Raw genomic sequence first — 72089 nt, 5'->3', positions numbered from 1 at the left:
GAAAGATTTCCTGGCTTTGACTCTTAATCAGACCCTGTCTAACCGGAGAGAAAAAGGAAAGAAACGCATCAGCCATCCGCAACGGCGCGCTTATATCGTGGCGCTCATCCAGCCATTTGATTTTAGCGGGATCCAACAGGAGCGTTTCTTTCAAGTGTAGGCGGTGGAGGAAAGGCGTAAGGCATTCTCTCGCTCTGTCTTTCCGTGCCAATGATTTTAGAGTAGAAGCGAAAAGGAGAGGGAGCAAATAAGACGTTGGTGCGCGGATCCCAGATGGGGATCCGCAGGAAGCCGTTATATACATATATAGGACTGATAGAGATGGAGGGGGGAGGTAGGCGCGAACGCCAAAGAGAGAGGGAAGGAAAGACTGGATCAATACCGGTGCTCCAGCTATAAACTCTGTGTCTAGTAGATCGTTGTTCAATCGCATTTTGTTTTCCTATGCACTAGTTTGTACGAACAAATGGCGGCTTGAAGCCAAAAATAGAAAAATCCCTGAATTAGTATTGTGAATGTTGACCTCGTCCTTCATGAATCACGATACTTTCCGGGGATTTTAATTGTTCACCTAAATAAAGGTCTTTCTGTCTTTATATTTAGTTGGTAATATTTTTTTTAGAATTCTCTTTGCTGCCTTTACCGGGCCTGTCCCTTATTTTTCTTTTTTTTTTAGAGAAATTCTTTCTGTGTCGTTTGCTTTCCGCGTGACAACAGTGGACGACCGGATGGGACGATATATCCGGAACTTTGAGATTTAAAAGGGATGAGAGGGGTAATTTTCTTTTGTTTGAAAAAGGAACCAACAGGGTTCCTTTTTCCGCTTCGACTTGTACACGCATGATGATGATATGCAGTTCAGGTTTATCCAAAGGGTGGATCCCGCTCCTTGTTATTTAACGTTACTACCCGAAAATGCCGGTCTTTTCGCCCCTGTCCGTTAAGCGTGAACGATGTTTGGGAAACAAAGACAATATCCATATATAGCCTCCCTTTGTTTGCTTCTTTCTTTCTAAATTCAGGGGTTTGTTACGATAGAAAAGTAAAGAGAAAGTTGCGTAAAAAAAACAAACAGAAGGGGAACCATTTTCAAACGTGGAAATGCAATCCAATGATTTCCGATGGTCATCAAGATGTCAACCCTCCTGAAAACACTATATACATATATACGACACGCAAACCCTATAATGTGATACAATAGAACATACAGGGAACGCTGATTGCGTGCGGTCAAACATTCCCGTTTTCCTTTAGGAGGGAGAGTCGTGAATCTAATTTGCATTTGGTGACCAGCTGGTGTTGTGTATATTTGTGGTATAGCTGACTGTGTTAGCAAACGCAGTCTCTAATCAAAATTTGAAAAACTCGAGGACTTGTAACGGGTTAATACTTTTCGTTGCATAACCAACGCCCAGTGGCGGTACTGGACGAAAATAATGAATTCCTCCCCACCCAAAAGGCGTTTGTTTTTTGTTTTTTTTTCCACAGTAGCTCCTGTATATCTATTTACCGTTAGCTTCTGAATTAAAATTTAAAAAAAAAAACTTCTAAGAAAAATAAAAATTAAAAAAGGAATCTCGTAATGAGTTCACTTCTACACAAGACAAACGCATAAAGCGTATTTATTATGATAAAGGTTTCGCCGAAGAGAAAACGAGAGAGCGGACATTTTTTTTTTTTAAATAAGAAAAAAAACAAAAAAACACTAAAAAACTAGGCTATCCCTACGGGTACATTTTGCCGAGCAGATGGAAAGTTCTTTTGCACAGAGTTCCTAATAAACCCTAAGCCAAGGCCAGCTCCCGTTTCTTTCTTGCGCTCGCTAAAAAAGCCACCTCCGACTGTGCAAGTGTCCCAAAGTCCAAAATTACTTGCTCCGTTCATTTCAAATGAAAAAAAAGATGCGGACATTGCCAAAAATGTGATGGCAGCCAACACAGAGGAGCCACCAGGAGGTCCGTCCATTCTTCTTCTCTTTTTTTCCACCATACGTCCCCCCAGTTTTTGACAGTAGTAGCGTACACTTTGAAGCTCCACTACATGTGCACCTGAAAGAATGAAACCGCAAGTGATGACATAGATCATGAGAAAAAAAACAAAAACAAAACAAAAGAAAAAGGGAAAGAAACAACAACGGTAAGACGAGTATGTGAAAATGTCGTCTGGCATTCAGGGCCAGTCGCTTTTCTATAATAATGTTAAAAGACACTATAGCATCACAACGTGTGGCAGCATATTTATTATTATTATTTTTTTTAAATCGTCGCGTCCTTGAGCTGTTGACAAACTGTTGATTACATCCAACACGAAAGCCTTCATCATCGTCTTCAATCCGTTACCTGCTGCTGCTGCTGTTGACAATGACGTTGAGTTTTTATTCGATTGTGTGCTGTGAACGCGTGTGTCTCCGCGCCGGAGAATTCTATTCACCAGCCACGCCTCGTTCATCATACCTCTTGCAGAAATAGTGAGTTTCACCAGTATTAAAAGATAGAGAGAGAAACCATTAGGAATCGAAAACAAAAAAATAAACCACAATAGGCGCTTTCGCTGTCTTCCTTCTTGTCGCAGTTTGACTTCACCGTGAGTGAAATCAACGGCTGAAAACAAAGGCATTCCCTTGTTCATTTATTTTTGCTCCCCCCTTCCTTGAAAGAAAGCAAAAGTGGCAGCCCCTATATACACAATTTGAGGTTTTCTTCTTGTTGTTGTAGTTTAGTTTCTTCTTTTTCTTTTTACCACACGACTAACATTCTTCTAATTGCTTTCCATTATTGTAACACATCTATTTACTAATGCAGCCGACTATGTCGACCTAAAAAATATCTCGAGCGCGTATATACGTTTTCAGTTCCAGTCAATTGATTTGTTCATATATTTGAAGTCATTAGCATATTCAGTGACAGGCCACTAAACCTCACATATAATTGACATTCAGCGCTCTAAGTGCTCAACAAGCATTGCAGTTTGACGTTTACACGGATAAACTAGGATGTTACAAGAAATTGAAAGCGACATTTCAACAACAACAACAACAACAACAAAAGAAAAAAACGAGTGAGAGAACAGCTGCAAGCTCCGGGAAAATGATCAAGCGTTTGATTCAGGACGAACGGAAGTCAAGATGAGAGATGAATTATTAGCTGATCTCACGTTGTGTATTATTCAGCAGTGTTTTTCGCTCTCTCGAGAATATTTCGTGGCCATTTTGAAATGAGAATCATATAGTCTTAAGGGGATTTGCGTTCTACAGCATCCCAAAAGATGGTCCGTGAATACTAACGAGCTCCGTTTCATTCGGCGCTGTTTGGCTAGCACTTGGACGGCGTGAAACGAGCAGACAGAATGTATTCACGATGACCTTTTTTTTTTTAGAAAACGTCCAGGCGTTGCCCCAAACTGGACAGGTTCTGAATTCTGATGTGAAATAAAGGAAAGGATTTTAATAGACCCGTATGCGCTACGTTTTTTTTTTTAACTGCTGTGAAACGTAGCATAGAAACGAATGTATAACGAGGATGAATGAGACGTGCCAGTCTATTGGGAAAAACGTGTGCATATATTTATAATACTGACACGTACCTATTGTTCGTTTGCTCCACTTCTGTCTTCGTCTTTTTCCACTAAAATTTTTCACATGCATTGACATCAAAAGAATCGATTGATGTCACTCTTTTTCTTCCTCGGAATTCCCTTTCTAGCACGTCCACTCTTTACCGTTGCACACGTGAGCTGGGAGCGAAAGAGAGTGTGAAATAGAGAGCAGACATTCGCGGTATATTTAGAGCCGGTCGCCTGATTCAGCATCGATAACAAACTGCACCAACAAGACCAAATGATAGGGAAACTATAAAATGATGGGGTTTAGCAAAACCAGCTGATGTGCAAATGAAAGTGGCAAGACGTTCTTTTTTTCTATCCTTCATTTTTCGAAAAGGGAGGAGTACATACCTAATTAGCAACCAGTTGTGTTCATCTAATTGTTAACATATCCCTTTTTTTTTTTGTTTTCTTTTTAAATTCATCATCATCAAACGAGGCAAAAGATCGGACTTTGATCCGTCAATTATATAAGCATCAAACACCACCGTTACCAAGATGGATTCGTTTGTTCTTTTCGTGTATTAACCCACCTGTTTCCGTACCAACCAAGTCCGATAACGAACTTTCACTCCCAAAATCTATCGTCGAAAAATGTGCGATTCTTGATCACTACGCGATCGGCCGATTGAGTCCCCTGATCGCCAATAATCAAGCGGAACGTCGTGCGCGTTTTACTTGACCTTAACTTTTTTCTTAGCCGTTTTCTAAAACTTTGTGAGTTTTGGTATTTGCGGTACGAAATCAAACAGCTTTCAGATTCTTCGTAACGTGATTATGATTTATTTTTTCTCTCCTTTTTTAATTTTTTAATCATCTCTGCCGTGTATACGCTGCGCTGCCCTTTAGCTCCTTTTGTTTCGGTTACCTTGCCCTAGTAGTTCATTTTTTTTAATGGCACGCCAAACATCATCGCACGTTCAACGTTCCGACCTACAACAAACTTCGCATTGCCATTCACTCTCTCACTTTTCATTTTCACGAGCGTCTTTTTTTTTTTTTTTTCGAAGAGTAGACGGTTCTATTTTTTTAACGACCCGCGTTAGGCTCGATCTCAGCAACGAGCGTCAGATCGCGTTTGCACGTTTTTCTCTTGGTCGTAAAAATCTATACGCGGGGAAATAATTTAGGAATATTTATTCATTTTTTTTTAATTCTTAAAAACGGTTAACGGTGTTTTCTTTACCTGTTACTCACGCTAGCGTTTTAAAAATATATATATATATCGAGATGTACACGACCAACTGTTAAGAGGTTTGGAATCAATGCGAAGAAGGGAAGACCCAATTACACGGGCATTGCTCGCAGTGCGACATCAAAAAGAAACACTCGACACGGTGTCATTATGTACCACATTGACGTACGTTAACGGGTCTATTTCTTTTTAAGAAGAAAAAGGGAAAATCCATTTGCACTTGAAGGCAAATGTTTTCAAGTTTTTCAATGTCCCCCTCTGCTCTTTTTTTTTTTTTTTAAGAGGCACCACAAATTGATTTCCAAGGGACTTTTTCTTTCTTTTTTTTTTTTTACCGTTAGCATCCGTTTTTTTGGGGTGTGTTTATATACGCGTTAGTCTTATAACCAGATAAATAACAAAGACTCGTAGGAAGAAAAAAAAGGGTGCGACCCCAGTTATTATCAGAAATATATACTTGTATGTGTAATTTGAACTATATTTTTCAAGAGCTAGGGGTTATTTGTCCCTATTATTTGAGAAATTTCACCTTCTTATTAAACGAAAGCGCTTCAATTGTTTTTCTTTTAATAACAAAAAAAAAAAATCCCTGCCATGACATTATTCAATAATCGTTGTAACTGTAGACGTCCTCCTCTGTTTTCTCTTTTTCTTTGCCTCCTCGCTCTTCCGTTATCCGTTTCTTCTTTTTCTCGTCAATAATCTTCGAAAGATTACATAGCATTTTGGGCACCCCCCACTGTGGGATATATGTCGATATGGCGAAGAAAGGAAAAAAAAAGGGAAATTGGTGAGAGCCTACACGCCGCCTACCTTTTCTCCATCATCAACACTTGTTCGTCATTTTCGCGGTAGTACCGCAGCACCACCTGCGTTCGCGGGAATCTAAAAGCTCCTTGAGGCGGGAATATACAAAGAATCGAAATAATTTTATTCAGCAAATGAGGAAATTTCAATGACGTTCGCTTGCTGTTGTTGTTTTTTTACTGAACGCAAAATAGGAGAAAGTGGAAGTCGGTCCATCTTCCAAACCCACCTCATCTCTGGATACTGAACGGCCGACTGCGTGTCTAATGTCCGGCCTTCCAATGAAGTCCCCATTGAAAAAAAAAAAAACAAAAAAAAACAAAAAAATCATCACACCACAACCGCAAGTCCACCACAGTCATTTTTCTTTCGATAACCGGAGCGATGACAGTCACTTTCTCTATATGAGCTGTTGATTGCTGGTTAGTTGAATGCGATTTTTTTTGTTTTCTTTCTTCAAAACAATAAATATAGAGAGCTCTATTAATAAATATTAAATGTCAAGCTTCAGTAAAATTGCGTTGCTTTGCAATTTTAACGAACCGATTTCGCTTGAAAAGAATTTGTTTTTAAATTGATAGACGCGGGCAATTAAAAATGGTCGAGGCAGGGTGGAGTCTCGTATAATCAGTTGACAGGCTATATGAGGTCGTGAATATTTATGGGTAATCGCTCTCTGGCTGCTCTACTGCTGTTTGTGGGCTAACGTTAATGAGCCAGTGCCAACAAACAAATAAACAACAGTCGATAAAATAGAGAAAAACATAAATAAATAGAGAAAACGGACAGCGAAGGTAGACGAAGAAGAAGAAAAAAAAAGAACTTTGCACGTAATAAACACACGCAGCACATCCTACAAGGAATCGAGTTCGATTCGCCACGGGTGTCACACGTATGGCCTTTTATTTTTCGTAAGAAAAAAAAGCACTGACGCTTTCCTACACACATTTCCTTCTCTTGTTTTATTTTTTTTCATTTGATTTTTTATTTTTTATCGTGAAAGAATAACGGGATTTAGCGAGGTATGCGTATACCTAATGTTCAATTATTCCTTTCTCACTCGTTACATGATTTTCAATTCAATGAGTGCGTACACCTGTGTTTGTGTGTGTGTGTATAGACGCGACCTGCTATTATAAGCTATGATTACGACGGACGCCGCTGCAGCCGATTTGCGACCAACGTAGCCGTGAAAATTTGGATTTCTCTTTCGCTATATTTTTGTTTCGTCCAAAGACTGAGGTGAAACGCTTGGCCTTTTCAATTCTCCACCACCGTACCCAATTTTTTTGGGGTCTTTTTCCCATCAATTTCTTCGTATACTTTTTTGCTTCTTTGCACTCGTTACGAATAATTGTTAAACCATTAGGTATAACAATCCCTTTAACTTGTCCTTCTACCTTCTATCGCTCTCTTGCTTTCTCTAACGGACACACATTTTTCTTTCGTGAAAACTATATGCATATACAAGATCCAAAATCCAAGCTTTCCTTTCTTTTTCATTCTGTGCTTTTCATCAGTATGTTACACTCGCTTTTATGTGTGGACGATGTTGCTGCCACTTCGGCTTATATCTTATGTATCTATCCATCGTGCTCGACCTTCCTTTGTTGTCCGATTTGGCCGTGAAATGGCTTTCTTTCTCTCTTTACACACCCAGAAAAATCCCGCTAGTTTTTTGTTTTTTTTTTCTTTTCTCTGGGCTCTTGTGGCCATCGTCAGTCCTTTCAAACAAGAAAAACAAAAAATACATAAAAAAGACAACGCAGCCTGGCATGTTTTTTCGCACATGCGGACGATTCGTGAGTCGGATACAAGCAACAGATAACAAGGATATAGTATAGACGGCCAAAAAAAGAGATGAGGTGAAAGTTGCACGTCTTAACGGCCATATAATCCCATCTCTTTCCGACGAATGCAACTCTTGAGTATGTTCTCCTGTATACATTGTGTCTCTTGTTAATTCTCCTATAGCATTTTTTTTTTTGTTTTTATTTGATCGTTTTCGAGTAGTAAAGAAACAAAACAAAAAAGTGAGCAATTTCAGAGTGTATACCCTTATATTATACACACACGTAAAGCCATTTTATACATACTGCAACAGCATTATTGACAGTAGGGTACTTAAACTTGCACTTGTTATTCGAAATTTCCCACAGACGTAAAAATGGAAACATCATCATTTTTTTTTTTCTTTCTTCTTTCTGTGTTGGTTTTGGAAATGATGAAAGAAAAAAAAAAGCCTCGAACCGACAAGGCGACAACTTGTGGCAAAGAAAAAATGAAACAAAAGAAGGAGCCGTTTGTGTGTTCTATATATAAACTATAGATAGGTGTCTGTGGTGTACCCAACAGCAGGCAAAAGAAAAAGTCTATAACGTAAACTACTAAACGTCGCGTTCATCATCTCGTTTAGTTGCACACAAAAAAATGAACGCCGCAGTTCTCTTTCTCTTTTTTTTTTTTTTCCCGAACTAAATCGTGCCCAATGATGGGTTACTATATACTTGTACACTCTGCTGGCCGATGATGGGAACGGCCGAGAAAGAAAAGAAAAAAATAACAAAAATGAAGCGTGTTGGGCTTTATATTGCTGGATGGCCCAAGAAAAGAGGCACAATGGCGCCTCTTCGTGCTGCATTATAATAGTGTATTCTTATACTTTTTTTTTTAACCTGCTGGGCAAATTTTTACTGTGTGTTGCATCCTCACGCTCGCTGCAATCACGCGTCCAAAAAGAGACCCCCGTGTTGTTGATCGGCCGACCGCCAAACAATAGTTCGCATTCGCCATGCTGTTTGGTATTACGAGAACCCGATTTTGACAATAGCATGGACATGGCACCAGAACCGACAGCCTCATATTACCTGTGTGTGTGTAGAAAGTGAAAAGAACTCGGGTGGGCCCTGCATGATATTCTCTTATGCAATTCACCTCCGAGAAAGGGATGAATAACGGGAACACTCTAAGCTTATTTTATTACGTATAGCGAACTATATTTCATAAGAAAGACATCATCTCGGCAAACACTTCATCAGCTAAAAAAAATATGTATATATATAAGGAGTGCTGAGTTAATCTGAATACCTAAAAAAGAAAGGAAGAGTTCCACCGACTATTCACTTTCTCTTTCATTCATTCGTGTATTTTTTTGTTGCTCCGGCGTCGCTACCTTATCTTCTTCTGCTTTAATGAGGTTAATTATGCTGCCCAGCTATATCATTCCATCATCGTCTTTGATAGCATTATACAGCGCAAGAGAGTTCACATGTTTCGTATTCTTTGCCTCACGTATAGATCTCTGATGCGGCAAAACGCCATCATCATCTCTCATTTTCGCCCCTCTCACCCGTCGATGTGGACCTGCCTCTCCGTTGTTTGGCCGATTACTGTAAACCGTATGTAGATGCAAGATCAGTGAGCAAGAAAAACTTTCGATTTTGTTTTTTGTCGGGAAAACGACGCACAGTCATGCGAAAGGAAACTGACACGTAACAAACGAGCGCGCGTGTCTTCTCTCTTCTTCGCAACAACCTACGCAAAAAGCAATGCAACAACACGCACAGGCCCTCCACCACGTGTGTTAATCTTTATAAATACAAAACGGGGAGAAACATAAAATGATGTGGCGTGCTGTTGTAAACTGTACTAGTCCAGCATTTCACACACAAGTCTCCATGCGAATGTAAGCGGATTCAAATTTATTCGTCGTGCGCAGAATGCGTCAGGGAGACCGGGCCGCCGAATCATTTGTTTTTCTAATTGACCTTTGAATTCGTTTAATCGATTTATTTTTTTTTTTTGAAATGGCACTTGTAAAATGGGCAATAGCAGAATAATTAATTGGCGGGAATTTGAATATATTTTTCTGATTGGAATTTAAAACATACGAGGTCCAAACATGTGCTTGTTAATATCAGGACTATATAGCGTTAATGCGCGCTAAATTTAAAACTTGGACAAATGTATAGCAACAACAACAAAAAAAAAAAAAAAAGAATGTCGTTAGTGCACGACGAGTTTACGACCCGCTCGCAATTTGAATTTCATTTCTCAAGTTGAAACGAAATTTTCTCTTTTTCTTTCTTTCTTGACGGACGTATCTCTATGGTCTACATTAAATATATAAGCCAACACGGAGACTAATTACGTAGACGGGGCCATCGAGGTGAGAGTGGCTTATAAACTGTTATGGCCCAGCTAACTATATTTTGAAAACAATTTCACAAAAGGAGGACAGCGAAGTCTGGACTTGTTGAAAGGCAGCAAACAAAGAGTCCCTCTTAATTATATCGTACGTCCTTTGTTTATTGATTCTCGCTGGCAATTCATTCAGCTCTTTCTTTAAAGCGTCCGCTAGTCAAATGGAGCGAAATTATTTTTTATATCTGCACCCAAAGGCACAAATGAAAGAAGACCTAACCTATACCTTGACCTGCTGCTGCAGACTGACTTCAAATTAACGATCTCTCCCTCTCTCTCTCCATCACTCTCTTTTTGCGATGATGCCACTATCGCTTGATTTCCATTTCGAACGCTGATGGCCACCACTGTCCGTTTTCGCCAAACGCGTTTCAAAAGATTTATTTTCTGCACAACTATCAACATTTTCATCGAGTTCGTTTTTTTTTTCTTCTTTTCTTTCGTATTCTATAGCCGACTAGAATTGCCAATTTTGGAAAATGCCATTGTTATTCAAAGGCAAATTGGAACTCGTTACTTTCGGCGCGCTGCGTATGCACGTGAGTGAAGGGGCAGGCTGGGTGGGAAAAAAAACAAAACAAAAACTGGTTATGTCTTGCACACAGACAACTCCCAATAGTTATACTGTATACAAGATTACAGGCAAAGCGATGATCCCATAACCCGATTGGCTTATGGGAAAAATGCCGTACTTGTAGACTATACACATTCTATATACCGCTGTCGTGTGTTTTTGCGGGAGACCTTATTACAAGTCGTCAAACGTCAAAGGGCGGAGGCTAGGTTTTTGTAAATGTCAAAAAACAAAAAAATGGAAAATGGAACAGCAGCGTTAACAACAAAGTCTATTTTGGGTGTCTTATTTCTTCGGCAACAACAAGAGGAATTACACACACATGTACTATATATAATATACGAAAGGTGAATGCAAAACACCTACTTGACGCTATAAGGTGTTTTATAACAAGCCTTTCGTATGAAATCATTATTTTCATTTGGGCACCAATCATAAATTTAACTGTAAATTCTTTTTTTTCGTGGGCTCCTTTCTTGAATACACAAACAGGCATCGAATAGATGAATGAAAGAGATTGTTGACGTTCTTTGCCCCTCTATTTCGTGCGCATTCCTTTTTTTTGCGTTGCCTTCTGCAAAAAAACAAAACAAAAAACAAACCACACAATCTATGCCCGAGCAAGAAAAATCGTAACAATATCATCGTAATAACTGACTATATAGCACTAGGGCACAGAACTACGCCATTTTACGACCCATGTTCTTCTCAGATGTTTCTCACTCACTCATTATTCACTATCTCTATTCGAATTTCAGCGCTGCGTATACACACACAAGTCGCTAGTCCCGACTTGGAATGATTTACCGAGAGGGAAAGTCTTTTGCATTTTCGTTGGTTTCGTGTGTTTCGATTCTTCTTCTCTATCGAGTTAGTGCGTTTGCACGAAAAAGAAACATTAAGAACGTCAAAGATAACTCCCCCCCATTTCTCTCTCTCTCTCACTTTTCTAGCAATCTGAATACTATAAGGGCCCTGTTGATCTACTAAACAACCTAAATACTTAACAGCGACTAGTTTAACGAACACACGAATAAACAAGGTCGTTGAAAACAGCACGACAAGCACGACGGTCGAAAGATTTTGACGATTCAAACTCGATCAGCGGCGAGCAGCGTACGTGATAATAGGCAACAATGGTCGGTTTCAAATCAAATCAAGAAGGAAAGAGGAGGGGAGGAAACACATAAAACGAATGCTAACGTTTTCTTTTTTCAAATTAAGAAAGAGGTGGAAAATGGCCACCCCACATGCCTCCCCGCAGAACATATGTAGAGAATAGAAAGGATGGAACAAATAAATAAACGACACACATCATAAAAAAAAACAAATGACCATCGTCTTTGGTCATCAAACGAATTTTTCCAATGATTCGTTTTTGTTGTTGTTGTTCCTCTCTCTCTCACGCCTATATAGTTCGCTTGTTTATTCCAATCCAATAAGGCGAGAGAGTTAGATTTCAAGGCTCTTGTTAATGCATATAAAAGATTTTACGTTGTAGATCGCGAGCGGTGTTTTATACGAAAACGAGGCGTGACACGTATGGGACATTCTTGGACAATTCCTTCTTTCTTTTTGAGGTTTTTCTTTTTTGACTATATCCAGTTGGCGTCTCGATTTCAAAATGTTGCGCACGATGGAAGGGGGACCTTGAGACAAAAAAGACGGGAGAGATATCTGTGCTAGTATTATACTGGCGAGTAATAGAGGCTGGCCGGAGGTGACGGCCCAACGGGTTATTCAAGTATAAGCAAACGAACAGGTGCGGGAAAAGAAAAAAGGAGTGGCTGCCTTCCTTTTTCTTAAAAAAAATAAAAATAAAAGAAATACCTATGCTACACATATATAACACCGTCACGGACGCCCAGCAGCACTCTATAGGTCCTGTTTGTTTTTCAATAATGACACCGACATACCGCCTCTCTATTTATCTCATAAAAAAACCGACAAAATGATATTGGTCGAATAAATAGCCTATGGCAGGCGCGGACTGTACTTTATCGTTTAGTACTTTGTAACTCAGCAAAGTGTGAGACCTACATGTCTAATTGCCTATATATATATGGCCAGTGTGATCAAATTCAAAAAGAAAATAATAAAAGGAGACCAATATATTTTATGAGAACCAGACACTTTAATTTGCGAACGGCCTTCTCTACAATCGCGTCATAATATCAAATAGAGTTCAACATTTTCTTGAGCGTCGCCTAGGTCATGTAGATAACGAGCTCATCCCTTACGGCGTCGTGAAATCCAATGGTAGTAACAGGTACATGCGTGTCGTCGTTGTCATCACGCAGCTGCGTCCCGCTTCGTTCGCCATTTTTCTTCAATATTTTCGCGCTACACCGGAGAAAGGAAAACAACTTACAAGGGAAATTAATTTTATTCCAACACTCTTTCAATTACATTTGAAAAGAAACAGGGTCGTCATGTCCAAAAGAACCGTCCCCGGCTCTCCCTTTGTTTTGTCCACACAATTCAACCTGTTGGGGAAAGGATGAAAAAGATTTTCGTTCAAAAATAAATAAACCAAGTGAAGCCTTGACCGATATATATATATACCTGCGGTTGATTGTCTACACACTCGGCCGGTTACTGTCTACGTGATGTATATGCGCGCTAGCGCGTGGCTTTTTGGGAAGAAGGCCCTCCACGCTTAAAAAAAAAAAAACTCTGAAGAATAGACAAGAGTAGGAGGATTCCTCGTCTTTTTTTTTTTTTTTTAATTCTATTTAAGTGAGAATGGAAATGGAAGCACACACACAAAAAAAGAGAAAGAGCTTCTTTTGAAGATTTTTTTTTTTTTTGCCTCATATTAGTATGTAGTGTATACTATGTAGATACATGCACTTATTATGACGATGAGACAAGGGAGGAGCGTATGAATTTGCGCAACGTTCTCTCTCTCTCTCTTTTTTTTTTGTTCTTGGTAATATTTAAAAATATGTAAAGCAAAGTTTATAGATTCCGAGAGCTCAGCTTTTTATTTTGAGAGCCAGAGTCACTTGGCCGGAACTATATAACGTGGAGGCGGAGTATAGGCGGATAAAAGTGCCGTTTTAGACTAAACGCAATCCCTCATTTTTAATTCGCAATGAGAACGTCGTTTTGCTACATATCAAAGAACGTCCATGTCTGCATCATTTAAATATTCCGTGTGACTATCTCTCATCATCCGTCATGTGACCCAGCAGGCTATACAGTGCTGGTATGTACAGGACATTACACACTCACATCTTAATGATAATAGCCATCATGATGACGAGATGTTTTTTTTTTTTTTGTTTTTCATATTGATCCAACAATAAATGCTCATTGAACCCTCCTCTCTAGTCTATCCCTCTTATTATTCATTCCATTGTTTGTTTGTTTTTTACATTCATTCATCTTTTGAATTTTTTTTATTCGCAATCTTCAAGTCCTGTACGTCCTAGTCCTATTCGGATTAGTAGTGCAGGGGGAATTCTCTGATGAGTCAGCCCAAACAATAGGGAAATGAGTTGAGCCACAGGTCAACAAAAAAACAATCCTTTTTGATAACTCCCCCCCTCCCTCGTATTTGAATAAAAGCCATCGACGGGGAATTAAAAGGAAGAGCTTACGACATTTAAAACAGGATGGAGGTTGTTCATAATCCCTGTGACTTGGGTCGTTGCAATGGGCTGGTCCGTCCAATCTATCCGTATCTTTTTTGTTTGTTTTTTTAAATTTTATTATACAGCGTTACCTTGCAGCACCTGTCCCTAATAGCTCTGTGGGGGGTAATAATACTGGAAAATTAACGTGCGCACGTCATGTCGTCAGAGCCAATGAGGAGTTGCTCGACCAACCGGATGATGATGGAAATCCCTCGGCTTTGGAATGACACAACTGAAGAGAAGGATGAGCCACTCCCTGATTAACCATCGCAGATCAATCCCCCTCTTTTATCCCCCCCCCCGCATTCTTTTATTTTTTCCTGCTTAACAATAAAATCTAAGCCCTTTCAGTGGAATTTCAAAAGGTGGAACGTGCAATATGAAAGAGAAGAGGAGGAGATGAAAGGCTGAGATGGAAATCATCAACGATCGTGTGATGGAACGATGGAAAAGGGAGAAGAGGCAGCAAGCAAAAGAGTTGAGAAAATGATGGTGATTTTCCCATTCATATCCAACAAGAAGAAAAACGACGCACGGCCGCCGACTTTCCCGTTGATTTCTCATCGTCACATGAAATTTAGGTCTCGTTCCTTCCACTTGTTCGTCGTTCAGCTTCAATATTTCCCTTCACACTTGAATACAATATTTCAACGAAAGAACAAGAAGACGGGCAAATTATAGAGAGAACACAACATTTTCTTGTTCGTTCCTTCTTCCCACCGAATTTTCTATTTTGAAAAAAAAAAAAAATTAAGAGGCGAAGCGAACGTGCTGTTTTGATCGTCTGTTCATCCCGGGGCACGGTTCTCAGTCTCCTATATAGAGAGTCGAAGTGGCCCACTGTGCGCAGACCTTGTGAGTGAAAGTGATGGACTGCGTTGGCGCAATCTGAACACACTCGACTGTAGGACGTCATTTCTCGTTTAGCTATTCATTTATGTATTGATTTATGTCATTGCCGCTCTCTTCAACTGTTGCGTAGACAGCCGTGCTATCGGCCCAGCCGGCTAAGGCCCAAGAGAGGCTCTGACGCAATGCACAAAGTAACAAAAAACATACCAATGAAATGGAAATTGAATATCTTGACATTATTCGGAATGGGGAAAAATGAAAATCAAGAACTAAAATGGCGAAAATGTCAACGAATATTTATGGATCTCTGCCTTATTGTGTTTCGGTTTGTTAACCGTTCGGCTAACGGCTAAAATCATTAAAAATCCTTAACTGTTCCCCTTTTTCTTTCAAAAACTTGGTTTTCTCTCGTCTTTTATTGTGGATACGACATTTTGTTGAGGACTTTTTTTTTTTCCTTCTTGACGTCATCATCTGCGCCGCGTGATTTTTAGCGAAAACATTTCCATACACCCGTGTTTGTTTTTAACGTCGGTCCATTTTGACGATGCAAAATACATACGACAAAAGAAAAACGGGCAAAATGAACCAAGAGTTGGGCCGGACTGGACGCTCTCGTTGACACGAAGTGAAAACGCAAGAGGCTTAACGTCTTGCGTATTACGAACCGGCGTTCATTGATGGAACGAGCCACGCTAACTCGCCGTTATATTAAGTATATACGCCACATACTCAGACACGAGCAAGAGAAAGAAAGAATACAACCAATATTTGTTTGTGTGCATATCGTTTTCTTTTTTTTTTTTTTTTTTTTATTTAATTTTTCCGCAGTGGGGGCGGAGACTCGTACATAACGGAACGATGAATTCCACGATCGTATAGTCATTCATCTTGTCATTTGTTTGTCGTTTCTTTTCTTTTTTCAAATATCGTTGGCAACAATACGCACGTACTCCTTTTTTTTTTCTTTCAACGTCTCCACCCCGTCAGCATAATAAATTAAGGCGAACAAAAACCAAAAAAAAATTAAACATTTTTGTAAAAAAATGCAACGTGTATTTTAAAATGCGGTTAGAATCTTGATGTTTCCAACCCGTACACAGTTACACTCGTATCCCATAGCTCTGCGTGACTGTTAACCATTTTTTTATGTTCATTATTCGTGTGTGTGTGTGTGTGTGTACCTGATCGGAATGTTTTTACTGTTCGATTTTCCCATCAGATCATTTTTTTAATTAGTTTCCTCTGTTTCGGCCAAACTGCACGCGTGTGTCAACCGGACTTTTTTTTTTTCTCTTTCTGATCGTCGTGCTCCTGCGTGTGAAACAGAAAAGAGCACGATCACAAAAAAAATAAAAGGGAGTCATTCTGGTCAGTGAAAAGTGTCAACTCTTGGGCGAGCACGCGTGTACAAAATGCGGTTATTTCCTATACATATGGCGTTGCCCCCCCATGAAAGTTGTTTTGGAAACTGCTGCGTTCCAGATCTTCTTCCTTCTTCTCTCTTTGGCTGACATTTGATGCGCGATATAGTCAAACAAGGTACAAGGTGGAGTTTCAATAGCACGTCACACGCGGAGGCATAAACAGCCAACTGGAGCGCGATGAGACGTCCCCGACCGCGTCATTTTCTCCTCTTCTTCATTCTCGTTTCAACCACTATCCATTTTGGAACCATTCCATTTTCTAATTTGTTTCAGAATTATTATTATAATTTTTTTTTTCTTTTTCTTTTACCCGTCACTGGAACCCATGTCACATCTAACCCTTTTAGTTTTTTTTAGTGAATAATTTTCTTGTTATGACCATCACGAACCTGGTGACTGACGAGAGATTTAGAAATTTAGAAATGAAAAGACCAGTTTGATCGGACCTCGACCTGGTGAAAAAAAACACAACCACGTAGCCGGTCGGTGAACTCGTCTCTTCTTCTTTTGTTTCTTTAGCTCCTAGTTTTCAGCTTTTAATAAAAGAAAAAAAAAGAATTTGTCTTTAAAACGGCCACGGGCTGTTGGTGTAAGCAGTTCTTCCGGTTTTTCTTTACACGTTTCTCCTACTGTTAACGTTCCACCTTTATTTTTAGTAATTTTTTGTTTTGTTTTTTGTTTTTCTTTTCGCCTTTTCAACAAGAAAAACCTTGCCTCCCATCTCGTAAGAGAAACATAATATAAATTAAAAAGACAGAAAAAAAACAAAAAACAACGATCGTTAAAAGACTGGCCCAATGTCGGGTGCCATTCCTGTTTTTCGTCTTCCTCAAGTTTCTCCGTTTTTCACGTTCTTAGCGCCGCCTTTGCGTTGCGACCAGAAAAAACAAAATAAAAAGACATGCCGGACGTAGACCCAACTGTCTGACAGATTATTTGTTGTTTATGTGGAAACTGTGGGTATTAAATACCACAAAAAGCAAAAAGAAAAAAAAAAAACTTCTTGGCTCTTGTAAAGAGAGAGAGAGAGAGAGAGAGCCGTCCTGGTATTTAAAACAAATAAAAACAAAAACTTTTCTTAAATTGATGACTGTTTTATTTTGCCTTTTTTTCTTCTTTCTTCTGTCTGCTGCTTTTGTTCAACTGTCCTTGTTTTTTGTTTTTCTATTTCTATCCGGCTGTGAGTTGGCTCTATCCGATGATGACAAAGCGAATCATTCGTCTACACGAACCTTTCAAAATCGAATTATTTTTACCTATACGAATTCACATACATTAGTACAAAAAAAAAAAAAGAAAACATCAACATCAACTTATTATGTGGATGTCAGCAAGCCTGTTTTGCCCTACATCCCCGCTGCGGCCTCTGCAGAGAGAAAGGTTAAAAATTTAAAAAAAAATTCATTAATAGAAACGGGGGTGCGTCTCTTACATAATCTCAGATTTACTGGGTGCCGCTAATTATTATTTTCTTTTCCATCGCAATCTCATCTGGATTCCAAAAAAAAAAAACATTGCAACAGGTTTTCATGGGGCAGAATGAACGAACTCTCTGTGCATTACGTAGCGACTCCAACTGTCGAGTGAGTCTGCCGACCAAAGTCTGGCCGTGTGCTTTTTTATTTCTGCTTGTGGCAATAGGGGAGGAGCCCGAAACACCCACTTTATTTCTTTTTCTCCAGCAGCACACACACATATACAGACAAACCGAATGGTATAAGGGAAAAAAAACAAGAAAGAAAAAAAAAAGGGGTGGAGGAAAGGAGAAACTGGCGGCCAGTGTGTACAGGTAGTTTTTCCCAGTGTATAGCCGAAAGTAGTTGCAAAAGAGGCAGACAGTTGAGAGCCAACGGCTCAACAGTCAACATCTCTTCGGCGGTCGGAGTAGTTTTGAAATACAACATCCAGGTCTAGCGCGACTGTTGTTTTTCTTTTTCATTTGGGACTCATCATCTTCTTCTTATTATTTTTTTTCACGAAGGACAAATCTGTGCGTTGTGTGTGTGTGTTCGTGTGTGTGTATCCCTCAAACGTTTCGTCCTTCGTTTGTTAATTTCCAGTTCTTCTTTACGTAGAAGAAGAAATTTGGAAAAAAGAAACAATCGTCGTGAAAGTGAATCGATTCACCGATGAAATTGAAACGTTGACGAAACTACAAAGTTCTTGTTCCGGGGAAAAAAAAAAATGAGTCCTACGGTTTGGTCTGATGGTGAAGAATCATAGGGAATTTTCGATTGTTTTTATTTTTTTTTATTTTTTTGTCTTTCCTTGATTGTGCGCTAACGAGCGGAACTGGCCAGTAAAAAAAAAATAAGAAAAAAAAAGGGCAAAAAATTGTTGATTTTGTTCGTGCGTTCGGGTTCAGTCACGCAATCTATAACAAACAAAAGAAGCACAAAATAGAAACAAGAAAGACAAAAGGAAAAGAAAAAAGAAGAAAACCAAACATTAACGACATGGCGTTTCGCGTACGTGAAGGCAAAGTTGTTCCGCCTTCCTTGCGATCCGATCACCTTGCCAACCGCTATGTCCTGACCGGTCCGATGAGTCACGGGCCTGGCGGCGGATGGCGGATGCCCCCCGTTCGTGTCGTTGGACCGCAATCTCATCACTCTTCTTTCGCTCCGGTATTCGACGGTCATCGTGATCCACCCGAGGACAAGTCGTCTAATAACAAATACCTGTTTCGCTCATCGCAACCTCACCTGGTCCAACCTCAAGCGCATCTGTGGGCCAGCCATCAACAAGAGCCCGGCTCGTTGCGCGGCCATCCGCAGCAAGCAGGCTCATTGCGCAGTCATCCGCCGATGTTGCCACTACCCCCAGCACCGGGAGGCACGCAAGGGGGCGGCAGCGGAGCTATGAAGAAACAGCAACCAACGGTAGGCAACAACTCGCAACCGCTGAGACGAGCCGTTTCATTCCTGGATCGGCCCGATTTGGCCCAGTCGAAGCAGACGAGCGCTGGCAAACCATCGAAGTCGCTCAAATTCCAAGAGGAAGAAGAAGTCACGTACGATCCGTGGGCGGTCGAGAACGGAGCGTCGAAGCAGCCGACGAAGGAGAACGCGGTCAAGAAGATGGGCCGCTCGAAGAGTTTCATGGACGCGTCGCAGAACGGGGACGGGGCGCCAGTTTCGGCCGCCAGCGAAGGAAAAGTGCGCAAAATGCTGCGCAAAAGCGCGTCGATTCTCTACCCGTCTTGGCTAGCGGCTGCCCGCCGCAATAGCCAGTCGCATCATCCGTCCGAACAGCAACAATCAGCGGCTGATCCGCATGCGAAAAAGGAATCGCCAAACGCTGCGAGTAAGCGACCGGCCAAGGACGAGCCCGGCCACCAGCCGTTGAACGTCGACGGCCATCACGAGATGGAGAACGGACGAGAGTCGGGGACGGAGGCGACGCTTTACGAGCATTCCACGCAAAGAGCAGCTGCAACAGGTGACGACGATTACGGTTGGGAATCGATGGAGAAAAACGATCGCCTGCCGGCAGCAAAAGCAACAGAAACAACAACAACAACATCAACAACTTCAGCTGGGAAAAGTGTGGCTGCGGTAGACGATCCGGCGACGGCAGTAGGCACGGCCGACGTAACGACAGCAGGGCCGGCACCCCGCCGCTCGGTCCAATTGCCACGCTTAGGCGAGCGCAATCGCATCGTCGTCCAGCCTTCTTCTCAACAGCAATCGTCTCCCACGGTGGGCGATCACCCGCAGACGGGTTCAGTCCTCTCTTCGTCGTCGTCGTCGACTTCCTCCTCGACATTGCCCAACAGTAGGAAGCCGACGACCAGCAAATGGCACATTTCTTCCGGCGGGCCGAAATCGCTGGCCGTTACCACCGTTCAGGTGGGTCGTCAGCCCACGTCAGCCCCGACATTCAAATCAGCCGAGAGACGATGGCAGAGTTTGATCGTTTTGCCCGATTTGAACGATGCCAAAGCCTACGACGATGGCAGCAGCACCATCGACCATCCCCGAAGCTGCTATCCGGCCAGCGGCTCCGTCTACGGCGAGATGCTCGATCAGCAACACAAGAGGAGGAACAAATCGAAGAGCGGTTGGATGGGTGCTGGCCAAGGCATCGGAGGGTCGACCAGCTTCTTGGAAATCGAGCGCGATTACGCCACAGTCAGTTGGGAGGATTTGAGCGATTCGCATTTGTACCATCATTTGCATCCGATGAAAGCGCAATCGCATACCTCATTAGCTATCGGCCAGCACGGCCAGCAACAGCAGCAGCAGCGCTTGATATCGTGCCCGTCGTACGAATCGCTGGACGACTATCTGATCACGTCGGACGACGAGTCGCGCCGCCACCACCACCGCAAGACGTCCCATTCGATCAGCCATTCGCAATCGCAATCGCAGCTCGTCTATTGCGACAGTTTCGAGAGTTTGCCCAGGCCGCCGCCGCCCGCCGACGCCGACTACAGCCCTCCCGACATTTCTCCCGACGATTCGTCTGAAACGCACCGCGGCGACCGCGAAAACGGCCCCGGCGCAGGCAAGAATCGCGTCCGCGTCAAGCTGCAACGTCTGCCGACGTTCATCCAGCGCCAGGAAGCCTGGCAACGCAAGCCGTGGAATCAGAGGGCCCAGCAACAGCAGCACCAGCTCAAGGTCTTCTCCTGCTCGTCGTCGGCAATCATTCCGGAAGCTGATTCGCCGCAGCCGCCGGCAAGCGGCCACAATTGGCGCTCTCGCACCAGCGATCAGGAAGAGGAGGAAGTGGATGAAGAAGAAGACGATGACGACGATGACCTTTCCCGCGCTCCCGACCTGATCCGTCATCGGAGCGCCGTTGCTGTGACAGCCCGCGCAGGCGCAGCTGCTCTTGGTATCAAAAGGTCGATGCCAACTGGCAACAGCAATCCAGATCCCGTCTACTGGCACGACTGGCTGCCGCCGCCAGCCGCTCTGCTCGACTGCGGATGTGGCCTTTGCCGCGTTACGGCCAGCATGAACGCATCGGGCACCTACCAACTGAGGGCCCCCATGCCGCCGTCTTTATTTGCGGCCCCGCAGCCGCCGTCTCGGCCACCTCCACCGCACGTCTTCCCTCCGCTTCAATTGCATCGCCAGAAGCAACAGCAACAGCAACAACAACAACTTCATCACAAGTACCAGCTGCAGCAGCAACGTTTCCAGCAGCAAATGCGCCAGTTGCCCGCTATATTCGGACACGCAGCAAAGAATAATAATTCAGCCATCCGGCGAGATGCCTCTTTCCAGCACCAGCAACAATCGACCGCTAAACCGCCACCACTTCGCAAGGTCCTTGTTTTATTTCGGCCCTTTTTTTTTTTTTTTCCTTCTTTCTCAGTTTTTGTTTCTTTTTTTTTTTATGGCTTTTTTTGACGTGGCGGGGGGAGGAGGGGGGTTGCTTTTTCGCGTTCATCGGACCAATGTCGCTGATGACCGTCAATGTTCGACTAGTTACGCTCGTTGGAACAGGCAATTTTTGGTTTTGTTTTGTTTGTTTTTTTTTGCAACCGGCTCACCAACATTTTTTAGTTGATTTTATTTTAAAAACAAAAAATCCCAAATTGAGCTGGGAAACGCATCAAATGAAGAGGTGGAATTAAAGATGAACGCGTGTGAAGTAAACGCATGAAACAGAACTCACAGCCACTGGGCGGAAGCGATCCAATGCGTGTTTTGAGGTCCTTTTGTTTTTCTTTTTTTAAATATATCGTTCCTCTCCTGTTTTTTTTTTCCTTGGGTTCTTTTTTTTTTCAAATGGGCTTAGCATTTAAATGCCCAGCAACTGGCAAATGAAAACAAGTGCGGGATTTCGATGCTCGTTATAGCCGCCTAATGTTTGCGTGAAACCGCGGGATATTTAAGCAGCCGTGCGCATCTTTCCCAATTAACTTTAAGCGTTTGTTGTGTTTTTATTCGATTAGTCCCTCCTTTTTCTTTTGTTTTTTTCCTTGGTCGTTTGTTTATTCAATCGAATAATGAGAGGATCTCGCGTTCCAAACACGGTATATAGAGGAAGATTACGGGGCGACTTGTTCCTTTTTCCCAAGCCTTAATGAAGTGTGTGGCTGTTTTCAGTCACACACAATCCAGTCGCACTTGTTGCTTTGAAAAAACAAAACAAAAATCTCACGGCGATGGTTTTTTTTTGTTTCCTCTTTTTCTTTCCTTTTGTTGTCGAACGACAATCTTGACTTCATCAATTAGTCAATCACCTAGTTGGTAGGGGATGGGAGAGGAAGGACATCGACGGCAGTAGAAAAAAAACAAACAAAACAAACAACAACAGCTGTGTCCAAAGATTTGAAAATGAAGAAGCCAAGAGGTCAACGCTTGCTGATGTTGGTTCTCTTTGTTTTCTCTTTTCTTCTTCGAAATTGTTATGGTTTATGACTTATTATGCGCATCTTTTTTTGTTTGATATTTTCCAGTCATTTCTTTTACGTCTTCTTTCGTCGGCCACGAAGCGCGACATCCCAATGACACAATCTTCGTCATTTGAATTTCGTCTTCTTCTTTTGTTTAGTTTTTTTAAAAAACATTTTGATCGCTCCAAGTCAATGTCTTGATTTGTGTGAGGCACGTTCATTTTCACTATCATTCTATCATTCATTTCAAAGAGAGAAAGCCCCGCGCTTCAAGCACAAAGGTGGGCCAAATCAAAACGTATTTCATATTTCGAAACACATTTTTTCAAAACTGTTTGAATTGAAAAAGAAAAATCTTTGATTGAAACAAGGTCAAATACATATAGCCAGTCTCCATGTCTCTGTCTGCTGTAACAATAGGTGACATGTTTTGTTTTGGGAAGGGGGGAGGACATCCGGTCCGGAAGGGAGTACGTAATAGATTAGATATATAGACAAGGAGTAGGGGGAGGGGAAGAGAGGAAGGATCAGGTAGTCGATAGACAACAGCAGACAATTGTTGCATCCGTAACCGGTATAGGAAACTATTGGCCACCGCTTTTTTTTTCAGGTTGTTGCAGTGTTGTCACGTTGCACGGCAACATTGTCATTGCCACATTGTCATTGTTGTCTGCTCTTACCTGTTTTCGTATACATCGATTTTTTCGTTTTTGTTTCTGGCTGTCTGTGTATTTCGAGTTAGTATTTAAAACAAAAAAAAACAACGAAAAAACAAACTTTTCTTTATACAACCGTCGAAACACCGGAGCTCCCGGATGAGTCACCCATTCGGCATTTGGAACGTTATACGTTGAAAAGATGTTGAGACTGTTTATCAGTAAAGTGTATATACATTTGTGCCGCAATCGACAGCAATAACAAAAGGAAAACATAAACAAGAGAAAGAAATGCTGTTTTCGAGGGCTCACGAAATTCGTCTCATCACTCCGGCAAACGCAATAAGGTGTGTGTGTAATAAGGCCACTATACATACATAAAGAGAACAACAACAATGAGAAAGAGAAACGAAATGCTACACAACAGTGTTAAGTAACGCATGGTTAGCGAGCGCAACCAGTGGAAGACGATGGCAGCCAACAGTCCCTCGCGTTCGAGGGTATAGAGCGTGAGAGCGCTGAACGCAAAACCGACAATTCTGATTAACATCCGGTTCTTCGTATAAATCCCCTTAGCGCCCCATCTTGATATACACTATAACCATTGTTTCGGTTTGAGCTTAATTTTTATTTATTTTTTTCTTTTACAAGTCTTTAAGTAGAAAACTTAAAAATAACTTTGATTCTAATCAAATTTGCGTGTGAAAAAAAACAAATGAGGAAGAAATAAACGAAACCACGAAAGAGAACAAATCGATGCGCATTATATCATGGGAATCTCATGCTGAGGAGATTCTTTCCGTTGCTGAATCGATGTCTTTCGCATGTACGGAATATCGAATAAGAGTTCCAAATGATCGAAATGAAATCCTCTTTTCTTGCTCGCATGTTGAGCGTTCGCATTTTGTTATCCCGTTTCGGTCGACCTCATTGTCTTTGATTCCCAATTTCCCGAATTCATTTGAAACATTTACTTCAAATATCTACACGGAGGTTATACCGGGAGAAATCACGAAATGTAGGGTAACACAAAATGTAATACATCGAACTATCTTTTTTTTACCTGAATTCTTTAGAGTTTACTTTGCCGTTGGTGAAAGTTGCGCCTTTGACATGCCGATTGAAATTCCCCCCCGTTTGATTGCAACGAATGGCTAGAAAAATCCCGACATTTTACTCGTGAATTGAACCATCATTCAACAACAACAACAAAAAAAAAAAAAGTAGATGATTAATGTCCATTGAACTCTGGCACATATTTCAAACAAAAAAAAAAAAAAAAAAAAATGAAAGAAAAAAGGTCAATTTTTCTTATTTTCTTGCCGAGCGCTTCGCGGATGTCACGTCAACTATTTTCTTCTTTTAAAGTGTGTACACACACGTTAGCCTACTTGCGCTTTCCTTTTAATCCACTTGATGTATGACGAATTGGTTCGTGTTGGTTCGGTCTATGCAGAGCTGACAGTTATTCACAGCAAGCAGAAAATTGATACACTTTAAGGCATTCGTTATACTATACGTTCATCTTTGTTCCCTTTTATTTTTCTACCATCGTGTATATATATGCACAAGCGCATTCACGCAGTATACTCGATTTCTTTTTTCGGGGTCGAGCCCGACCAATTAACCTCGATGTAGCCGTTGCAGAAGTAAGTTGTAAATGGTAGACTAGTGGCAAGTAGGAAAGAAGGGGAAACAAAAAAAAAATTTTACAAAAATAACAAGAAAATGGGCTCATCATCAGACATCCTCAACTGGTTGCCGCTTGAAAATCAGGTGCAGACGAGAGAGGAAATCAACGAAGAACATGACGATGCCGTCACGCTGGAGAGAGAGTGGCGAAAAGGCAAGATGGATGTGCAGACTGGCCTGCTAAAGAGTCGTTGAGCAAGTCGAGTATAGTGGATCAAGTCTCAACGGAAAAAAAAGGGGGGAGAACGAGCAAACACATCAGAACGAGTTCCATGACACTCTTCTTCTTTTCCCGACATTTTTGGCCAAAAAAAAACAACAAATAAAAATCAACGAAAAAAAAGAGGCAGACGAAAGTGCCTTGTCCTATTAACTTTGTGTTACTCGGTCAGACTTTCTTCTTTCATTGCCTTTTCATCACCGCGCGCTCGCACAGCAATTAGAAACGCAAACACACCTGCATCTTAGTCTATTTGTTTTTAGTTATGGTATAACCTTCGTCATTTTACCCAAATGAATGTGTTCGTATACAGTCTACATGTTTCTCTTCTTTTGGGTTGTCCTTCGTTATCGTTCCCGAGTCCCACTTGTTACTCTTAATGCACGAGAACTTGTAGTTTTCTTTCACGAAAGATCACCATTGAAGACTGCCAGTCGATGTCTATGGTTTTTTCTTGAGTCTTATTCAATTTTCTGTTTTTTTTTTTTTTCTTTTCTTTACGTGACCGCCGTTTTCTCATAACCTTGTCAGCTTGAATGAAAAACCTTTGTCGGTTTGCGTTGGGTCGAAGGACTCTCTCATCGTCTTCGGGAGCGCTCCGGCGACCGTGACCAGAAAAAAAGAAAAAGAAAGAACTCGGCTGCGGTCTATACACACGCACTAATATATTCAATAGTACACACAAAAGGGACAGAAGAAGGAAAGAAAAGAAATATTATATTTCGCTGGGTTCATTCTAATAGCGACGTTGCCGTGTACAATATTTAAGAAAAAAAAATAAAAATAAAATGATGGTATTGTGTATCAACACTAGCGCCACAGTTGGCTGATCGTGATTTGTGTCATTGCCATCTCCTATACCACCGCCTTGACGTAGATACGTATATAATTGAGCTTGTTTCCGTAAGCTTTTTACACGACAACAACAACAACGAAATGTATAGTCTACAGTATATATACGTAGTTGCTACATAATTTCCATGCACATTTTTTTTTAATGGAGCGTTTATTCAAATGTCCTTCGCTTGAGGGGATTTTTGCTCTTCTCAGTTGTTGTTGTTTTGTTTTTTTCTCTTTCGAAGGGCGTTGTTGCCTCTCTATATGCCAATCCACTTTTCTTTTTTTTTTTTTTCATTGCAAAATAAAAGACATGAAAACAGCTCATTTCATCCTTCGTGATAAGGTGAAAACAAAACATGGGTGGAGTTATACTTCTTTTGCCTTCGGATGGAGTTGTCATCGCGTTGCCATTTTGATCGACCTTTTTTTATCTCCAAATTTTTTTTATTCCTTTAGGAACCCGCAACAGTCGGATGATAAAGCAGAATATATTCTGTTTCTAATTTTGAGCGTTTGACGATGAGGAGCGGCTGCCTTTTCTTAAGGTCTGGCCGGGGCAATCCAATATCCGCCCCTCGACTGTCCTTTTAGCTGACAAAAGAATATTTATATTTTCAAACGAACCCTTCCTTTTCTCCTATAGTTTCTCTTTCTTTCTGTCTGGTGCATCTTCATGTCCGCGTCCCAACAACCCATCGTCCAATGTGTCGCTATGCGTGCGTGAGCGGTACTCGTTTTTCCTCTCCAGCAAATTTCTGGACTGCCAAACTAAACCCCCCCAAGATTTTGTCTGTTGCGTCTCTCTGTGTGGTTCTTCTCCTTCCTTTCTTTTATTTTCTTCGGCTCGACAAGCCAACAGTTTTCACGGGGCCCTACTTTTGACATCATAAAAACTAGCGTTACGACGTGATTTCTCTTAATATACACACAAACGGGATTCTTTCTTTTTTCTTTTAAATCCCTCTTTTTTCTTTCTTTCTTTCTTTCTTGTTCTTACCTACGTTGTGGGTTTGTTGTTTTTTTATTTTTATTTCATTGTTGCATCTCTTGAGATCAGCTTGATTTCGTCATTTTCCCTCTCCTTCGTCTTATACCATTTCATGCCCGTTGTAGATGTCTGGGAGATGGGAGGTCTTTCCGCCCCATTCGGTCGTTAACTCTAGCCGTCCAGATGGGTTGGTCCGCCGATTGAATCGTGTCGTAAAACTATTTCACATCTCCCACAAATAAGACGAGGAAGTACTGGTATTAAAAAAAAATATATATATATGTATATATCGTACGTATATATTCGTAAAAATGGCCAACAAACGAACGACGATTTGATAGTTTTTCTCTTGGTAAAAATAAAAAAAAAAAAAAAAAGGGAAAGAAAAGGTCCGTGCAAATGATCGTGAGAAGATGAGCCATTCATTTTTCTCGGTCGGAATTGCGGAACGTTTCAATTCAAACCAATCCAAACGCATCGGTTCGGTTTTATACACGTGGTATAAGAAGTGAGTCATGTGCTTTAGCTGGGAATAAGACCGACACGTTGGATTGTGATCATGACACATTTGTTAAATGTTATGACGGTTAGAGAAGGGGAGGAAAAGCCTCTTTCTCCGCCATGTGAAAATTTGTGCTTTTTTCAAAACATCTCCAACAATCGAACTGAATCACGCGGTCCGCACTATCCTGTCGTGTGTGTAAAGCATCTCCAATCTTCTGACAAGTTTGTTGGATATCTTTCTTTTTTATTTCTACCCTCTTCCCTTTTGATGATTTAGATAGAAAAAAGGCAGGGAAATCCAGGCCATACGGTAAAGAAAGACACGAGGAAATTGCTGTACATATCGGATTGGAGAGACGATATAGTTAGACGCACACGGTGCCATTTTCCCGTCTGCTTCACTTAACGCAAACGCACATACACAGCACTCAACGTCAAATGTTGTGCTGTCAATCACTCCGAAATCTGATAATAAGAGGAGGCAAAACACGACAGAAGAAAACAGTTACGACTACTTACGCACACACACACACACACACACACAAAACCTATCTGATATACGTTTGATTTTCTCTTTCGCTCCACCTCTCTCTTTCCCGGCGAAATCAGATTCAATTCAATCACAAGTTGTTTGTGTCTATACCAGCGGGAGGCATGCAGCAATAGTAGCGATGTAATGCAGCTGCGCATAAATCTGAAAATTTTCCTTCTTCTGCCCGCTTGATGTTGCCCAGTTGCGCTTTACCAACGATAGCGAACTTCATATCGTCATCTTCTTTTTTCTTTTTCCTTTCCAGCATATACGAAACAATAAATTCGCTACAGTAGTAATGATAGTAGTGGATGGCATAGTGTCTGGCCACAGTTCAATATATCAGTATAAGCCAACAGTTTCATCTTGCACGGTTAGCACGAAGTAGCCCCCCGTTGTTTTCGCTTGCAACGCTTGATTGATGGCAGATTTTCGGCTGATAACTCACAAACCTTCAAGCAGAAAAAAAATAAAAAAGGCTGGCTACTCTTTTTTAAGGGAAGACAATCTCGCCGGATATATTAGGAATAGCGTCGATTAGGAGATAGTGTAGAGAGAGAGAGGAACTGCCTTGCTTGCCAAGGAATGCGCAAAAACTATTAGGGAAAAACGTATAGACACACATGCAACCCACCAAACATATTTCAAGTGTGTTTTATTCGCACAACGTCCAAAGATGCGTCCAATGACGAATCGCATTCGTTCCAGGTGCGCAGCAGACGTTTTTATTTACTTGCCCTATTATACGTATAGCCCCATTTGCTTTTGCATTTTTTTAAACGTCGTGATTTTCTCTTTTCAAAACCCAATTGGCCGAAAATGTGAGGCGCGCACAGTTTTTTTTTCGGAAGACAACGTTTCATCACCATCATCATTATAATCAGGCCCAAACTGGACGGGTCAGCCTTCGTTTGTCTTACTCACCACCTCCTTTCCCGCCGAGGCTCATAATTGCACGAAGCAGCAATAGGAGAGAAAGATAATGTGTGTGAAATCCGAGTGCCCCTGCCTCTACCCAAAGGCACTTTTCTCCGCTAACTAATATAGATAGACGGTTAACTATAACTAAACCTTGCAAATAAAAGAAACGAAATATAGAAAGAAAAAAACAAACAAAACAAAATGATTTTCAAGACGAAGGACAAAACGGGCACAAGGCAACTGCATCGATCAACCGATGGATGGTGGCCAGCTCTTCGGTGTTGGTTGCTGTAACCAGCCTTGGCGTGTGACGCATCTAGACGCCAATTGCGCGTGCGGTCAGCTGGTTTGTGTATCCGCTGATTAACACGTCGGCCGTCCTAAATAATAAACTGTTCTTTTTTGTTTTTTCATTTCTATTTTTTTGTTTTGCTTTTCTCTGAAATTTTTGTGCGTGTGTGTGCAGCAACGGCCTTAATATTTTGTATGGGGCATAGCCCATTGGGACATCACCATTGAGCCGGAACAGAACAGGTTCTTTATTTCTGGAGAGACGACTTTCCGTCTTTTACTTTTAGTCCACCGTGATGGTTTCTCCCCTCTAGTTTATGTCGGCTGTTGGCTCTCATTCTGAACGATGGGCTTTTTGCTTTCAATTCTTCGCTGCTATTCGGCAGGAAGACGCACCGAGAATAGCAGAAAATCATGTTGGCGTGCTGTTACGTGCGCACCGTTGTGCACAGAACCCATTGGCCTACATTGGGCACGTTAGATACAGCACAACGATATAAGAGCTCAACCTAATTCTGTTTTCTTGTTTGTTTTATTATTATTATTTCGGTCTCTTTTGTTCATCTATTTATTTTTTTTTTTATTTTATTTTTTTTTCATGTCGTGGAAAAGTCTTCAGTTTATTTGGCTTGAAAAATCCAGTTGGCCGTCGAACGCACTAAACAACAATTCAATTGAAGACAAAACAAAATGTTTGAATCTTCTGCTATTCAATGGCAAATGAGGCCCCCAGAAATCGAGATTCGACACGAATTCAAATATATCCAGTAGATAGCCAAGGGTCTATTTATTTTGGCACTTGAAATTGGCGCGATCGATTGATACGGTTCAGACTCTGCTCTTGATTGGAAGTCTACGTCCGTACAACACGATCCTCTTTTCCGGCTTGCAAAACATAATCCATCTTTTGTTTGACGTCAAGATTTTCTTCTGTTTTATTGTGGTGTATTGCATAGTTCTAAAAAAAGGATAGGGGGGGCATCCAAGTAAAAACAAACTCCCTCGAAATGTAACGATCGCCCCTCACGCTCTGCTTTATCCTTTTTCAATCGCGTTCGTCTCTCTTTCTCCCTTAGTCTCAATCATTCCGGCTGAAGGAACAATCCTTTATCGACGAGTATCTGTGACGCAATCATCACGAAAGAGAGAAAGGCGATGCGATGCACCGCTGTGGCATCTACCGAACGCGATTGTCACTTCTGTGTGTGCTGCGTCAGACCTTTTCGGGAGGACCAATCGATTGAAATGACCTATAGGGCTTACATAAAGAATACGTGTGCTCATTAGTCATGCAAACTGACTTGCTTTCTGCACAATATAATGACTCACCAACCAGTAGCCATTGCGGTTGTTATTCATCTTGTCAACGTGTTAGCGATAAACCAGCACCTTTGGGCAACGCTTGGCTCATAAGAAATGAAGGGAAACTTCATCTTCTGTTTGTTGTGTTACTGTCCACCTCTGCGCGGATTGATATAGACTGATCACAGCAGTCTTATTATCTAGTCGTGATTTGAGACTTGCCCCGCTGCTTGATGAAACAGAGCTTGGTCAAAGAAATTGAACGAGCACAAAAAAACTTGTCGGGGAGTTGTTGTTCTTGTGGATTTATATCCACGCATCGAAACACGCCCCCTTCCACCGGAAAAAGTTAACTTTTGCTTTGTTGTCAGAACCCTCCCCTGGCATGCGGTGTCTTTTCGGGATGGCTTATAGTACATCTTTGCTCATTGCATGCGTTGCTAAAGTTTCCTGCTATTAGAAAATACGCTTCTCTTATTCGTCAGCTACTAATAACAGCACGACAGTCTATTCTTCTTTTCTTTTCTCTCTTTTTTTTTCAATTTTTTGTTGGCCCAAGAAAAGTAATGGCGTGTAGTTGTGTTGACCGGACAATGGTCATCATTCCACACACATTTTTTGTTTGTTTGTTTGTTTGTATTGTACTAGCCTAGCCTCTTTTTTTGTTGTTACATTACCGACGGATGAAATGGAATTCCTATGCGATTGCCATCCCTTAGAGGCTATACCTTCGACGTTGCGCGCTGGCGCAATGACCAGCTGACGAAGACGCCTGCGCTTCGAATTTCTTTTTTCTTTCTTTCATTTTTTATTTGTTATTTTTCTAACGTTGATGACTAGGGTGGTGTAAGTGCGACGTAGGGCTTCTGGAGAAGAAGCGATGCGCTTTGTTGTATCTGGAACCTAAAGAAGGTGGTGGGAGGAGGATAGAGCAGGTGAAAGGATGGCGTCTCGCTTCCATCAATTGGCAAAGGGATGAAAAGAAAAGAAAAAAAAATGTAGGTCTATGCAGCGAGTCTTTAGCTCGAGTGCTTTGGCTGCACTAGGAGGTTTGCTGGTTAGCAGGGCACGTATATAGGCGCTGCGGAGGTGGATGTAGAAGAGCTGGGGAGGAGTACGTTAGGACGGGCGTGCAAAAGGAGCAGGAGAGATCCAAGTGTACTGGGACTCACGCTATAGGGACGCATCGTGAGTCGAGAACAGGATCAGTAGTGTCGCTACCTCGGCCGTCGCTTGATGGATGCGTTGGCTGTGTCGACTATCCGCTCATAACCTGGCCCAGTTTCCTTTTTTTTTTCAAATTTCGCACGTCTTTCAAAACAAAATGTGCGAAACCTATTCCAGTGTTTGAGCTTGTTGCTTTTTTTTTGGGCTGGAGACGCTATGCCGAATGAAATCGGCAGTTATCGATACTTGCGCGTTGATTTAGAAGAACGTCCAGCGACCATCGACATATGTCCATTGACCGGCCGAAATAGTGCAACAAGAGCGTCAGTATCAGCAGAAAGTTAGTAAACGTGAACAACAGCGGAAAATGGATAAACGTCGTCAGCATTTCACGTATCCGCTTGACGGGCACCGCCAACACCAACGCCTCAAACAATTGGTAGTACCAGTATATACTAGTATCCCGCAAAAAGAAAGAAAGAAACAATGTTTATTTATACACACACACAATAACGAATGCTCGTTGATGCAGAAGAACGTATGACGACTCTCGGTGTAACGTTAAACCAGCAGCCCCACAAGAAATGTTGATGCCAAACGGAGTGATTTCGCATCAAGCCAGCGGGCTGTTACAGTCTCCAATTTCCCTCGTTATAAAGACATGCAAAGCCTATACATGCATCCTTGCAGTGGTATCAGATGCATCGCTGCAAGGTCTATATCTTTCATACGTAGAAAGGTGATGTATATTGGAGCGCGCCCTGGTCGATAGGCAGACGAATAAGAGTCGTCAAAGCCGGGAGCTGCAAAGGTCAGCACTCGCTTCTCTCATTACCTGCGCGGCGGAATAGAAGAGAGACAACTGGCGAAAACGAACAGAGAGCAAAGGGGGTCTTCGGCACGTCACAAACAGGCGCCGCACCCTTATAGAGAGACACTGTGCAACTGCGAGGTACAGATACCTTAAGAGCGATAGAGGGGACTATATAGCGACCGCTGAAACTATCGATCCAACGTATACAACACAACTTTGTCTCTATATTCCCTGATTTCGGCCTCGACCTGCATCCTTGCCTACGATCCTTGGCACAAACAGTTCGGCATCGGAAGAGGCAACCAGTCGTCACTCGGTTTGCTCGCAGGAGGGGCCAACAGGCCATCGATTGCTTGTTGCCATATCGACAGCTCGATCAGCAATCATTTAACAACAGTGTTCGATGCACCGTCTGCCCTTTTTCTTTTTCTCATCTTGTTTGATTCAATTCTAAAGTAATGCTATATAGTATATATATTGGCAAATGAAATATAGCTGCTCTTAAGATATACAATTGTTGTGTACGTGGATAGGCGACATAAGGACGACGAACGGAGGATCGGTACTCGATTTTTTTCGATTTGATAGCGAAATCAAGAATGATTTAGCAACCTAAAAGATAAATTGCCTTTTTGTTTGTTTGTGTGTGCGTTTTTTGTTGTTGTTCTTTTGTTTTGTTTTTTTTTTCTGCGTGGCTGTCTGTTCGTGACAGAAGTCTTCGCGATTGAGATCCGGTGGTTGTGATGTCTATAGAAGCCTTCGCAAACTTCAAGATCAATTCACTCGCTGCTCCACCTGTGTAGACTACATACACTCTTCATTCTTCGTCGGCTTTGACTAATTGGGAATATATATTTTATTGCCACCAAGATTGAATGGATCGGATGATGTGCTATCTGCGATCGTATTGTACGCACACAGCATAGCGTAGACCCAATGTCTGGATTTTTCAATTGAACTTGTCTGCGTATAGTTCGCTTTTTTATTTATTTTTTTTTTTATTTTTTAATATTTTCTATTCACCAGTTTTCCCCGGTCGATATATTTTATCTGCTTTGACTACCGCACGCGTCCCGATCGCTAATACGGACGTCTAACATACAATAGTTCTCTATACTGCATAATAGTTCTATAATGAAGACGAGACGTCGGAGCAAATGCGTACGAAAAAGAAAGAAAAAGAAAGAGGGCTCCCCTTTGTGGCAACATCGAATGTGCGTACATATGTGTTTCTTCCCCTTCCCTCCCAATTTTGATCGTCTTCCTCCTGTGGTGAGCTGCTGATGAGAAGAGTCTTTCCCTCCTCCTGATGCACGCGTATTAGCAGCTTCAAAAAAAAAGAGAAAGAATATAATTTAAAAAGAAAGGAAGATTGAGAGATCTATAGAATACGAATCAAAGATTCAACACAGCCAAATTACAGTTGGTCGAATAATACCCCAAGGTTTTGCATCTACCGCCTTTTGTTGAGTAAAAAAAAAAAAAAAGTTCTTTATCTCCATTTTCTTTTCTTCTTCCCAATTTTCTCTTCGTCTCTTTGGGGCCTAGCAATCTTTCCTAATTCGATTGTCTAATAATAAAAAAAAAAAAAACCCTTCAAGGTATTACGATTTTTGCAGCTGCACGCAGTAGTAGACGCTGCAGGGCCAAGGATCCCCTACTAGAGTGCTAGCTTCATTAGAGCTGATGGATGAACACCATCACGGATACTAGCGAAAGCAGTTGCGCTTTTTTTTGTGTTGTTGTTGCTGAAGCCACACATACAGAACCCCCCCCCCCAAAAAAAAAAAGTGGAGAAAGAATGCGGACGTATAGCGAACGAGTCTTCGATCGAAATACAGGTGTTGTCTATAGTTGCGCAAAGTCTGGCGGATCAGCCGCCGTGATCAGCCGTTGTCCGTGCGACGTGATTAGAAAGTCAAGACATTTCCTACACACGCGAATGAAGAAGGAAAATAAACAACTGCACTCACACACGGGCACGAGGGCCGCCCAGACGAGAAAATGTTTAATCTTTCTTCTTTTATCTCGTCTAATATTTAAATCCATCTTGATTCTTCCTTCTGGGGCTGCATTTATTCGTTCCCAAGCGTCCGTTCCATCGCCTTATAGTCTTCCAGTTGGAGGCAAATGACGTTGGATGTAACGTTTCGGAGACTACATAGTAGGTCCTACTACGTATCCCGTTGTTTTAAAAAACAACTGCAAACTGCACTCGCTGCGACACAGTCATGTTTTCAACATTCTTTTCCTTGTTCTTATCCCATCGACCAGGTGACCATCGAACGCGATGTGGTGCTTCACTTCGCGCATGTTTGTCGTCCTATAGCTTTTTTGGTTATGTTTATGGTGATATTGCAACGCTTATTGGATTCGATTTTTATTTGTTTCGTTATTACCAGGTAACAACCAAAGCCGTTGAGAGGTGGGGGACTCAAAAGTTTCGTTTTTATTTCTTGTTTCCAGAAGGATAAACAAAAAAAAAACAGCGTTCGAAGGCAGGGCCGGGCAGGGCATTCAACTCTCGTTCGAGTAGAAGGCAATGCGTCCTTGACCGCAGTCTTTCCACATTATTTTAATTGACCAAAAATTGAAATTAGGCAAAAAAAAAAAAAAAAGCTTAAAGAGAATGTGAGATAAAAGAGAAAAAAAAACAAAAAAACAAATGAAAATATAAATTTATTTATCCAGAACCATCGAATTATGGTTACGAAACGAGAGAGACGGGGAGAAAATGTTGGGGTTCGGGCTTCTTATTGGATTGAATAAGTCGGCCGTGATGGCGAGGAGGATCGTTTCGTGCAATCGAACAATCGAACCAGCATTGGAACGATGTGGTTTTTATTTTTAATGAACTGAGACCAGAATATTCTCGCCGTTACATTTTATTTTGTTTCATGTAAAATTCTTTCTAATTGTCTTGTTTAATTTCCATAACGTTGTGTTTGAGGTGTCCTCGAAGACATCGCACACAACGTAGACGACACATTTTTATAGGCAATTCATTTTTCTAACGAGGAACATTTCAATTTTTCCACGACCTTTAAATCCTCATTTCCATGTCATCCTTATGCAAAATTTTTAATTCAAAATTGTCTTCATTTTCTTTCTCTAATTTTCTTGCCTTCTGAATGTCATTTGAAACGTCATTTATGTCATTTTCATGCTGACCTTTCTTTTTTTCCCCCCAATTATCTGTATTTGCAGAGGCTGCCACCGGTGGTCGCAGCAGGTCAAATGGCTAAAACCAGTGGTTTATCGCCTGGGCTTGAAGGATGTAAACTGGGCGGAGGCAGTACGACGACGGAGAGCAGTAGCAGTGGCACGGCCAGCGCGGGCGATCAGCAACACGTCGCTATCGGCAACCGACCTCTGCTTCAATTGCCTTTGGGCAGTTGCAGTACCAGCAGCAGCACGACCAGTAGTTCCAGTAGTTCCGGCACCGGAACTGGCAAGCGTTTACCCGGAGGAGCCGCAGATCCCAATAAACGCACCTGCCTTACTCCAGCCGGTACTGAATTATTACTCCACACACACACACACACACACAAATCATTCCCCTAAATTCCAAATGCTAAATGCTTTCCACGCATTTTACATACGCGTCAGTTCTCCCTGGGCGCATCACGTCGTTCGAGCAGAAATGAATCCTGAATGCGCTGTTGATTCGAAGCTTACCGCTCGAGTAATCAAACGCGTAATCTTCCTATGTTTGAAACGACTGTCGGCCATATTGTTTTGTTTTTAGCCGTCTAGCAAATGTTGGAGGTCTTAGCTTTGCGCCACGTATCGCGGACGTCAAACGAGAAAGCGTACAAGTGACGGGCGTGATATAACTGCGCAAGAGTAGCGTTGATTTATAGCATTTTAGACGGCTGTCGTTTTGAATTATTCCGGTGCGTCGCCGCCAGAAATAATAATGTCATTCCTTGTCTCTCGATCCGTGCCGTGCGTATATAACACCTTTCACCACTTGCTCTATTGTCAACGTGTTGGGCCGCGTGCGTGCGCCAGCCGACGCCGTATTGTCGTTAACAGTTGTGGAAAATGTCGAAACGAAAGCCGACGTGTCTAATGAGATTAACGTCGTCAACGTCGGTGCCTTTTTTAAAAATGCGTTGCCAAGGTGTCAAGAGAGTCACAACGAACAACTGGCGTTTGCATTGTTATATCAATCCAAGTATATTTGATTTTGATTTTGATTTTTCTGCGGCCATTATTCAGAGGCTTTGCGGTTGTACGGATCCCGTTTGACGGCTTATGAACGGCTAGAGATCGAACACTATCCGGAAATTTGGTTCCTCGGATTGGATGCTCGCAAGATTCACGGGGAGGAAGGCGCTCCGCAGAACGGCGGCTATGACGACGAGAACGGCAGCTACCACAAAGTAATTCTATTTGACTGTCATCATTTGCGTGCCTTATCTTTCTCGTGATAGGGGTGGCCGTTTTAAACATTGAAAAAATAAATAATAATAATAAATCATTGGTCAATGTGTTTGCCACTCTTGATCCGAGTACAATGTTTTCTTCCGTGAGATATAATACGGTACGTGGCGTGTAGTATACTGTGAGTCAATAATAATACCTTTGGTTAAAAATGATGGCTGAGAAACGCACGCAGAAAACCCAACGTGGACAATGTTCACTAGCTGTTTAAATGGGTTGAATAACCCACCATTTTCTTTCTGTATTTGTTATTTTTGTTTTTGCTACATTATCATTTGTTTTCTTTTCTTTTTGTTCTTTTCCTTTAGGTGATGCACGATCACGTAGCTTTCCGCTACGAGATCCTAGAAGTTATCGGCAAGGGTAGCTTCGGCCAAGTGATCCGTGCCTTAGACCACAAAACTGGGCAACAGGTGGCCATTAAAATCATACGGTAAGAACTCGCAGCTCTGCGGATTTTTCCAATACTTGCCGCCATGTTTCCTTCTCTTTAAAGAAATGCCACTCGCGTCCTCTTGCGGTTTTCTGTAGTTTTTTTTGTTTTTCAGTTTTCCGTCTTGTCGAGTACGAAAGCGTTTTCGATGGATGAGCTCGGCGATCGGAGAATCCCGCTGAGTTCCATCCCAACATTTTCCTTCTTCTTCTCTTTCTCCGCGTGTATTTAAATAGCGTGATTGATTTATTCCCCATTTTTTCAACCCATTTTTTTTGCGCATTCATTCCCGGTCGTCGTCGTCATCGTTTTTTTGTGTGGCGTGGAACAGCCCCCCCCCCCTTTTTTTTGCGACGGTAATGAGATGCGCGATAGAACGGAACATTAGAACAACAAGAGCCAAATGGTTATCAATGGAGAGGAACCCTGTTGTCGTGTTATTTATTAATTTTTTCTTCTTCTTACTTTCCGTGTTGTTGGTTTAAAGGAAGAAGATGACGAACAAGAAGAATATTCTAATAGAGAGAGAGGGAAGAAAAAAGAAAGAAAGAAAGAAAGAAAGAGGAAATGATAAAAAGCTCAAAAGGCCTCAAGTGGAGACGACATGGTCGGGAGAAAGCTCTTTTGGCGGTGATGAGACCGGGGTAAAAAAAAAAAAGAAAAATGAAAGAAAAAGACCGCCGACCTTTTTTTTTTCCCTGTCCGTCTCGCTCTCTCGCAATTGCTGATATTCAACATGGAAATGAGAAGATGCAGAAGAAAGAATCAAAATAAAACCAACGAAGAGAAAATCACGTTCTTGACAACAACAACAACAAAAACAAGGGGGGAAACCGATGACGGTGTGTACAGGAAAGAAAGAAAAATAAATAAATTTGAACCGAGAAAAGATGAAGCAAAAATTGTTATTAGGAAAAGAAAGAAAGAAAAAAAAAAGAAATAGGACAAGGAAGCGAAGCGGTTGTCTATTTGCGTTAGACACGAATCAGAAAAAGGGCGCCCACCCTACCGAGCGGCATAAGGTTAATGGCATCTTCACCTCCACCTTTTTCACGTCCGTCCGCGTGTAATTATTATCGCGCTGTGCGGTGCGGGCGGGCGAGAGAGCAAAAAAAAAAAAAATGGGGGGATCCAGGGCGGAAGAAAGAAAGCAAAAGAGGGGAGGAAGTGAGGAAATGTATGCGTGTAAATAGACGCTCTCATTCCCTCGTTCTCCGCTTTTTTATTTGGTTGGTCTCGGTCGTCATCAATGGCATCGTTTCGGTCGATTTTCATCGAGTTCCCGATGTTGAACGGCCATCAAGAACCGTGAATGCGTAATAACAACTGGCGAGATACGTGTGTGTCCGCTTGTCTTATCTTCATCTCTGAACTTTATATGTGTTGCGTCGTTTCCACCTGTGTTCCAGCCGCGCAAAGTGAACAGAGACAAGTAAAAAAAGAAAAGAAAAGAAAACGCATATTTAAATAAAATAAAAGATAAAATAGCGAATAATAAAACAAAACAAATAACGAGAGCCGGATAAGGACTAGAAAGAGATGGAGTCATGGAAGATGATGAAGAAGATGATGGAGATGAGGATATCCACCGTTGATGATGAGCTCCATGCCTCAACGCCACCAGTCCTCTGGCCAAAAAAAAAATAAAAAGAATAAAATAAAAAATGAATTGAAGCTTCTCCTTTCTCCACCGGAAAATCGGGTGCACTTCTATATGAACGCCGCTTGTGGCGCTGAGAGAAAGTTGGGCACTTCATTATGGAACGGGTCACGGGGACGAAGCGAAACGAGAGAAAAATCTATTTAAAAAAAAATAATAATAAAAGAAAAGAAAAGAACACGACACTGGATTATCCCCTATAGGCGGTATCGTTACATTTAGAAATGGATGGAAGGAGGTACGGCCGAGAGCAGCCACTGCTAAAGCGTTCAATATTGACATTTTGACCCGCTGTTTTTTGGGTTTTACTTCGTCCTCCTCTCTACGTCGCATCGCTAAGAGCCGCATAGTTCACTCTGAAGTTCATCCGACGTTGACGTCGTTTTTATTTCCACGACGAAAGGCGTTACAAATCGAATTTGAACCGACCGCTTGGCCTCCCACGCTGAAAGCGTCGACACGTTGGCAGCGACAACACAAAAAAAGAAAAAGTTATCCTCATCCATGTGACCATTCCGCACTTTACGCAGTCACTAGTTCAATCCCAACACAAGAGACCTCGGCTTGTCTAAGAAAACAAGAAAAGTTCAACCCAGCAGCGAGCAGAAAAGAAAGCGAAGAAAGCTTATGCATAATTCAACAACGGAACAACAGAAAAACAAAAATGGAGGGAATCCTTTCCGATCGATTTCCAGATCGAACAATAAAAAAAAAAAAACCAAAAGGAGGTATACTGCGTGACAAGGGGGAAAAAAATTATAAGGAAAAAGAAATAATATAGTCAGCTTGTAAATGTTTCGGCTTTGGTTTGTTATGAGATGCTAACACGGCGAAAGAATAATTTAGAAAGGGAAAAAGGGAAAAAATTGAGGGATTTTGTTGTCTGGTTGCTATACGTCTCCGAGCGAAATAGAAAAATCAATAGCGATTTAGGAAAAGAGGAACAAGCCTGTTATGTCGTAATACCTGTAGCTAGGATGTAGGATACCGATTGGAAATATATAGCCTGTCAATGTAGAATCATGGCCGGGATCGATCACTCGGCTATGGCAACTCTTGACATTCAATTGAAAATGCGATACACGATGACAGATTGCATAGGAAAGAGACATCACTTGACGATCAGACTGACGGATTTTGAATTCAATTTTCTTACTGACATCTTCCTCGTTTTCTTTTGAAAAAACAAACAAAAACGAATCGTTTTAGTGTATCCATATATCCATGGTTTAAACGTGTAGCTGGAACAAAATTGATATGACGGCATGTTGATGATGTGTATATAGCCTATACAATATACAGTCCTAACATTTGATTCTTTGCGTTTTCTTTTTCACCTTGTTTAGGAATAAGAAACGATTCCATCACCAAGCCCTTGTGGAAATCCGCATTCTGGACCACTTGCGACGGCGGGACAAGGACAGCCTGCACAACGTCATCCACATGCTGGACTACTTTTATTTCCGCAGTCATCTCTGCATCAGTTTCGAGTTGCTCAGGTAAGCATAAAACTCGCCATTTCATTATTCTTTTTGATTGCTGTTTGGTTTTGACATTCGATTGAAACCTCCTTCCAATTGGCTGTATTAGATTTTCTTTTTTCGCCCATCTCTTATTCAATTATTGTCCCGTTCTCCTCCACGTCTGACTTTTCCCCATTTTATTTTTTTCCCCCTTTTTAAACAATACTGTCAACCAATCAAAGACAAGGGGCTTCACTATCCGTGGATAAATTGACTTCTTCCCCGTTTCTATTCCCCGATTCCCTACCGTTTGGCGAAACGAGTCCTTCTTATTTGACTATAGTTGATATGTCTTCTACACACCTTATGATTTGTTTTTATGGACAGAGGAGACCTCCAATCTTGCACGTTCCTGCGGGATCATTGGGACCCTTCATTGAACGGCGTCCAAGAACTCGTTGATCGAGAGAATGGTGCGCACAAAAGAGGCCCTTTCAATATCAATATCACCATGGCAACGGCGAAAGAAAGAGAACCCAAAGTGGGGGAGCACATATGATTAGGCAACTGAATATAGAGCAGCAGTGGTAGCCCTATAGTCTAGGTTCTCCACACACACACACACACACACACACACACACACAAAAGAGGACTTTCAATGAGAAAGATGAGATATGCTGTCTACGTGCGAACGTACCCGCAGCCGCACGCAAACAAACAGCTGACCTTTCCCCATTTCGGGGGCTTACACGGAAGCTTTAGAAGATGAAGGCGCTCGTACACGAATAGATCGAGAGCGTGATGAACGCACGAGAGTATAGAAATCGCCATATTTAGAACCCGACTTTGGTCCGTTCATCTTCCCTTATATACACCAAAAGAAGATAAGAAGTGAAGTGAATAACGTCATGGAAATCCGAACGAGAAGTCGCAAAAGAATATAGCAGCCAGGCACGGCAGGTCTGCCAGTCTTCCGAATGTACGTCCGAACATTGGGCTGCCAGCGAGACGATCCTGGCTCACGCTATATCCTATATTCAGAGAGAGAATCTCTCTCTCTCTCTCTCTGCGGGATATTGGCAGAATACTTTGGAATTTGCAATTACCGGCTAATAGTTTTGTAGCATTTCATTGGGATGCAGGGCAAGTCAAAGAAGTTGAATGTTTCTTTCACGCAGGCTATTATGCAAATATGCGAGGCAGCGGGAGGGACAAATAATTAGTCGCATTATATAGTCCCTGTTGCTACATATTTATGGACTATTATTGTAACTATATATCCGTATACCAGTTCTTTGATTATGCAACCAGCTGCTAACTGCTCACAGAGAAACTCTTCTCTTTTTATGCGACGACATCTGGATAGCGAACATGTTTGGTTTATTTCCACCGCATATCTATAGATTTAGTATCGTAGACTCATATACACGCATACTGTACGCGTTGAATAGAAGAATATATGGAGGGTATCGAAAAGGGAAAACGGTGGCAAGAACAAGGAAAAGAAGCGGCAGGAATACTTGTATATACGTATTTTTTTTAATATGATGGATGGCCATTGCTACACGCCCTAAAGCTTCGTATATGTGTCAAGACGCCGAATAAAGTTTGTCGATCCGTTTTTATACGTCTCGTGGAAAACAAAAATTTTTAAACAGAAACTGGGAAGAAAAAACATTTTTTTTTAAACGTGTCTAGCCAATTCAATAATCGATAATCTTAAAAAATAAAAATTGGAGCACCACTGCAGTGATGCTACACTGGGCGCTCTTCCCACAGGATCAACTAATATTTGCGTTATCTTGACAGCCAGGCCTTTCACTGTAGACTTTAAAGGCTTTCAATCTCCTAAGTAAATATATGCAGCCGGGACATCCTTTTTTAATCGATTGACGTCATTTGCATACTCACTGATCGATACACGATTTTTTAATGGCGTTTTTAATTGATTCTCGCAGCCTCAACCTGTACGAGTTGATCAAGAAGAACAATTACCAAGGATTCAGCCTCAACTTGATTCGCCGCTTCGCCTACTCGCTGATCCAGTGCCTGAGACTCCTCCGCCGAGAGAACATCATCCATTGCGACCTCAAACCGGTACGTACAGAGAGCACCGTAAAAAAGAAAGAAAGAAAAAATACAAATGCCAAGTTAAAGGGGAAAGGCTGCATCCTGGATGCTGGACCAACATCCAGCCATTCTCGATGCGCTCGGTTGGACGTCCGAACGTGACAGAATTACGACCAAACGTACTAGTTTACGAGCAAAATAGGCGCTTTACGACATGCCAAACGAATGACAAAAGTTTCAAGTTGCTGACGTCATTTGCATACGGAATGATTAGCATAATCGGAGCATTTGAGGGAGGAAGAAAAGAAAGGGGGGGAACTTGCCAGATAGCACACACCTATCCGTTGCGTATATAGGTATACGTCAGGGGGGAGAATGACGTCACGGGGCGTTTTCTTTTCATTTGCTCTTTTTTTCTTCAACGCTCGCCAGACACCCGAAGTTAAAGGCTTTTCTGAATAAAATTTAACTACAATTATAGGAAGCCTCCTTTTGCGATCGATAGAGCATAGTGCGCAAATCATAACCCCACAGGGCTAAATCTGATGCGATTGCTATTACATTTCAATCAAGTGGCTCTCTTTTACACGCAACTTTCTGCCAGTGGGATGTCAAAAAAAAAAAAAAAGAAAAAAAAATGAATATTCCCCCCTTCCTCACCGCGTTTGACAGCTCGAGGGACGTCTGCAGGACAGCTGAATTGGAAGGACCGATGCCCAAGTTGAATAATAGACAATGCGTTGCATATGCATAATTACACACGTAAATCGCACTCGGGTAAAATATATGTATAGGACGACGTCTAGCCGAAGGCCCAAGGAACTTTTGATTTTCCCATGCAAAACTCTGTCCATTTCCTATATATATAATGGAGAAACGATGTTTTCCCTTTTCTCACTACGGTAGACCGTGGAAATAATCGGTTATGAAATACTGCATACGGCCAGCGCTGACCAATGAGAGCGATGGCACGTACCACTTGTCTCCTTGTCACACGCTGATTGAATTTTTGATCATATTATTATTTATTTTTTTTTTCACTAACTTTCTTTTCCCCTTGTACGTTTCTGGTTTCTCACCTTTTCTTTGAAAAAACAACAAAAAACAACAACAGGAGAACGTGCTGTTGAAACATCGCGGTTCCAGTTCCATCAAGGTGATTGACTTTGGAAGCTCGTGCTACACTCACCAACGCATTTACACGTACATCCAATCGCGTTTCTACCGCTCGCCTGAAGTCATCCTCGGTCTGCCTTATGGTCCACCTATCGATATGTGGAGTTTCGGTACCTTATTTTTCATTTTATTTTGCTATGATACATTAACATTACTCTTGTAAGGTCTGTGTGTGTGTATGCAAACACGTATAATATCGTGTTTGCTATCTAGTTTGTTATATCGTTCCGCCTTTGAGACTCGTCCGTCTTTTTTTTAATCCCAAGTTTTTCGGTCTCCCTCAACGCCATCGCACTGTGACGGATGACGATGTAATCGGTATCCAACTCTCTCACGCTGCCGAAATATGCCAAATAGAGTCAGTAGAGAACCGGTTGGTCGGTACTTGGAGGAAAATTGAAAAAAAAATTTTGTTTAAAATCCTTAAAATCCTCATATTCTTTTTCTATTTCACTCGTCACGGACGCGAGTCGTCTATCGAAAAAAAAAAAAAAAATTATTGTTGTCGGGCCACTTTGGCACTTTCTTTATTTTGACACGACATGGGCTCTTCATCCAGTCGAGCATGAATTTAATTACACTGGCACCAGATGAAAGAGAAGCTCATCAAGGGCCCATTTTAGACGATGGGCTTTCTCCTTGTTACGATCCGATGTGCGCACTCCGCCTCCTTGCCGTCTTATCGATGCGCACGATTGCCGTTCATTTACTACGTTCTTAACGATAGACCTAGAAAGAAAAACAACTAGCAGAAGAAGTGGAAAAGCAAAAAGAAAAGCAAAAAAACAACTGTGAAACTAGACGCTCATCATCCTCTGTCCAATTTAGGCTGCATCCTGGCTGAGCTGTACACGGGATACCCTATCTTTCCCGGTGAGAACGAGATCGAACAACTCGCCTGCATCATGGAGGTCTTAGATGTACCACCCGACAACGTTGTCGGACACGCTTCCAGGAAACGGCTCTTCTTCGGTCAGTTGATTGTCTTTCATATTTTTTTATTATTATTGTTATTATTATTTTTTTTTTGTAAGCCAAATAATAAAAAAATTGCGTATGCCCATTTGTACCGTACGGTATGCGCACCTGTCGCTTAGTCACGTGACCATTTTCGGATGCGCCATGCGTAAGCAGTATTTTATACTTTGTAAAATGTTAGCCGGTTACTTGCATATCCTGAATGTAATATTAACATGCGTCACACGTTCCTGAAAAAAAAAAAAAAACCAAAACAAAACAAAACAAATTCAAATCTAGTGGAAAGAATTTTTATTCGGAAATGATTTATGTGCCAGACTGGAGAAATAAGAAAAGAGCAGTTGGCGTATTGTACATCGTAATCTGAGGTTTGATGATGGTTAAATCGATTTTGGAATATTTCGTAACAGTATAAACACACGTATCAAGCAAGTTTGAATGAAGAAGTAACGGTCCATGCTATATATAGGCTATATAGGAGAATAGCCATTCCATAAAGGGAGGAGTTCGTCTAGTACACGAAAGCTATCGTGTAACATTTGGCTTCGCTTTACATTTTTACAAGCCAGTTGGTTTTTGTTTCTTTTTTGTTCCCTTTTGCTGAGCGCAATTTTTGGGCGATACGTTGTGTATACGCTCATAGATGGTTGCGCCATTCATTGCCGACTATCGTCTGATAGCGACATGAAAGGAAGGCTAACATGTTTTGTTTTGACTCCATTTTTCTCTCCATTCAGACTCGAAGGGCAACCCACGTTGCATCACCAACAGCAAAGGCCGCAAACGACGACCCGGTTCTAAAGACCTGACGTCCATCCTCAAGAATTGCGATCCGGTTTTCGTCAATTTCGTTTCACGATGTCTAGAGTGAGTTGCAACAAGTTCAATCAAACTCTTTGACGTTGGTTTAACAATTTGCCCGTCGACGTATTTTTCGCATTCAATCAGATGGGATCCCAACAAGCGAATGACACCCGACGAAGCCCATCGTCACGAATGGTTTGCCGGTGCAGCAGCCACGTCTTCATCGGGAGCGCCAGCTGCTGCAGCCAGTGCGGAAGAGGCTCCGGCAGGGCAGAATAAATGTTCAGAAGACTCTGAAGGAGTTTTTTCAGCTTCGTCGACAGGTTCGACGAGCAGCGTCCAACCGCAGCAGAACGGCGCCGACCGATCGATAATGTACCAAATTTTCAAGAGCAAGAAGAACAGCAGCCAATCGCAACAGCAGCAAGATCAAGCGGACGAAGCTAGTCAACAGGAGGGTGAACAGATGTCACAATCATCACCGACAACGGCATCGGCAGCGACGCGCAACTCCAAGCGGATCGACGGCAATTCGAACCTTGGACGATTCGGGCACTTACCTCCCTTCCATCCTCTAAAACTTGTCAATATCCGCACGGCTTCTTCTTCGTTTCCTCGCACGTTTGTCTCTTTGATTTCCCTGAAGATCGCGTCAAAAGAGAATGACACGTATAGAGAGATCAAGAAAAGTATATGCAGAAAGAGAGAGAGAGAGAGAGAGAGAGAGTCATAGAGAGAGGAGAAAGGCTTACAGGATGTTGTGAATGACCAACGCCCTTTGCACCGTATCCCCCCGTCGTGATTATTCGTCCCCACATTTGATTTTTTTTTTGATGTTGTTTATATGACATTTTCTTTTAGGTCGTTAAAAAAGAAACGTTTCACTATATAACAGGAAATCTCTCACTCGCTCCCTCCATCTCTTTGGTCGAATTGGTTGCGCACGGATGATGGTCTGTCGTGTAACACCAATATTCTTCTCTCTTTCTCGCTCTCTTGCTCGATTTTATCCTTTTTTCTGGGACCTAAATGGATGTTTGCAATGATACTATTCACGTCGTTTGGTCGTTGGCTCCAGAAGGATCGTGCGTGCGTGCGTATCTTTAAAAAAAAGGGGGGGGGGGACAAAAAGAAAAGAAAAAAGTCTGTTCCTTTTTTTTTTTTTGCTACATGCTAAACATTCAAAATGGCCGAAACCTGGTCTATATATTTCCCATTACTCGTTTTTTTGGAGAAAATGCATAACACAAAAGTCTTTGCCGCTGCTCCTAAAATGAGATTTTTTGGAGGGAGAGGGCAGCACTAGCGACTGTTTGATCAGACCGATTTTTTTTTTTTATTGAATGTCGTCCTAAGAGATCGAAATAATCGCTGAACATTCCAATCTGACAGAAAGGCCCCTCTTTCAGTTGATTTTTTTTTATTTTTCTCACGATATTGTTGTTTATATATCTTTGATCTAGCGCAGTTCCAAGACCCCCATCTTTCCTTCAGTGAATGTTATAGCCTTACTGTGAAATTTATTCGACAAACCGGCGCTGGTCGACCGTCCGTCGGCCAGGATTTTCCTCTTCCTTCTTAACTTTGACTTGCATTTTTCTTTCTATTTCTTTAAATCTTGTTTTATATTATTATTTTTTCTTTGGGGGGGGGGGTTCTCTTGAAACATTTCATGGGAACAGATTTTTGAAAAGCGACTCCCGCCCTCTTCCAATTACCCAATAACACAACCCGACGAAACTGAATCTTTTCAGTTCTGCGTCATTCTTGCACTGATTGCATTGCGAATCTGCGAAACGCTACGTATATGCAAAACGAGACATGAAAAGGGAGGTAGAAACCCTTGCAACTTGTTCAAGATTTCCCAGAAGATTGACATTTTTTGTTCTTTGATATGATATTTTATTTGGATTTTTGCAATCCCCAACCCTCCCGTTTCATCTTATAATATCGTCATTTTCTTTGATTGACCTGCTCCCCCTTCATTTTTCTTACTGGTCCAACCTGTCTCTCAATCAAACTGTCTCTATTTGATTCCTTGTATATCTTTGCATCGCCCCTTTCGATCAATTTCAAAGGCTCCCCACCCAAAAAAGGTCTCGAGATCAATCGTTTGGGCTTTGACTTTGATGTTCTATGCATCGGTTCTTTCGAAAAATCCTTTCGTCTTCAAACATTTGATGAATTTTGGCTATTCATGTCTTCTTCAATCGATCATGTTATGATACTTTTTTTTTTTTAATTATCTGAACAGCCTCCACGGTAAGTTCGAGTCATTCTTGGCAATTAACTACAAAAAAAAAGTAAATCATTCCCAATGAAGAACCAAAAAAAAAAACAACACAGAGACACAAAACGTATATGCAGCTTTAAAAAAAATGAGATCGTGGAACAATTTCGCCCCCAAGATTGAAAAGAAGACAAATTGAATCCATTTTTTCCGGGCGATTCCTGATCATGGATACAATCCATAAATTCCAATTGACAAAACTACCCTCCCACAGCCTCCATAGATTTCATTTTTTTTGTTTTTTTTTGTTTTTTGACAACCAAATTTCTATAGAATCTTTATATATATGTATACAAATATATATTATAAATATATAGCCTATATATGCGTTCTTCATTTCCAACCTTTTTGCAAGATATCAAGTGACGTTATACCATTATACATATACATTAGTTTTTTTTTTTATCATCCCATTATCAATGCCACGTCTGATATAACATCAGTAGATAATCAGACAACACGTATATACGTTGGAATTTTTATTCACCCAATACTTGAACGTTAGAAATTTAAACAAACAAAAGTGAAACAAAACAAACCGGGTCCTCTCGTCTCGGTCGTTAACGCTCCCAGTCCGAATATAAATTCGAATAAATTTTAAAAGGGGGAATTCAAAAAATAACAATAATACAAAAAAACATGTAAACCATGTAACCTCTTCCCATACTATTAAACACTGCGTTTTTGTTTTGTTCCCAGTTTATATCTATATTTGGACCTCCATCTGGTTGGCTCGTTTACATCAGTGAGTCAACAAAAATACTAAAAAAACGCTATGTTAAATGACTCTCGCTGAAACCATTTCACGGTCGAGTGTCTTTTGCCGATTAAAAGAGCCTACGGGGCTTTGTACTTGACGGAAACGTGTGAATATCCCGTTTTTTTTTTTCTGATTCTATCCTCCTTAGCCCTATCCAAAGGACCTTATACTCCAACTCATATCTTTTAAACAGAAAAATGTGTGCAATATTCATTTGTTTGTTGTTCTGTTCCCTCTGTCGCGCGGAGATCAAGAGCGAGTAATAAGCCTAAACCTTATTTTAATCATACATACCCAAATAGAAAACAGAGGAAAAAACAAAACAAAAACATAATGAACTGCGTATATATATACGTGTGTAGTGCTCCCAAGTATGTTACGAAGCGTTTGTCTTTGTGCAAGTGTGTGTGTCTACTTGTGTATAGCACTATATCGTTATAAGGCGAGTGGCGTGTGAGTTGTGAAAAGTACATGAACGTTATTCCTGGTCGATCGTGATTCAGATTTACTCTTCTTTTTGAACGAGGCGCTTGAGCGTGTACCCCAGATGCACAAAAGACGAAATTCGGTAGAACAACACGGATGTCATAAATTAGTGAGCGGCACATATAGGAAAGCGAAATAAAATACAGTCGAGTTGAAAAAACGCATTTTTTTTTAATGATAAGACAAAAGAGGAGGTTAAAAAGTGGTCTATTTTGAGAACGCGTGCTGCTGCCATGGCGACCGCATATATAATTTTGGTTTATTTTGTTTTCCTTTTTCCTTATTTAGCGCATCACAAAGTATCCGTATATGAAAATGTCAGCCATTGATGTGCTCATTTGTTTCCGCTCAAACGATGTGACATAGAAAGGAAAGGATGCAATCGCGCAGCCAAGACACATCAGCTTTGCAAAGAATCGATTATACACTTAAGACTAATTCAATGAATATTCTGCGTCTATTTGGGAAACGAATGGAACGTCGACAAAAGCAATACAAATAAGGCATTTCAAAAACAAAAAAAAAAGGGTCTTTGACGTTGTTTCATCACACGTATTTTCACAATAATCTACCTTGGGTTTCGCCCTAATTTCTCCATCTGTTTCGCAGGTGTTTCACATGGAAGCGCAAGGCCACACACATGTGAAAAATTCAAGAGTTTCTCGGTCAAGGACTTTCAAAATGGAGATAAACCAGTTTCGAAGCCACTCAACATTTTGTAAGTTCGATTTCACAAATTCTCCTGTCTGCTAAAGACCCGTATTGGTAAAACATGTATCGTTTGTTACAGTTTGACACCTGGATGACGCAGTATGAACAGTTTCACAATATACTGATTACATAGCGGAAGCTGCTTTAATGGCAGTTGACGGTGTCTATAACGTAATAAAGTGACTTCTACCGTTTCCACGGCACGCAGGTAGCCGAATGGTAGCCTCTCGTACGTACATCTATAATGATTATCAAAGTAGGAAGGAGGCCAGTTATTTCCTCTCGACCGATCACATCAGCGTTGTAGCGGTACTGCCACTTAACAAGGTATACACCTTTATTGCCAAGTCCCCCCCCCCCCATATGTAGTCTTGTCCAATCGATGTGGCTCCCATTACACGGGTTCCAAATTCGACTCGGTTGCTGGGTTGCCAAGATGGAACCATACTTCCTAAAGAATTCAGCCGTCCAGTACCAAATTTATTCTCTCTTTTTTTTTTTTTTTTCTCGGCCTCTATATTCTAGCAGCCATTCACCCGTTTCAAAACGACAAGGGAACACGCGCGGCGAGCGGCTAGTTTTACGGAGCATTGCAAGATCAAATTGAACCGGTGCGCTGGACTATGAATTGCCTCAGTCGTCAAACAGCAATTCCCAAACGACCATGACGTCGTTGGATTTTTATGACATTAAGAGACTCGAGCGCTAGAAATAGCCGACTTGTCGTCCAAAAAAAAATGGCTTCTGTCGAGTGCACTTTAAAAAAAATTTAATCTCGAGGGTTGCTATATCGGACCTTCTGATCTTCTGGCAAAGTACACTATGTCTACGTCATTTTTATTCTTTCAAAATGTTTCTGGTGGCACCGTCCGACTAATCCGATTAGTAGCCTAACGATTGCGACGACGATGTTGCAGCGATAGGTTGGAATTATTGGCGAGATTGGCTTCGCGGAAATAGTAGGAACTAACTAATGAGGTGCGCATATGTATTATGCATATTATGCCGCGTCGTTTGAGCTTTTATGTATGACTCCGTTGCACTCGGTGAAGTATATCGATTGCAATAACGAAGGCTGAATATTTGCTAAGACCGAGCAGCTGCGAATCAACAAGGCGTATAGGAAATACGGCTGATGTTGATCGAAATCATTCTGGATTGATGCCCATCACATTTCGAGAAGCGTCTGAAACAGCTGCAATATCTCGAGTCTTAGCCACACGACTTTTTGATTAATTCTAACGGTGTCAAGCAACTACCTTCTTTTGTTTTTAATCATTTCTGACATCACCAAACTGGAGTCTCTTTACGAACGAAATGCATTGATGCGCAAAAACGGGGCACTTGAGTTGCGGGACAGGAGCTATTTGAAACGCTCGCAAAAGACGTTATGGCGAATACCAAAAAACTAAAATCAACTTTATAATTATATGCTGTGTTATTATCACCCAATTTTGGAGATATCCTTAACAGTGGAAATTTAGAAATGGGGAAAAGGGACAGCATAAATCAGCACGAGTGAAGGACGCAATTTCGTTCATTTCGCGACGAGATAGAAAATAGTTTGGCATTCCACATTAGCTTTAGAAATGAAAACTTATTACAAGCTGTTATAGCAGCATATGTTTCTTTTTAGCAGATCCAGCAGCCAAAATTGGTTACAAATTCCTTCCGGCTTGTTTGGCGTCTTGGCCTTTCGTGCCGTTACAGATGATCGCATCCTGCATTTTCCACTTCTATTTGGCATCGTGAAGATGGTTCTCTGAGGCGGACATCACAATTGGATTCTACCTTACTTAATTACCGAACATCCGCAAAAAAGACCAAAATAAAATGAAAATTCATATTTTTAGTTCAATCGCAAGTCAATGGCAGCCCATCTGATCTATTGGTTAGAGGTAAAAATAATTACTCAGAAATAGTCTTTTCGTTATAGTCGTTCTTGCGATCAGAAACAGTTTTAATTGCAGAGAATGCAGTAACCTTGACTGGTGTTTGGCATAGTTAATTTAAAGAGAAGAACGATGAAGAACTTTGACAGATTCTGCTGATTATTAATAAACATTTATTTGATTTAATTATATCAAATTGATTAATAAGGACACCCTTTTGCAAAGTGTTTGCGGCTAGTTAGGAACGGAATGTGCTATGCCTGTCACACTCTACCTCAGAAACGAGGACATCCTGGACTTTCTTTTCAAGAAATCGATCTACACGCCATCTACCTCCGTTGTTTTACACTTCGTTCCCGCTTTGTTCTCTTACGTTCACGTTCTGCCGCTACACTCGGCTTACCACATGACGGCAAATTTTTACGACAAAGTTTCCGTTTTTATTCGGTTTTTACTCTTCCTGTTAGCCAATTCTAGTTTAATTGCTTATTGTTAGTAGTACAGCAGGAATAAATGTTTTTATTTTATATTTGTTCAGGGCTGCTGATCGGGACAATGGGTAAGAACACAGTGCGTGATTGGGCGAGAGCGAACAAATCAGACATGGAAATAGGTATATAATGGCGCCTTAGTGTACAAGATCGCCCTCTACGTGTACGAAGAAGGCTCAAGTCAATCAATTTACCTTCTGCCTTGTCATTACATGGTCACATCAAAAGGGATGAGGCGTTTGTCAAATTATAAAGGCTGGATCGGTGTTTAAACAGGAGAGGACTATAGGAGAGGAGGTATAATTGTCTTATGGTACGATGAACATCTATGATATAACAGGTAAATATAGGTTTTGTAAATTACATTTTGGTGCTTTGAGGGCAACGTGGTAAAAACGACGAATATTTTCCTAAAAAATATGGGGCAAAGACTCAGGTTTGAAGGGAGAGGGACAAAGTTCCTCGAATGTTGCCATTGACTTCGTGAATAGAGGAACTTTTATTTAATGTGAAATTTGATTGGGATGGATATTGCAGAAAAAGTAACGTAAAGAAATTAGTGAGTTACTTTCGAATCGCAGCGAGATGTTCGATACAAACGTTCTCCATCAAGATTGAAGATAAATTTAGAAATAGAATTGAAGATATCCGTTGCTAGGGAACACTGTCTTGCGTTAGTTTTTCACCTTGTCCCTCGTCGATACAAGGATTCCAAACAAAATCAATCAATTTCCGTAGTTTAACTCATCAATTTCTATAAAACATATTGAATTTTTCTTCTTCTTTTGCCACTACGGTCTAAACGAATCATGGTTCCGGAAATAAAATGGATTTCGTGTGCAGACTTCATGTTTTTCCACCATTTATCATTTCGATTTCTTCGATTTTTCAAACTTCTTGCAAATATTGAGTTGGACAGGATCCTTGTTTATTGTCACCATTGCGAACGGTGACCATCCCGTTCTGCTCTTCCCCAATTTGTATCACAATCTGCAGTTTAAAAAACAAATTTAACGAATAAAAACACAGTAACATTTAGGTTGATTCATCTACATGAACTTACCTGATCCCGTAGTAATTTAGTGAGCCGATTCGGATCGGAATCGGCTCCTTCGTCGTTGCCGCCCAATTGCAGGTTGTGTGTCACCTGAAGTGGTTTCTCGTTGGGGGCCAATTTGGCCACGTACTTTGAAGGGAAGAAGCCAATCTGCCCCAAACATTTGCCCCGCCACCAATCAGGATCGCTGGCATCGATCACGGTCACTTTATAACCGGCCCTAATGCATCAAAGTCAATCATCCAAACAATGTCAATGAATCAATAATTCGGTCAAATACTATTAGAATAGCCTATGTTAATATGCTTAAAAATTGATAATTACTTGAGATCGAGTTCATCAGCCTCCCTTCCTTTAAAATTGAAGAGGACAACGTAGAGATTGGTGGGCAAAAGCCTCTGTGCCTTCTGTCCAGAAATCGATAGAAAAATACGATTAATCGTATTAATTTGCATGAATCCTCTCTCCCAACCCCACCCCCCATCCCAAAAAATCCCCAAATAATTTTGATAAGATTAAAAATTCAAGAAAGGAATCAAATAGTGCTAAATAGCGCGTACGGGCGAGGGGCACGGAGAAGCGCTGGCCGAGCTCTGCGATTTTTCGTTCTCGTCCGGCAATTCGACCGAGTTCATCCTCACGTTCCTTGCACTCAGCAGCAAACGACGACTGTGGTGCACGGGACTCGAAGGAGCTGCGTGCATAGAAAAGAGAAAAACAAAGTTTCAAACATATCCGAAAGTTAACATCTCAGTCCTCGTAGTGTAAATAGAATATAGCAATTAGTAATTAATTTTTCCTCTCAAAACCTTTGCCCATTGAAAATGTACGTGAAGCGAAAGGTAACGAAAGATAAATTTCGTAAGTAAAATTATGTACGTGTGATAAAGCATCCGCTGCAAGATATTATTATAGACACACAGATAAAGAGTTCAAAATATATATATATGTCTAAGAATAAAAGTATGAAAACAAAACAAAGAGCGTAGAGAGCGGAATCAAGAGATCAAAAAGAGCCCAAGAGTCAAAAGCCAAGAACCAGTTGCGGCAGTTGCAGTAGTAGCATGCTTGAACAAGATAGAAAAAAATAAAATAAAAAAGAGAGAGAGATGTATGGCGAAGACAAAGCGACTTGAAGCGCGGATATAATATAATTGAGCTTCATGCACGCGCGTTTTCTTTTCGTGAAAATCGATAGTGGAAGTATACACTGAATAGTTGCGTAGCGGTGAATAGACTGGGTTAGTATATGCGTTGCTGTATGTGTTACAGTTATAGCGGAGTTGAAAGGGGGAAAAAATAAAAAATAAAATAAAATAAAATACAAACAAACAGAGAGCGAGAGTAGGATAGAGCTAAAAACATTGGAGGGGTGTTAATGATAAGTAGCTCCAAGTACAAGTCCTTTACAAGCCAGTTAACGAACGAAACACAAAAATAGTGGAACAACGACATGTGCAACGTAATACAATAACCAGCTCTGCGACGCGCAGAAAACTCGCCATAAACAAACAGTTTAAGAAAGAGATGGAGTAAATAGATGATGGGGAACAAGAATGACAAGTTTTCAAGTAGTCGCAAATGGGATTGAATATAAGCGAGTGCTTACATTACATACACAAATACGCAGCCGTAATAATAATGTGCTCTGTATACGAAAAGGGCGTGTGGCTCAAGTGAGAGACAAGTTAAGATAAGCCTGCCAAATTCCACACAGACGAAAGAAGAGACAAGAAAAGCAAAGACAAAGACGAACAGCACCTAACCTAACGTTCCGATTCGTTAGTCGTTACAACACAATAACACGAAAGCACCCCACTTTTCTTATCCAAATAAAGTACATCGAGCACGTCTGACTATATCGAAGCGCTGCTGCAAGTTGATTGGACTTATTGTAGTCCATCTTTTTATTTTTAATGTGTGACGAAGGTAACGCAAATCGTAACGAGGCAGCTATACACAAATAATTAGGAGAATTACATTGGCAGTAGAAAGATGCTTGGCTGTTGTGTGCGCTGTTGCTGTTGAGCGTGCCGCTGCTGCTGGTTGTCGTCGCGGCGTTCGGATTGGACGAACGGTGATGTGTTAGACGGTGGTGACCGTGAGGAGGACCGCACCCTTGCGAATGATTACCGGCACCGACAGTCATGCCTCCGTGATGAAAGTGCTCGCCCGATTCGTCCAGCGAGAAACTCTTCATCCGCAAATTGAGCTTCTGATGACGCCGCGGGCTGTGCGGCGCTGTGAACGAAGAGATTGGAAATGGAACATCAGCAGCACGCACGTCAGACGGAGAGACAGAGAGATTGATGAACCCAATCAGAGCAAAAATGAAGGGCACACACAAAACGGAAATGGACGGCTCAGTAACACGCCACGTAAGTTACTCTGTTTGCCAGTAACGTGTGCACATCAATAAAAGTGTGGTGGAGTATTCGGACTGGAAATAAGGAGAGGCTTTGGGTTGACGAAGAAAACCACGCCCATTTTCGTTCCTAATCAAAGCCGCAGATGTCGTAGTTCACCTTCCAGTTTAGAGTTGATGCCAACGACGAATGAACCAAAGTGTTTAGTAGACCATTCGAGAGCTTTCACTTAGTTAGCAATTTATTGAGTGTTACATTAGTTCCCTATATCCTGTTCGGCAAACGCTACAGGCTTCACCCTGGAACCTTCTTCTGTATACACGTGACGACCTTTTCCATTTTTCTCCAGAATTTTATTTATTTATCCTTTTTTTTTTTTTTTTTGACAAGTTCTCCATCTTTTGGCTGATTGACCTTTTGCAAGACAAACTTTTCCAATGTGTTTGCAAAAACAAATTCAAAGTGACGCGCGCTCTAATCATCCTGCGTTTCCTTTTCTTTCACGCCAAACAAGATTGCGATTGGTGAATGGATTTCTTCAACTTGGGCAGATGGAGAAGAGCCGATGGATTGAATAAAAGAATGGATTTTCAATCATGGAGAGAGAGTGCATTAAATAACCAACAACGATGCCTTGGTAGAAAGCTTCCACCGGAGTGTCTACCATCAGCCGTCGAATAAGTGAAATGAAAAACGATCTTATCCTCTTTGACACGTTGACTCGCTGCACTGTTATCCGATTTTCAATCTTATTCGATATAGGTAACTGCATTTCTATCTTTTCCTATAGTGCCTCTGTTTACATCTTTAAAATCGTTTTTTTTCTCCTTTTCTTTTTAATGTCTAAGGGGCAGTCATTTGTTTGTGCTGCCCCCTTTTAAAAAATAAACAGATTCCAACTTGACTTTATTTTTTAACTCTTCTGGCATTGTCTATACGTATAGGTGCCTGTCGGCAACGGCCATTTTAGGTTGTTGTTGATGTCGCATTGTGTAATAGAGGTCGATTTGACGCATCCCCTCAGGACGACCACACTGTAGCCCATTCACGGTCCATGTAACTCGTCTAACTTGATAACTAGAAAAATGGTTCCGACTCTGAAACGCTCTTTGACGCATATAATATAGGATTCCCGGCCAACGCATCACGTTGATGAAAATAAAATAGGACAAACAAACGCAGAGAATACCGAGAACCTTCCTATTTTTTTTTTTTTTATGTGTGTTTTGTGTCCCCGCACTGTGCATATGTTTACCTGAACTCGAAGAAAGGAAAGAGGCAGAAGGATCTCCGACGCTGAGTGAATTGGGATTGGCTCTCCGAGATGATGACGACGTGCCCGGTTGCAGCTGAGTGGATGACGTGTTAATCCGCATGACACCCGCTGGCCGGTTGATTGCGCCCGTGCTGCTACCTAGTGATTGATCGCTGGCCGAGACGTTTGGCTGTTGCGGTTGTTCCAGCGATGAAGACAATTGCGACGATTGTTGCTGCTGTTGATGATGTTGCGGTCTCCGGTTGCAGCTGCCGCCGCCGCCGACGTTAGCCGAGCTGGATGAGACGGCCATTTCGCTCGCTTGTTTCAGCACAATGTACGTCTGATCGATTTCCTCACGGCCGAAGTTTATCGCACCGTCGTCGCCTTGCATCGTCTCGTCTTCTGTCTGTTGGCTGTTGTTGTGGCTGTACTTGCTGGAACTGATACTGCGATTCGTAGTTAACAGCCTGGATCCGTTGTGATGTTGCAGTCTCCAACTCCGAGCTGGATTTCTGGCGTCGCAACAGTCGCGATTTGGGCAAACATCGACCCACTCCCGACTTACAATCGGCGTGAACGTTGATCTTGCACAGGCGACATTTCCATCCTTGACGTGAATGACCTTTTGATTCGTTTAAAAATGAAAAGAGGGGAAATTAGTGTATATCGTATATCATTCATTCATGGGATGGGATGCTTTAAGAATTCAGCCCCGTTTTCACTGAGTAAAGTGTGACCGTGAGTTTATTGGCGAACTCGGTATAAATAGTATATACAACTCACGCAGACCCTTATGTTGCTTGATTATGCAAAGAACCTGTCCAAAAGGGTCGTTGTCAATTATTCAACAGAAATTAAGTGAATTTCGAGGCTATCTGCTTGTTATATACTCTACAAAAACAGCGGATGAAATACAGACAGGTTGCCCAACTATGGCCGGACCCATCGACGTGTCATTTCAATTATCTGGGGCTTGAGCGATACAGTGGGTCACACTTATGTCTGCCGGCGACGCTGTAAGGTATTCTTCGCTAAACAAAAGACTATATCCAAGAAGACCTTATACGTGCTGCTGGCCGACGTTGTGCACCTATCGACCTGTGCAGCGGAAGGTGCGCAGTGCCGATTGTCACGGCCACGCGTTGGACTCTTCTATGTAGTAACTCTACACCTACCCACGTTTGTTTTGAATGGTACGTGTGGCTCTGTTTCTAATAATTGCCACTTTACGTGCACAGCAGGGATACATTAATCTATGAATCATTGTCTCTTCTTTAAAGCAAAGGAAAAGAGAAAACGGTGAAAATAAAAAGAAAAGGACCCCGTGCTACCTCTTAGAACTTGGGAGCAGACGTCGCATGGCGTTATCTTCTTGTACGTGTTCTCCTGGAAAACGTGACGCTGGCCGTCGGGATTCTGCATCAGATGATGATGTTGAAGCAGATCCGACGATGATATGGTCGAATGAAAGACTCCTGACGCACCGGCTGCCACTGTTGACGACACGCTGGAGCGCTGTTGCTGCCGCTCTGATTTGCTGCTCGAAGAACTGGGGCTTTTCCTGTTTTCATTTCAATTTCAGTTCAATAACAACTTCCATCGCCATCACATCAAAAGGGATTTGATGTTATTGTGTAGACATTTGCGAAAAATAGACTTGTTCATCTTTTATACACACACCCAGTCGGAGAAAGGTTTTTTGTTTGTTTTTGTTTTGTTTTTTTAGTGTAGAAAAGGGAAAAGAAAATCCCTCGCCATCTACTTAATAACCTAGTTACGATTGTGTTTTATTTATAAACTTTGCAAATAGAACGGCGAATAGCAAACAGGGCGGATTTTTCAAAAAGAAGAATGAGGCGCAGAATGATGATGCAAAATGGTCTTACCTGAGAGCAATCACAGCCATCACGGCTTGATAGAGTCGAGATCCCCTGATGATGGAGACGCGATTGGATTCGTTCCAAATCACGAAAACGAAAAAAGGCGACATTGAAAAGAAAAAAAAAATATTGCATTTTTTTCCATTGAAATTTGCCTTTTAGGCTACGGAGTTACAGAATCTTTTTCAAACAAAATGTTGCCGTTTCAAATTAAACGTCAAAATCCAATGAAAACCCCATTAGTTTGAATAAATAGGAAAAACAAGAAATTACTGATCGGTAGCGACGGAGTTGTTGTTGACGAGAGGCGGACTCGATCCCGTAGTTGAAGAAGTCGATCCTGGAACGGCCACGTTTTGTGAGGACGAACTGCTGGTCAACGTTCTAAACGCCTTCATCCACTTGGTTTTCATGCCTGTACCACCGCTTCCGCCACTTCCGCTTCCGCCTGCCATCAGGTTAAACTTACTGCCTCGGCTGCTTAGCTGCTGGAGCGATTGATGCGAACCTCCGGAGGCGGCTGCCACTTCCGCCATCACCATTTCAGCTTTGGTTCCGTACAAGTCGCGCTATTCACCATCAGTTTTAAGGCATATCACGCAAAAAGAGCAAAGGTGGAATTTCAAATGAACCACTATCCTCAACCGGAAAAGTTTTACATTCTATAAAGAGCTATTCGTATAGGAAATTATAACCTTAAGCGGTATATGAGAAAATAAAAGTGAAAGGGAGGGAACCCTCCGGAACTGCATTTGAATATATTGAATGGTCTGACGCATCAGTTGTTGTCTACGTATCTTTCTCTACATCGTAATCATTATAGCGCTCAGTGTTGATTCACCTTTCCTCGTTTCAAACAGCATTCTTAATTACATGTTGTCTCCCTCTTTTCATTCATTGTTGACAATAGAAAAAAGAATGTTTGTGTAATTTGAACTACAGATGTCGTTAGTTTTGGTCAAAGTACTACGTAAACCTATTGGTTGAACAGCAGAGAATCACAGCGCGTAACTTAATTGTCTTAATCGAAGTAGTTGCTCCGGTGAGTTTAAGTAACTATTTTCATTCCAAATGGCCAATCTAATTACCGTCGTTGTCCTCAAATACTTAACGTATCGAAATAATGGTTTCCTCTCTAGTCCACAATCCAATCAGTCTCGGATTGCATTTTAAATTACCTGTGCATATACATGCTGAAAAAGGATATCGGTGGAAAAGGAAAATACTTTTTCCGATTTTTACCTGAGCTTTGACTGCGGCAAGGTGAAGTTGAGCCATTCGCCACTCCAACTTCTTGGCGCAGATTTCCTCTTGCAATTCGCTGGCTTTGTTGTACGAGTTTGACTCCAAACTTCTGTTACAGTAGAAAACATTTATTATTATAGTTCCATGTGGTGTTATTAACATAAAAGGTATAGTTAAAACGATAAGTCTGATTCGACACGGCGATTGCCATTGGTGGTTTCGAGAACCCAAGGCGCTTTTAGAAACATCGTTAGTCAAGATTTTCAACATAGAATGGGAAACAGAGCACCGCAGATACGGAAGAAAGGGGGAATGCCCGGGCTGAAAACAATTCAACAATGAAAGGAAAAAAAAGAAAAGGATCTACAGTACAGGAGCCATGATACAAGGAGGCACGCGCGAAAGTCAATACAGCCCAGGGTTGGAAGCTGCACAGGTAAATATAGCGCCGTGGCATCGATACGTGGCTTTTGCATAATAAAAAAGCGAAGAGACTTGCTCGTATCTGCTCTGCTGCGATATCGATGAGTTCTTGTCTGCCCTTTACTTTGATTCCACCATTATGTACATCTTTATATACGTACTTTATCTCACCATGCCATCGTATACAGTTTGAACAGCGTACAATTTCATGATAATCAATAATGTATGTGTTGCTTGTAACGTTCATCTATAAATAACAAGTGAGAGCGAGGATTTTTAGGCAATCTTGCCTGCTGAATCCATCAAACAGTTCCGGATAGACGTAAGGATGCCTTTTACTGTCTAAAGAGTTGAAAGTCAGAAAGGAGGAGAAAAAATCAAATTGGGGAACAGGAGAATACTGAGCAAGCGGAAAGGTCAAAAGTGTCCTGTATATCATGACATGTACACAGCCACTGCAGTCAAAAGACAAGCCAATGTGCTGCTTTCCCATCTAAACACCGTCTACCTTACGGACGACATTGGAGCTCCAACTTAAACACCTTTTAACAGCTGTACTACGAATATAGCTGTAAATGACGCAACATTTTGCGGCTCCGGAGCGGGGATCTGCAAATCCAAGCTTCTTCCGCGTAATGGAGGCCTCAAGAGAACGAGATCTTGTAATCGCGACAACGATGGGGGCCAACTGTATAATCCTTATATATTCTACAACAAAAAATGATAGCTGCACACTTTCGTCTTATGTAGCTACACATAGTCCATATTGCCAAGTTTGGCAGTCCATCATTACACACTTATGAGGCCGGAAGAGCCACACTGGGCCCTGCTCTCTCTTATTTGCTGCACTTGAACGCTATACTTAGAAGTTTACATGCAACTTTGTTGTTATATACGATCAGAGTGCTAATGGTTATGAGAATTTCATTAGCTAACCAAGAACATTAAAGAGTACTATTCTATGCTTATTCTTCTGAAAAACAATAGCTTTATTGGTTGGAAGGATTTGCCGTGAAGTGGGACAACGAGCGTTCCCTCGTCATCGCACAGCCGGGTATGTGTTTGCTTATTCATTTTATTTATTTATTTTTATTTTTTCACCTAACAACAAATAGTAGTATTGGAATAGCTGTGGTTGGGTCGATAAAATATGGGTACGTTTATTACGTCTCGCGTTTGCCGTTTTTGGTAGCAATTTCGTTTTTTTATTTGTTTACCGCTACTAAGGGTAAAATGAAACCGCTAAGCGCGTATCAACACACTCGTAGATTGTCTATAGTCTACTATATATTAAAGACCACAAGACGACAGGACACTTTTTTGTTGTTGTTTGTTCTAAAATATGTGCTATATGGCATTCACGGTCGATAACGGCTCCTTGTACGTGAGATATAAGAGTCTTGGTGGAACATTGAACGAGGCTATTAGGCCAACGCGAAGGTGACGTAACAGCTGAAACAATTTTAACTGGCACGCTATCCTCTTTTTCGGTACTAACGAGGAAAATCTAATTATACGAGGAAATTAGATTTCACGTTGGAAAATCTCCGCATAGGCGCCCGTGTTACACAAGTTAAGTCCCCCCTCCCGTCATTGATAATCTTCTGGTTAATCACGAGTCGTCGGTTACTTGATGCCAATCAATTTTCTTCAAATATTCAATTAAGAAGAAAACCCAACTGAGAATTCCAGACATTTCCAAAACAATGTCTCGTGTAGTTTTTCAACAGAATAAATTCTGTTCAGCTAAAAATGTGGATGCGAGACAGGGGGGGTTCACATTTGAATAAGATGGATGATGACAGATTTGGAACGATGATGGTGCGTCGTACGGGCAATGCAAATCGCTTGTTTTTCACGATTGCTATAATAAACGGCAGACGCCATAAATGGGACGCATAAATGAGACGCAAGCGACATTTATCTGCAGCAATGTGAGGTACCATAAATGCTTGATGCATTACACTTTCCGCGTATAAGTACAGTAGAATAAACTCATGGCCGTTGAAATGCAAACGCAGCGCACAATACATGAATCTAAACACATTTTCGTACCGTTGTTGAAGGCGCGTGAGCGACTCCATGCATTCCATTAATTGTCGGACGTGAGCCTCCACTTCGGCCGTGTCCTTCTTGAGTGATTCGTATTTGGTGCGAAGTGAAAATCCGGCCAGTCGATCGAAAACCAGTTCGTCTTTCAACACCAACGAGGCGTCCTGCGTGTAGTACGTGCCACCAAAATAATTGATCGTATCGTATTTATGAATGTTTCTAATTCAGGGGATGCATGCATTAATGAATCTCTACGGCTGTGAGTTATTCGATACCTGAATGTCGTGCTGGGAACATGATACGCTGCCGGGCGGGGGATTTCTCGGTGGTATGAACGTGAACTTGTTGAACGAGCTCGGAATAGTTAGCACCGATCCGCCTCCACCGCCGGTAACTGCACCACCTCCGCTGCCACTAATACCAACCACCGAACGAACGAAAGTTGCCAAATCCGTGTAAGGGTTGACAGCCCGGCAATGATTCGCCAGCGCGTTGTAACGTTTCGATGAGGTTCCTTCCGCCTGAACGGCAATAACATGGGTGCAAATAGAATCAATATTTTAGGCACGCAAATACAGAATGACTATATATATTTGCAGACATTTTTTTGATTGATTCATAAATTTGAGATCAGTTAAGAAGAAAAAAAAATGAACTTATTGATTTTAGGTTTTTTGAGGGAGTAAATAAGATACAGCGAACGGTATATAGGTGAACTGATGAAAAACTAGTCTACATATGAATGACGCATCATATTCGGGAAAGCCATTTCTTTTCCAATTTGTCGAAGCCTTTATGTACACTTTGATATTGATTTCACAAGGATTGTGAAGATATAGAGAATGAAATGATAGTGCTATTGCATTTCGAAAGGGCTATAACATCTTGTTATGAACTGTTGAAAAGAGAGCGGAAGAGGGCAAGGTGTACATTGTTGAAGTCAAAGTCAATCATTGAAGTAAAACTGATTGAAAAGAGAAGATCAAAGACAGGCATTTTAGAAACCTGACGGGAAATCAAATCAACATCAAAGTCGTCTTTTTTTTTCTTATTTTTTTTTTCATAGCGAAGACGTCATCATTAAACTTGATCACGATTTCGGACTGTGTTGTTTAAGACCAGTTTTCACATAGAAAACTACTTTCAGCTGAACCGTGCTGATGACCTCTCTTCAAACACACCATTCAAATTCAAATTGAATAATTAATCAGACGATCGACTCACCCTCTCCGACATGGCTTCGCAACCTTGCTGTATAGTATTGGTCATAGTTTTGCTCAGGTCGACGTACACGCACTCCAATTCCTGTTATTGGATAACGGAGCAAATATGAAACAGGAGAAAGGGATGCATTCACCGAATCCGAGTAAAACGTATCTACTTTGGTTGATACTAAATCATACCTGAATTAATTGCGGCAGGATAACGTTGTGAAATTGGTCGGCCATGGCATTGGCAGCGTGAACGTCCTGCACGTAGTTGTTGTGCAGTTCAACGTAAGCAGCTAACGTCAAGGTATTAGGCGCGGCCAGGTGTTGCTGGTAAGCTTCGTCGTACAGTTGGTAACTCTGCTTGTTCAGAGACGAAATAAGTTAGTTTAACATTCTGTAATGCATCTTCTAACCTCATATCATCTTTCCTTGCTTTTACAATATAGCATTCCAAATGTGTCTATTTTAAGATCATCCATTTTCATTTCTCCTACCACGTATGTGTAGAATGTGGATCTAAGCACAAGAGGCAGACAACGCAAACCCGTTGTAAGTCTATAGATTATGCGTGTCCGTTGGCAAGTACACACGCACTCGTGCATATCGTTTGACATTAGGTGAAATGCTGTCCAATGTCGATGGTAGGACGCGGCCAGCGTATATACCTTCTTTAATAATATGGTGATACTGGATTTCACGGTACAGCCGGTACAGCCGTAGCTCATGATGAATATTACAACGCTTCGGGCATCTGACTATTGAGATATTCATATTTAACGGAAGACTTATTGACCGTGAGGCAAAAACGATCAATTGGCTATTCGACGTTTATTCAAACTCGGCTACCTGTGCGCTAAACTGACCTAATATCATCAGCGGGCAGCAGCTTTTGGGGAGGGAAGGGGCTCGGTCTACTATACATCGCTGTTTTGGGTTATCTCTATAAACGCAATGTAGGATACAGCGGTTACTTATTTAACTGTATACAGCGTACGGAATGAGAGCCACGCCTTTTCACTTTGCTAATGGTCGTCATTTCTTTATATACCTTTATCGATGGGCCTTCACATTTTAAAAAACATATTGCACGGTAGACTACACAAGTCCGCGTGAAGCCGTTACCAACGTCCCCATTGCTCAATCCTGTTGCTGACGATGATGTGCCCTGTTGTTATTATTAACTCGCGGGTTTATCCTTCCCATCTCCCCATTCCGCCCTTTTGCCTTTATCTAATAATCAAGTGGCAGTCGGTGTTGCCACGGGCAACCCATTGTGGCGCAGGCAACTCGCATCTATCGAGAAGGGCAAAAAAATAAAAACATTTCATTCACCATTTAGAAAATATTATGCACTTTTCCTTAAAATGCAACAGGGGGTTTCTTTTTTTAACAATTTATTATTATTTTGAAAAAATTATGTACGTGTATCTTCCGGTTTGTCTATCCTTCCGTGCTTTGCTGTCCTTTTATTTTTTTTTTTCGAGTGCCTAGGCAACCCAATCGCAGACGTGACAAAACAAAACAAAAATCGAGCACAACTGGCTGCACGAAGAGTGGGGGCGTACATATAACGTAGCGTTAGACTAGATCTATATACAAGCTGTATCTGCGTAAAATAGGCTGTGTACAATGGGATATTTTGAGACTGCAGGAAAAACAACCGCGCTGTTCCATCAATCCTACTCAACCACGTCATAGCAGATAGTGTAGTGTACGTGCACGTAGTCCAGCCCGGGCTATGCCGGAAATTGAATGTTGATTCAGACCAAGTATATAGATCCCTGTATGCTTGCAAACACCAAATCCATCAAGATCAATAATGCATGTGTATGTACAAACCTATATGCAATAGACACACACGCACTACTCTCTTTAATCGAAGCTTGTATGAAGAAGGAGGGAAAACAAAGAGCATAACATACGTGGTATTATGAACTATATTTCCTTATTGTTATTTCTTTTTTTCATCCTCAAATATAAGGCACACAAAAAAATATACAGTACATAATTTGTTTTTTAAATGAACCCCACACTTTGATAGCGGAGATTGTCTCCACGATGTGCGTAACAATCTAAAGGTGATCACATGAATTCATGTGCTAGGCTCTCCCAACTTGGAATTCATCACCCACTGATTCTTAGTCTAATCAACCAACTTTAATCATTGAGGATTCAGGAAATTGTATTCTTTCTTGAATCGCTTTTGGCTTCCACGTGACAGGTTGAGATGTATAGGCAAAATAGTACGAACCTTGTCTAGTTGTTGCGACGCCTTTTCCAAAGCATTTTCCAGCTGTTCGCGGTGCTGGAAGATTTTACGGGCCTCAAGTTTACGATGAAACGTTCCGTCAATCATGGGTCGTGACACCTGGCGATTCAGGCAGTTGGCAATATCGGCCACCACGGCCGAATCCACTTCCACTTCCTGCAGCAGCGTTTCCCACACTTGAAAGAGCCCGTAGTTGCCGTTCGGTCTGTTTTATTAAGTACACACGTACATGATAATTAATCACATTTCCTGCTGCTAATCGAATTGCATCTATTCGAGGCACACAGATCGATACATACGCTGTGCTTTTTTATGCGAAAAATGTCACCGAAATTGTGGACCGAGGGCCTTCACCGGTCGAACTCAAACATAACAGAAGTTATTAACAAGGAAACTTGAGAACAACAATCCCTATTGCGTGCTACGACAAATAATCATCGACTCTTTTCCCCACAATCGATGAGACATGTTTTTTTTAACGAGTGACAGACAACCGATGCATGGCCAATAAGTTCGTGCACAAGTCGCACGTCTCCGGTATTTGTTTCGTGCAATCATCGGACAGCGTGCGTGCAAATGTCACGAAGATTTCACGTGAGCTAAACTATACATCAACAGACACATATCGTACATGACATGAGTCAAGTTTCTTGTGGATAATAACGTTGAAAACCTTTGTACAAAGACTACAGGGAATTGTTTTAAAATAATGCAAAAAAAACAACAAGAAAGAAAAATTGAACATTTTTCCGATCGTGTCTGAATCCACAGACAGCAGCCTTATTTGCCGGGGTCAATATTGATTTTGAGGCAACGGATTTTTTGTTTTTACGTGCTGCTAGAGAGGAGGGACGCGTGGGATACACCCTTCCATGTATACACACAAAGCTAATCATAACGTTTTACAGAAGAAGAATCATTCCTTTTTTTTTTTCGGACGATTTGTATGTTTTTTTCGACAGCTCTTCAAAGAGTGATGTCGTGTCGAACTTGGGTCACGAACTGGCCATTATAAAGCCGTTTCACTGCATAACGCACGTACGAGAAGAGCCGAATCAACAAAATAACACGGACAGACAGTAATAACGTCACAGGGAGGACGCAATGATGATATCAACTATTCCACTGAAGTGCCAGAAAAGAAAAGAAAAACATAACAATGATGGTGCATGGTGGAAGGATGCTATTATGTAGGCTTATCAAAGTGTCGATATCCGAACCAGTTTGTCAATATAACGCAGACTCATGGGCTTTGAATGTCAGCTCATCATATAATATACAGTTCCGACAAGCTTACCTATTAAAACCAACTTACCCTCATGGACATCATTAGATTTCAGTAACATACATTTTCAGCCATTTATATATATTGTATATACAGTATATATATATTTTTTTATACTTATTATTTTTGAATGATGTCAGCGTTGTTTGTCACACGTCATCACTCGAAAATGTTCAAGTGCATCAGACACGCACGCTCACTGGACAACCCCTCCAGTTAAGCAATTGTTAGAGGTAGCCGGGCAAACGTGTGTAGGTATACGCATTCAAATTCAGCCACCGTTTAGATTTCACCGTTAGCAAGAAGAGGGGTTATGCTGGATAATGTCTCGTTCGATTGTTACCATGGAAGCAGTTGTCCGTGAACACATACTCACAATTATTGGATAGCTCATTTTTTTTTAAGGATATGTTCATGGCCTGCACAGACGTTATTTCGCTACCCCCAGTCAGCTGTTCTCTACATGCCATTTGTCTGTACGTATAATGGTCTACCATATATATATTTCACGAGCTAATAGGGGACCAATGTCCGCACAGATTCTACGTTCCATATCATACATAGGCAAGAACGTTATATGCAAAACGGTACGTAACAGCTGCTTGTTGTTGTTGCTCTTGTCACGACGAAGCCAACCATTAAAGCTGCTTCTCTCTACTTTTTTGTCATGTTTCCCAACAAAATTGTCTTCAAAAGCTTTCAAAGTCTTAACTCGGAATAAGAGCAAGTTTGATTTTGACAAAATATTTGACTACCGTTCGATCGTATCCTATAAGACCCTCTTGTAGTAAAAGGTCTTCGTGACTTTATCTCTTTTGGATAACCCTTCAAGTTATTGATTGCCATCCAACCTTTTTTTTTTCTTATCAAATACACGGAGAAATGAAGCCATAAAACAGATTTTGATTTTTCTTGTTTTTTTTTTTTTTTTACCTTTCCTTCCTCAATTCGGCGTTCCTGATGCGAAAAGTCTCGACCAGTTGTTGAAGTTGTTCGCCGTGTTGTTCCTCAATGGTGGCCAATTGCTGAGTAAAATCAGAAACTGCCAGCCATCACGAATGGTTCGTACATTAGAAATGTCACCGACGTTCCAATGGCAGGAAGACGTGACCATAAATAAAAACAACCAGAGAAACAAGACAATTTAAAGATTTCATTGGTCGTTAAAATGATAGACTGTGTCGACTATTATGGCTCACCAACACGAAAGCAATCGAACCCACTAAAGAACAATATTGACCAATGACAAAAAAAACCTTTTAAGAAACCAAAAAAAAAAAAACAGAAACAGCTGCAGTGAGAAAAAGAAGGGGCAAGAGACCAACACCAGCTTAAGTATTTATCCTGGTGCTATTCTCAAGACACTATGCAAACTAAGCTGCTCAAGTTCGTTTATTCTGTCTCTACGCGAAATTGTTTCTACCGATCAAATCAAAAGTATAAACAGGAAAGGAAAAGGATTGTGCAAGTGGTTAGAGCATATATCGATCCCTTGCCCTAGTGTAGGGTATATATATATAGTCTATATGCACATCCACAACCCTGAAATGTAAGGTGGATTACTGCATATGATGGTTCTTACGGAGCAACGAATCAGCCTCGTAAACGATGTTTTCAAACAGAAAGCAGAAGGCCAGCTAAAAAGAGGAGGAAGCCAAAAGATACATCCAAGGCGTAGGAGGGCTATATGATGTCTTTGATTTATTTTTTACGTTTGCGAACAGGCGTATTACCTGGCTTTGCTTCCCATATAATTATCTTTGCCCAGTTTCTCGTTGCCATGGGTAACTTGAGCCTTCTTGAAGACGTCCCTTTTGCGTCCGTTTTTATTCTTCGATGTCGTGCGTTTTAAAACTACATGTATTTATTTATATTTTATCATTCAGTAATTTTGATTTGTCTACTTCCATGGTGACCTGAGCGATATAAACGCACTAGACTATCAAGGCAAGAAAGAGTTGAAGATCTGCTGGATATTGTCCGTTCGTGAACGATATACTATTTCTCAAGTCTTAAGCATAACAAAATGATACCATTACGACAGAGTGATTACCAACGTAATGGCCACATTTGCTTCCCTATTCGTTAGTTCACAGTTCGTTTTCCTTGTAGGCTAATACATAAAAAACTCGTCTATAATGAAGTGTAACACTATCCTATACATCTATAGCCTCGATATAGTGTCACGATAATGATGATAAAGAAAGATGAGCCAAGCTCCCAGAATTGTATAGCTCAGCATTATGTAATTCCTTGTCCCCTCTATCCGTATGTTTGTATACAATACATTTACAACTGAAAACGTGTCAGCGAGCTCAACAACCATCCATTGGTTGAAAGACTCCGCTGACCAGCAGACCGGAAGTCAATAGAGTAACGTATATAGATCCCGGTATATAACTCTAAAGGCATATACATCCGTCACGCTTTCACGGAGGCCCTTATATAACAAGAGTCTGTGTGCGTATATAGCGAGTAGCGACCTCCCTGATGGGGTTCTTTATATCCTAACATGACCCACTTCTACAAGAGAAATGGATAAAGTATTTTTTTTTTTTTTTTTTGTTGCGACGGAGAAGAAGAAGAAGAAGAAGAAAAAAGCCAATCAGCTATATATACAGATTACGAGATAATACGACCAAAGCATCGTGTTTGGAAAAGCTGCAGGAGCCACTGTTGTAACGTACATCTATAAGCAGATGATAGGAAAACAAAACAAAAAAAACAAAAACGAGTGTTCTTCTAATCAAAAGAGACAAGGCAATATCCTATCATCTTTATCATTTCCAGTCGATCTCGTACACTGTCACATCATTATTCGCTTCGCAAACTGTAATTGTTATTGCCCAATCAGGTGGACGCGGTTAAGATTGCAATAGATACCATTACGGTTATGGCACCCAACCGGAACGACCAATACGCACTTTCCCTTGTTTTAAGAAACGATTTGTTTTGCTGTGTTTAACTATCAATCAAGATTTTTATGATAGCCACTCGTAAACGTCCCTCGTGGTTGACCGAACGTCCCTATATAGCAATAGCCTCTACGTTGAGCCTTAGTGCACGAAAGACTACATAGTTATACGTGCGTAGCAGCGTACGGGTATATATATATATTGAGAGAACTCATCAATAACACGAGACGGCTTCTCGTCTCCTTACCGGTTTTGAGGAGTTTCATGGCGAGGGCGCTGTGGGCTTTGAGAGCATCAGCGTGAGCCGGATGGATGAGATCCCTGAGGACGCAGTCGGATGTGCCGGAAGCAGCCATGCCGGCTCCACTCGAATAAGAGTTGACCTTCTTCATCATGAATTTGCCTAGACCACTGTTATTCTTTGCGCTTCCACTAGAACTGGACGATGAAACGTTGAAATTGAGGGGCACAGCAGCTGTGGCAATTGCGGAGGCGGCAATAACCAGACCACTAGTATCGTCAACCGGAGTGGCCGGCGCGCTGACACTACCTCTTCCGTCGCGAACGTTGCGAGCTGCCGCCGGTGGCGCCAGCAAAAGATTCCGGAAATCCAGCCGTTGACTCGATCCGTGCGCTTGGCCAGAAGAGCTCGAAAATGAAGAACGAGTTTGATGCTGTTGTTGGGATGTCACTGATGAGGGCGCCAGGTAGATAGGGTGGTGCTGTAACGGGTGCTGGTGCTGATTGGGTGTAGGGTGTAATTGCTGTTGCTGATAAGGATCCAGTCTGATGGCTAATGTTGGCTCATCCGTTGACGGATAAGCTCGATGAAAATCGAACAATGCTAAATGATCATCCGCTGTTTCACCTGACGATCCTGATCCCGATCGATGGACACTAGATTTGCTATTGGTGAACATGGTGTCCGACCGGACGTCAGTTCAAATCTGTTCTCCTCCATATCCCTTTTTGTAAGTCAATCAATTGAACAGGGGTGCCCTCGTTCGTAGGTGAACGTGTTCAACAATGGAGGATAAGTTTTTGTTTTTTTTTCCGAGAAAAAAACTATTTGAGTGAGGTAGACGTATATGTGATGCGCTCCGAGTGCGGCGACTGACTGAACTGGCAGCGCACGACACCAGCCAATGTTGTAGGATGTTTCCAGTGCTATGTCGAAGTTAGATATGGGGGTGGGGGTGGGGGGGGGTAGGGGAGGTAGTGTCGAGTCAACCGTGTGTGCTGCTAGCAGTTCTTACTTTGCTATCGTTTTCCGTCTGGTCGTTTTCACGCCAGCCACTTTTTTATGTGTGTGTCTTCGAGTCTTAATGTCATTCTCCCCTGCGCTGCTGGTCCAGTTTCCATTCTTCTCGTTGTGTCAACACAAAAAGGTCCTATAAATTATCCAGACGATTTTCTTTGACTTTGAAAGCGCAACGCGGAATGCAAATCACTTCAAGCATGCCCCCCAACTCCGCCCATTCGAAGTCGTCAACGTATATGATTTGGCGGCGAATTGAACAGAATTTTATAGTTCAAACTCATCTTCGATATTAAAAACCATTTCAATGATTCAGGCCCTATTGAAAGGCAGAGCTATATGCAATAGGAAGAAAAAAAAAAAAAAGGCTATAAAATCGAGAATATTTTCAATCGATTACCTGAAACGATATTAGCATATAGAATAGACTAGCTATGGGTTTTTTTTTCTTTAAACATTTTGCATACATTTTAGTTTGACATCTTATAATAGCTGATGGCTTATATACGATTTCAATCAAATTTTAATTCTCCATGGATTTTCAATTTATCGAGCTTTTTGAAGGATGTTCCAGGCGGATGTGCTCAATTAATATTCACCGCCAACACAGAGTTTGATGTTGTTGC

The 72089-nt window shown here is 41.5% G+C and overlaps 2 protein-coding genes and 3 long non-coding RNA genes across 5 annotated transcripts; 2 read left to right on the top strand and 3 right to left on the bottom strand.

Annotated features, from left to right (window-relative positions):
* Window positions 1-12499: 12499 nt before the first annotated feature.
* On the bottom strand, window positions 12500-13030 carry LOC116917024. Its single transcript, XR_004390987.2, has 3 exons — window positions 12945-13030; window positions 12789-12865; window positions 12500-12722 (listed from the first exon to the last, which is right to left on the bottom strand). It is a non-coding gene; the product is annotated as an uncharacterized LOC116917024 (long non-coding RNA).
* Window positions 13031-17181: 4151 nt separating this feature from the next.
* Window positions 17182-17879, bottom strand: LOC123470182. The gene is made up of 3 exons (XR_006643766.1): window positions 17732-17879; window positions 17613-17665; window positions 17182-17555 (listed from the first exon to the last, which is right to left on the bottom strand). It is a non-coding gene; the product is annotated as an uncharacterized LOC123470182 (long non-coding RNA).
* Window positions 17880-18103: 224 nt separating this feature from the next.
* LOC116917016 lies at window positions 18104-46193 on the top strand. Its single transcript, XM_032922360.2, is given in 11 exon segments — window positions 18104-21578; window positions 35789-36092; window positions 36806-36969; window positions 37339-37463; window positions 40470-40622; window positions 42545-42683; window positions 43771-43942; window positions 44661-44804; window positions 45548-45677; window positions 45759-46152; window positions 46154-46193. Coding segments are annotated over 11 exon segments (4587 nt in total). The 5' UTR covers window positions 18104-18755; the 3' UTR covers window position 46193.
* Window positions 46194-52263: 6070 nt separating this feature from the next.
* Window positions 52264-71319, bottom strand: LOC116917017. Its single transcript, XM_032922361.2, is given in 18 exon segments — window positions 52264-53234; window positions 53308-53521; window positions 53626-53708; window positions 53862-53995; window positions 55282-55542; window positions 56923-57332; window positions 57334-57547; window positions 58257-58486; window positions 58812-58856; window positions 59079-59374; window positions 60048-60159; window positions 62529-62689; window positions 62801-63046; window positions 63750-63830; window positions 63929-64093; window positions 65988-66210; window positions 68224-68332; window positions 70453-71319. Coding segments are annotated over 18 exon segments (3759 nt in total). The 5' UTR covers window positions 71126-71319; the 3' UTR covers window positions 52264-53132.
* On the top strand, window positions 55527-56571 carry LOC123469679. Its single transcript, XR_006642973.1, has 2 exons — window positions 55527-55981; window positions 56058-56571. It is a non-coding gene; the product is annotated as an uncharacterized LOC123469679 (long non-coding RNA).
* Window positions 71320-72089: the final 770 nt, after the last annotated feature.

Source organism: Daphnia magna, linkage group LG2, assembly GCF_020631705.1.
Source record: "Daphnia magna isolate NIES linkage group LG2, ASM2063170v1.1, whole genome shotgun sequence".
Classification (NCBI taxonomy): domain Eukaryota; kingdom Metazoa; phylum Arthropoda; class Branchiopoda; order Diplostraca; family Daphniidae; genus Daphnia; species Daphnia magna.
Note: the sequence above shows the minus strand (reverse complement) of the source record. Positions and strands in the feature narration are given on the sequence as shown.